This window comes from Dasypus novemcinctus, chromosome 11 (assembly GCF_030445035.2).
Source record: "Dasypus novemcinctus isolate mDasNov1 chromosome 11, mDasNov1.1.hap2, whole genome shotgun sequence".
Lineage (NCBI taxonomy): Eukaryota > Metazoa > Chordata > Mammalia > Cingulata > Dasypodidae > Dasypus > Dasypus novemcinctus.
In genome coordinates, this window is record NC_080683.1 from 4,984,807 (window position 1) to 5,050,176 (window position 65,370).

The following is a 65,370-nucleotide window of genomic DNA, read 5'->3' on the forward strand; positions in this document are numbered from 1 at the left end:
AGGAAGAACTGGAGAGTAAGAGCTGGCCGCATACCTGCTGGGTGTCTTGAGGAGCTGTACATTTTTTTTTTTTTATCTCATTTGCTCATCACCACTCCTCCTCCATAAACTAGGTGCTTTGTTTTGCTTTTAAAAATATTTTTTACCAAATTAAACGACAACAACAAAATATGGAAACAAGAACAAAGGCTTGGCTTTGCTCCAATATCACACTTTTTTAAACGTGCATTTTCATAAACTTCCTCCAAAGGAGAGGGAGGCCAGCTTCTGCTCAGAGGGGCACGGTCAGGTGGTGGAGTGGGGCAGGACAAATGTATTCTCCAGCATCACGCACGTGTTATTTTTTCTAAGTTGTACTTGGTCTTTCTCCAACAACTTCTCTTAGGCTTGTCCTTTTTTTTTTTTTAAAGATTTATTTTTTAATGTATTTTCATCCCTTTCCCCCAGTTGTCTGCTCTCTGTGTCATTTGCTGTGTGTTCCTTTCTGTCCGCTTGCAGTCTTGTCAGCAGCACCAGGAATCTGTGTCTCTTTTTGTTGCGTCATCTTGCTGCGCCAGCTCTCCGTGCGTGCGGCGCCATTCCTGGGCAGGCTGCACTTTCTTTTCCACGCAGGTCAGCTCTCCTTATGGGGCGCACTCCTTGCGCATGGGGCTCCCCTACGTGGGGGACACCCCTGTGTGGCTTAGCACTCCTTGCATGCATCGGCACTGCGCATGGGCCAGCTCATCACACGAGTCAGGAGGCCCTGGGTTTGAACCCTGGACCTCCCATGTGGTAGGCAGATGCTCTATCTGTTGAGCCACAACTGCTTGCCTAGACTTGTCCTTAATATTACTTTGCATTTGGATTTACTGAGTCAATAAACACTTTTGCTTTTTTTTTAATAAAAAACTGCTTGATCTTGATAGTCTTATGGGAAGACAAGCTAACTGCATGCTCCACAGCGGTGAAAGAAGAGATTAGATACTAATCAAAACTGACGTGCAGACGGTTATGTGGCTGTAAGTGATGAAAACCGGATTTGAGTACATAGACATGTGTTGGATTTTGCCACCTAGGATTTATCCCCATTCTTCTGGTAGTGGGATCCCATTTTTACATGGGGGTCCCTATCCTCCCCCATTGGTGACATGTCAGTCAAGGGCCCTGCCCTCTCTCTGTCTAGGGTCTGCAATGACCCAAGCTAGGCCAACTAGACTTTTCTCCCTGGAATTTGATCCAGGTTAACTGGTCCTGATGGAAGTACTAACCTGCTACCTAAGTGCCAGAACTGTCCTGGCTTCTGTCCTTTCCAAAGCCTGCCTGTTCTGTTCAGCTTCCCTTCCGTTCTGTGAATATCTTTCCAATAATTTACTCTTACTTGTTAGAGGCACTTGTCGCTTCTTTATAGCCAGTTCTCTCCTCAGCAGCATGATTCCAAGCCTGGAGTCACGGAATGGGAGGTAAATGAGTGTGGTGTTGACCTCGTTGCGTGTCCCAGCTTATGAACACAGGCCTGGCGTGTAAATTCACTGAGGTGAAACATCTGCCCCGCGAGATCAAGGAATTTGGTCTATTTCTGCTGGGTCCAAGGTGCCTATCACAAGACACAGAGAAGGGTTGTGGATATGTTGGCTGAATAAATACTGCATCTGAAAATACTTTGTAAGCTCTAATATGTGACATGAGTAATTGTGTCTACTATCCCGAGGATATGGAGAGCTGATTTCTATTCTCTTTCTCTTCAAAGTTTTGTCGTGGGCTTGCTTTCTCTTTCTTATCTTGAATCTCTTCACCGAATCTGACTACTTTATGTTAGAACCCAACCCATTCGCCTGCTTCTCTCAAGCCTGATTTCCTGAAATCAGAAGAGCCGCGCCTCTTAAGTGGAGGGCAGGTGGGTGGATATTGATGAGATGCTGCTTCTCTCTTTGGTCCTTGGGGCGTGTGTAACAGCTCTGAAAGCGATGCTGAGGGGCGCTCTCCGCATTATGCACAGCACTGCTGAGCACTGCAAATATTTCCCAGCGTGCCCAGCCGAGCAATCAACTGAGGCAAGGCAAAGACTTGGAAGTGGAGAAAAAGGGGGAAATATTTCTTTAAAGGACAGAGATGCCTGAATGGGGGCGGGGGGCACTGCCTGGAAGACGCTCCCCCACGGCGCCTGTTCCGCCTCAGGGGTCAGCAGCAGGAAGGAGGATACTGACACAGCTCCGTCCCGGGGAGGAATTCCGCCTGCTTCTGAGTCTGTCAAATGTGTAGTCGTCAGCAAAAAGGACCTGAGCGAGAGAGTCGAGGGTGGTGACAGTCCCCAGAGGCTATGCATTCAGCCTGGGGACCACAACCCCGCACCTCAGCCCCAGGACTGTGGACACTGAGGCTAAAGGAGAAGTCTCTCAGCAGCGGCCGCCCGAAGAGAACTGAAGAGAACGGAGGCGACTCTTGCCCGCCTTTTTTGTTTGTTTTTTTTAAAGATTTATTTTTTATTTTTTCTCTCCCCTTCCCCTCCCAACCCCCCGTTGTCTGCGCTGTGTCCATTCGCTGTGTGCCCGTCTGGGCCCGCTCCGTCCTTGCCAGCCGCGCGCCGCCCGCCCTTCGAGCAGGGGCGGCAGGCGCCCCGGGTGGGCGGAGGAGCGCCCCCTGCGGGCCAGGCTGGGATGGCCGCCCGCCCTTTGAGCAGAGGCGGCAGGCGCCCCGGGTGGGCGGAGGAGCGCCCCCTGCGGGCCAGGCTGGCCCCGCCGCCCGCCCTTTGAGCAGAGGCGGCAGGCGCCCCCGGTGGGCGGAGGAGCGCCCCCTGCGGGCCAGGCTGGGATGGCCGCCCGCCCTTTGAGCAGAGGCGGCAGGCGCCCCGGGTGGGCGGAGGAGCGCCCCCTGCGGGCCAGGCTGGCCCCGCCGCCCGCCCTTTGAGCAGAGGCGGCAGGCGCCCCCGGTGGGCGGAGGAGCGCCCCCTGCGGGCCAGGCTGGGATGGCCGCCCGCCCTTTGAGCAGAGGCGGCAGGTGCCCCGGGTGGGCGGGAGGAGCGCCCCCTGCGGGCCAGGCTGGGATGGCCGCCCGCCCTTTGAGCAGAGGCGGCAGGCGCCCCGGGTGGGCGGAGGAGCGCCTCCTGCGGGCCAGGCTGGGATGGCCGCCCGCCCTTTGAGCAGAGGCGGCAGGCGCCCCGGGTGGGCGGAGGAGCGCCCCCTGCGGGCCAGGCTGGCCCCGCCGCCCGCCCTTTGAGCAGAGGCGGCAGGTGCCCCGGGTGGGCGGAGGAGCGCCCCCTGCGGGCCAGGCTGGGCCCGCCGCCCGCCCTTTGAGCAGAGGCGGCAGGCGCCCCGGGTGGGCGGGAGGAGCGCCCCCTGCGGGCCAGGCTGGCCCCGCCGCCCGCCCTTTGAGCAGAGGCGGCAGGCGTCCCCGGTGGGCGGGAGGAGCGCCCCCTGCGGGCCAGGCTGGGATGGCCGCCCGCCCTTTGAGCAGAGGCGGCAGGCGCCCCGGGTGGGTGGAGGAGCGCCCCCTGCGGGCCAGGCTGGTACCGCCGCCCGCCCTTTGAGCAGAGGCGGCAGGCGCCCCGGGTGGGCGGAGGAGCGCCCCCTGCGGGCCAGGCTGGTACCGCCGCCCGCCCTTTGAGCAGAGGCGGCAGGCGCCCCGGGTGGGCGGAGGAGCGCCCCCTGCGGGCCAGGCTGGCCCCGCCGCCCGCCCTCCCGCGCTTAGGCCTCTTCATCTTCTCGGGTCAGGATCACGCGTTCGGCAGGACACAGGGTTGCTATGGAACCCCCAGGGGAAGCTGCATGCCCCCGAGAACTGTGCAGGCCCAGATACTTGGCAAGCTGCCCGCGGGGCTCCAGAATCACCAGCCCCCGGGGTGCCCCTCAGCCCTGCGGCTCAGGCACATGCCAGCACGGCCCCGCCGAGGCCTGCAAACCCGTGCTTCCCGGGCAAACCTACATCCTTGGGTACGCGGGGAACAGAGGACGCTGTCAAAGCTGCGAAGAACCGAGGCGCCGGCCCGTCCAGCCTTCCCGGGGATTGAGCCCGGGACTGGGGCGTGGGAGGCAGGCGCTCAACCCCCGCGCGGCCTCGGCTCCCCGAGGAGCACGCGCTGCTGTGCCGCACTGGGGCATGGCTGACCTGAATGGACCCGCCTCTCGCAGTGCCCCGGCGGGCAGCCGGCACCTTTCTCCCTGAACCTGCCCTCTCGCGCCTCCTCAAGCCCCGAACCCCAGAGGCCGCACATCTACCGCCTGGAGAGGCGGCGGCAGGCTGGCGGGCGGCGCTGCGAGGCGGCCGGGCAGGGCTGGCCGAGGACCCCCGGGCGGGCGGGCGGGCGGCGTGGAGCGCAGCGCCCGGCGGGCCTCGCGCCTCTCGGGACCGCGGGTCAGGCGGGGTGAGCCTGGGCGGGCGCCGGGCTCGCGGGCAGCGCTGGGCAGCGCGGGGGCGGCGGGGCGGGCGGGGGCACGCCTGGCCCGCCCCCGAGGCGTGCGGGCCCTCAGGAGCCGCCCTGGCCGCGCCGCCCTCCCCGCGGGCAGCTCCGGGCCCCACCGCCGGCAGCCCGCCGGGACCGGGGGCGGCTGCTCTCGCTCGCCCTCTGCCGGCGCCCGAGCACCGCCCAGGCCTGGCCTCGCGGCGCACCCGCCACCCCGGCCCCGCGGGCGGTCTGCATCCCGGGGCCCTGAGCGAGAATGAAATCCACTTTCCTTCCATCAGCCCCCGGGCCTGGGGAAGGAAAGTTGTGGCCTCGGGGTGGAAAAGCCCGGAAACACCCCCAAATTGCAAATTGCCATTTTCCCCCCGGCTTTCTCCTTGGGTCTTAAGGGCACCTCTCCAGGCTAGATCTGAGTTCAAAGGAAGTGCAGGCAGAAGGCCCCAGAGGCTCCAAGCCAGAGTGGCTTAGCTGGACAGACAGCAAACCTGATCTGCCGCAGCCCTCCAGCAAGAGGCGACGACAGCCACAACCAGAGAGCTGAGGTCACCTGGGCGGTGACCCCGGGGTGAGCTGAGGAGGCCGAGAGCCCCGCTGGGAGAGTGTGGGGCGCTCCAGGCCGCACGCAGCTGTCGTTTTAACCCGGGGCGACCTGACCCTACCAGGTAGGCTACTTGTAAACGCGCTCCCCAAGGGTGCAGCCAGCTCTTCGGTCTGGCGCAGATGGGGGTGGGCGGTTGCAACTCTCTGGCGCTTCTTCTGGACCCCTGCGGGAAGGGAGGCAGGCCCAGCAGAGTGAGAGGGAGGCTGCCCCTGGAGCAGAGATGCCGCCAGGCCCGGCGGGAAGGAGAAGGGAAACGGGGGAGGAGTGTCTCCTCACATTAAATATTTATTGTTTTCTGCAGACAGACCTTGGAATAACTCTCAGGCCAGGACGGTGTGTGTTACTGTTCAAGTTGCTGAGATCTTAGGTCAAAAAGTTAGAGAAAAGAAATCATTTTGAGTGAAAAAAAGCCAATGACTTGGAGGTAGTCTCCCTTTGCCACCGACTCCAAGAGTCGAGGCTTCACGGCTCAGGACCTGGTCGCAAGAATTGAGGGAACCGGGAACTGAGGCAGGGAGGGTGTCGCTGGGGGAAGGAAACAGCCTTAGGAGTGCATGGGGCTGGGGTCTGGAATGACAAAACTGGGGAAAAGAGGGAATGATCGAGGTCATGCTGGCAGCCTAGGGGAAAGTGCTCCCGGGAACAGAGAGTCAGAGAGCCAAGGGGATCCAGGCCATCCTGCGGGAATGAAGGCAGGAGGAGGAGGCAAGCAGAGAAACGGAAGGGCCCCCGGTGAAGGGCACGGAACCGGGAGCAGGCAGCCTGCGGAGAGGGCCGGCAGATCCCGGGACGCGGCACCTCAGAAGTTGGGTTTGTGCTTCTTGAGCTCCACCATGAGGTGGTGGATGTTGATGAGCTCAGCCCTCGCGGGGAGGGCCCGGAGCTGGGGCTGGGACAGCACCCGGTGGAAGCGGTGATAGAGCTGGATCAGCTGGGTCAGTGCTCCCTGGCAGAGAAAACGTGGAGGGCTCAGGCTGGGGGTGGTACTAATGATGACCGGGAATCAGAGGACCAGGGGTCACTGGGATGATAATGCACCCAGGGGAAAGGAGAGGAAAAAATCAGCGATGGGGAGCTGGGGGGGGACAGTCACCTGGATAATACTGGTTCCATTTCTGAAGTTGGTGAAACTGCGCATCACATCCTGACTCAGGGATTCCACCGATGATTTCCAGGAACTACCAAAGCCGCGGATGAGCTGAGTTACCCGGGCTGAGGAGAGAATCAGAGAGGGACTGCAGAGAGGGACCGGGCAGAGCAGTCGTCAACCCCACTGAGCTCTCCCCAGTGCACAGCCATCCTCACCATCCAACTCCTCTTTTTCTGGTATTTTCCCAACCCATTCTTACCTGCCCTCCCCCCTCCGCCCATGAAATCTGCAGCCAATCATGTTTCTTGTCCACTCACCTTCCACTGCCCCCGGCAACACCACACCGTCCTCATACCTTCTTCCCCCCGAAGTCGCTCAGCCTGTCCACGCTCAATCAAAACCTCAGCCTCCTTCACGAATGCCACCAGACCCCCAAAAGGGGGAGAGAGCAACTCCTCAATGAACTCCTGGAGACACACACATACGCCCAGGGTCAGGTATCTTGGCATCAGAAGAACACTCCCACAGCAGAACAGCTGAATTCTGGAAGGGACACACACTTTATGCCACTGCTGGTCTCACGAGAAAAGGGGAAATCTCTAAGGATCCCCTCTTCAAAACAAAAACTAAACTTAAACTTGTATCAAAGCAACAAGGAATTGGGGTTCAGGGCTGGAGCCAGAGGGGTGAGCTGCCAGAAGGCAAATAGCCATGGCAACACTGCTACCTGGAAACGGCCTGATCTCAGCTTCAAGTTGGGAAGCTGAGCCTCAGAGATGGCAGTGTAGACCCAGGTGGGTGAAGCAGAGGCCAATTCTCTCTGGAAGGAAATATCCTCAACTCCAATTTAGGTCAAAAGGACTCCCCATGATTAAGATCAATCAGGGAACTCAGAGATCATTAGACTCGTAAGAAGGCAAACTACCATGATAATCAGCAGAGCAGTAAGCAATGGATTTAAAAGGCTTCCAAGGACTGCTGAAATGAGAATTGTCAAACAGACACATAGCAGTTGAATTTATGTATAAAATGCTAAGGATGCAAACAAAGATACTAAATAATAAGTATTATTAGGAATGAATAGACTTGGGGGGGAAAGGAATGTTTTAGAAATGAAAATAAATAACTGTTGAAATTTTTGAAAGTCAACAGGTTAAACAGCAGATAAGAAATAACTGAAGAATGATCTAGTGAACTAGAATTTGTAACTAAAGAAAAGACTCAATGCAACAGACAAATAAGGAAATGGAAAATTTTGAGACATTTAAGACCTACAGAAATCTACATAATGGATCTAGGCAGTGATCACTGAAGGCTGCTGATATAACAAAAAGAGAGCCAAAAAGACACATCACATGCCTCCTGATGGGAGAACACACCACCACCTCACAAATATTCTGGTAAAAACAAAAAATCTAATTGGAATCTGACCAAGCCTTTCCATCTAACTACACATTTACAAGAGAGAGGAATATTTTAGCTACACCATGGAACACAACCAGCAAATTCCAGACTCCGTATCATTCTACACACAAATGACTTACTTTCTTCCAAAATAAACTGCGGGGGGCGGGGGGGGGCAGGAGGGAAGGAGAACCTATAGATTAAAAAGAGATGTAGGTATGGATCCTGATTTGAACCATAAAAATAATTTATGAGATAACTGGGGAAATTTGAACATTAGCTATTTGATATAAAAAAATTAACCTTTTAAAGTTTGATAATGATATTATGGCTATTTTTTTAAAACAAATCCTGATACAGATGAAGAGATAATGATGTATTAGGTTTAATCTAAAATAATGGGGGAGGAGGGACTGGAGATAAGCAATGGATGTTGTTGTAGATGAAACAAACTGTCCATTATTTGTTACTGGTTGAATCTCCGTGACCGGCACCTGGGAGGTTCATTAAGCTATTCTCTGCATCAGGGTATACAAAGGAAATGTTGCACAGTAAAAAGTTAAAATTAAATTTTTAAAAATAAAATTGATACATATTAATAAAGCATACAATTCATCCAAAGTGTACAATCAATGGTATTTGGTATAAAAATTTTTTTTTTAATTTTTAAAAGAAAGGCAGAGAGGAATTTAAAAAGCAAAACAAAACAAAATCCCAGATAGTAAGATGGTGACTAAATGAAACTTTCACCCCATTTAAAAATAAACTTCTTGGATCTTTTCTACTCTTCCCACAAAATAACCACTTATATCCACTGGGGATTGGCAGGCATGCAAGAGAAACATGGAGACATTCCTGAGAATGGATCTTACTATAATCAAGGCATTTTTCTTTTTTTGCAATGTGTTTTGGGCAGAGATTAAATAACCAAATTCAACCTGCTACAACTGCCTAAATGCAATAATCAGTCCTGCTACCCCCACCCAACACACATACCTTTAACAGTACAACAGTGTGGGGCACAGGAAGTGAAGTGCAAAGACAAGGTCAGCGAGCAGAGATAACCCACACCAGTCAACACAGCAGCCATGAGTCACATGTAGTTACTGATCACGAGAAACATGGCTAGTCTGAATTGAAATGTGCTGTCAGCACAAAATACACACTGGTCTTCAAAGACTTTGTGTTGGAAAAAATCATTATTTTTCATTGAATACACGTTGAAATGACAATATTTTGGATATAGTGGGTCAAAAATACATTATTAAACTAATTTCACCTGTTTTTGTTTACATTTTTAAATGCAGCTACCAGAAATTTTGGAATTTCTGAAGTGGCTCACATTGTGATATGCATTATATTTCCATTGGACAGCACCGGTCTCAACGTGGGTAAAGTTTCTTTAAGTTTTCTATACAGCAAAAGTATGTATGAGAATGTTTTGATAACAGAAAAGTGACCAGATGGAAACACTGCACTGAGCTTCAGTTAAAGATATTTCCCAGAAAATACCAAGCAGCAGCCGACCTAAAAGGATGAGGGGCAGGGTGTTGATGACAGCTGGCTCCCCACATCTGGTGAAGCCACAGCACCTCAGCTGCTCTCGGCAGAGTCCGCTGGCTAGGTGCATCTTTGGAGGATCAGGGAGTCTGAAGAAGTGCATGCACTTCTGAAGATGGCCAACATTCCCTCTGGCCACCAAACTGCCCTGAATAGTACAACCATTTCCTTTATCACCTAATTACATGTTAATTGTACTAAAAAGAGAAAAAAAGGGAAAGTCTACCCTACAACTAATCAGATCTCAGAAGGAAAGAATAAGGGAGTAGGGAAGAAAGGCAATGGTTAAAGAGATACTGACTCAACTGTCCCAAATTAATGAAAAACATAACTTCAGAGCTCTAGGAAACTCAACAGATAGCAAGCAAGATAAATAAAGAGAAATCCACATCTAGACACATTGTGGTACAACTGCAGAATACCAAAGAGAAAAAGATCTTTAAAATCAGTCAGAGAGAATGGATCGCCTTCAAAGGGACAATAATTAGAACAGCAAACTTCTCCACAACAACAATTTATGTCAGAAAATAGTGGGAAAGCATCTTCTAAATGTTAAGAAAAAAGTAACTAACCTAGAATTTAAGGGCATAACTATCTTTCCCCAAAAAAGATGAAAAAAAAGACATTTGTACAAAAACAAAAACAGGATTTACTATCACCAGGTTTTCACCAAAGGAAGTCCTAAAAAATTTACTTCAGAAAGAAGGAAAATGATACAGAAAAGATAAACTGAGCTTTCAAGGGGAATGGTGAGCAAGTAAACTGGAAAACATGCATAGAAATCCAAATAAGCATCCTCACTACGAAATAACAATTTAAAGTGGGACAGGAAAAAAAAAAAATACTGGTCAACAATTTGCACAAAAGCAGGAAGGGAGAGATTAGAGTTGAAATATCTAGGGAAGCGGACTTGGCCCAGTGGATAGGGCGTCCGTCTACCACATGGGAGGTCTGCGGTTCAAACCTCGGGCCTCCTTGACCCGTGTGGAGCTGGCCCATGCGCAGTGCTGATGCGTGCAAGGAGTGCCCCCGCATAGGGGAGCCCCATGCACAGGCAGTGTACCCCGTAAGGAGAGCCGCCCAGCGCAAAAGAAAAGTGCAGCCTGCCCAGGAATGGCGCTGCACACACGGACAGCTGACACAACAAGATGATGCAGCAAAAAGAAACACAGATTCCTGGTGCTGCTGATAAGGATGGAAGCGGTCACAGAAGAACACACAGTGAATGGACACAGAGAACAGACAACAGGGGGCTGGGGGGAAAGGGAAGAGAAATTTAAAAAAAAATAGAGTTGAAATATCTTAAAGACCATATGTTGTTTGGGAAGCAGATTGGAGCAGGTTGATATTATTTCTGAATTCCAAAAAAAGATATTTGATTATGTTTGTAAACTGGTCTGTTCCTCTGGAGGCGATACCCTTTGACTGTATTACATTCAGCAGAGAGGTCTTTGATTAAATTATGTTAAGATTAGAACTTTGATTCAACCATGTCATTAGGGAGACTCAGTTTGAGTTCCTACCCGCTCTGTGGGCTATTATCTATGGATGCTCAATCTAGGAGACACAGAAGATTCACACAGAAGATACACAGAGGATACACACAGAAGGTACACAAAGGAGAAGAGAAAGTGCCATAGACACAGCAGAGGCCCCAGGAGGAGAGACGAGCCCTATGCTAGCCTCAGCTGAGATCAGAAGAAGCTGGACCCATGAAGCCTCAAGAGGAAGAGGAAGTCTGAACCCTTGCAGATGTCACCCGCCATCTTGCTTCAACACGTGGCAAATGACTCTGGGTGAGGAAGTACCTCTTACAGTACCTTGAGATGGAGTCTTTAGAGCCTTGTAACGTCAGCTTTTACCCCAATTAAATACCCTTTATAAAAGCCAACAGATTGCTGGTACTTTGAATCAGTACCTCCTTGGCTGACTAATACAGAGATTAAACATTAAATTAAAACTTAAAGGTAAATATGCAAGATAAAACTTAAAGGACAAATTCTAAAAGAAGAGTACAAATCCCAAACAATTAGAAAAAAATTATAATAAGAAAAACAAACTTAAACAAGAAACACCTAAGAGAGAGGACAAGTAGAAAACCAAAGATGGTAGAAAAAGGTCCAAATGTAATATTAATCACAGTAAACATAAATGGGTTAAAATCACAAGTTAAAAGGCAAAGATAATCTGACTAGATTTTAAAAGTTCAAGCTATATGCTATTTACAAAAGATATTTAAATTATGAGAATGCAAGAATGCTGAGAGTAAAAGAATAGAAATATACATAACAGGTAAATATTAACCAAAATGCAGCTGGGGGAGAGCCATGTTAATATCAGACAACAGGCTTTTAGACAAAAACATTTTTAGGGATACAGGGGGTGATTATATAATGAAAAATGCTTCAAGTCACTTATAAGATCTAATGATTTTAAACCTTTAAGAAATTAGAATAAGATGAAGTCTATATAAAGCAAAAATTGATAGAACTGTAGAGAAAATGACAAAACCACAAATTTTAATACATTTGTCTCAGTTACTGATAATTCAAATAAATTTTTAAAAAATCAGTAAAGATACAGATGTGGTCAACACAACTGAAAGGCTTGATCTCTACACCTGACCATTAAAAAATACACATTTTTCTCAAACACACAGAGAACATTTACAAAAGTTGATCATGTAGGCAAAAAGTAAATCAAAACAAATTTCAAAGAATCAGTACCCAAAAGACCACATTCTCTATCCATAATGCAATTAAGTAAGGCATTAATAACAAAAAGAAAAAAAAAAAGAATGGAAAATTTTAAATGATCTTCCAAAACTCCCATGGATCAAAGAAGAAAGTACAATTAAAACATAAAAATTCTTAGAACTGAACAATAGTGAAAATATTTTATATTCAAACCTATAAGACACAATGAAAGTAGTACTTACAGGGAATTTTATGTATTTAAATCTTCCCAGATGCTTTTGCTGGCAAGTTCTATGAAACATTCAAGGAAGAGTCATTTCAAACATAAACAAACTCTTCCAGAATAAAGAACAAGAAGAAATACTCCCTTCCTATCTCCTTCTCTGAATTCAGTATGACCCTGGTACCAAATCCACAAAAGGACAACATATGAAAGGAAATGCACAGTCAATCTCACCTATGCATGGACAAGTAAACATCCTACACAAATCAGCAAACCAAATCCAGAGTGGTTACTATTCTAAAATCTATAAAGTCATATACCATATAACAGAAAACAAAACAAAAAAAAGATCATCTCAACAATTGCAGATAAAGCATCCATTCTTGATTAAAAATTCACATCTATTCACAATTTTAAAATGATTTTTAAAAAACTAGGGACTAAAAGAAATTTTCTTAACCTGATAAAGGGTATCTCCAAAAAGCTACAACATTAGTCTTCATGGGGAAATGATGAAAGCATTTCTCTTAAAATCATGAAATGGATAAGGGGTCTCATTACCACTACTTTTACTCAATTATTCACCACTGTTCTGGAAGTCCTAGCTAGTACAGTAAGAGATTAAAGACAAGAAATTAAAGACATAAGGATTGGAAAGGATTTATTTATTCCTAGTAGGAATAAATCTACATATTTTACCTACCTAGGAATAAATCTAGCAAAAGATATACAATGTCTTTGTGCAGAAACTTATAAAATGTTATTAAAGGACATTAAAGAATATCTAAGTAAGTAGAGGGGAAGTCTCAATATCATAAAGTGGCAATTTTTTCAAGCTGATCTATAGATTTTAATGTCGCACCAATCAAAATCCTAAAAGGTTGTGTGTGTGTGTGTGTGTGTGAGAAAGCATTGGAGCAGTTTGATATAACTGATGAATTCCAAAAAGAAACACTGGATTATGCTTGTAATCTGATCTGTACCTGGGCATGATTGAGTTATAATTAGGGCATGGCGAAGAACAGAGCTGGGGTTCTTAATGTTGGAGTTTTGATGTTGGAATTTGATGCTGAAGCCTTAAGATGGAGCCCCAGGGAAAGACAGAGCTGTTCGCCTGATAGTCAACAGCTGACTTTGTGAAGAGAGGCAAAGCCTAGAGAGCCTCATAGCCTACAGCTGACCTTGTGGAGGAAACAGAGGAGCTGAGCCCAGAGGAACCCAGGAAGCCTGAACCCGCACAGACGTCGGCAGCCGTCTTGCTCCAACACGTGAAAATAGACTTTAGTGAGGGAAGTAACTTGTGCTTTATGGCCTGGTATCTGTAAGCTCCTTCCCCAAGTAAATACCCTTTATAATGCCCAGCGGATTTCTGGTATTTTACATCAGCACACCTTTGGCTGACTAATACAGCATACAAGTTGGCTGTAAAATTTATATGGAAAATATAAAGCCAATAATAAGACACTGCTGAAAAAGAAGGTTAAGAGAACTTGATCTATAAAGCATCAAAATTAAAACCTTTTGTGCATCAAAGGACATTAGCAAGAAAGTTAAAGGACAACCTACAGGAGAAAATAGTTCTAAATCATACAGTTAGTGAGGGTTTAATATCCAGAATATATGATGAACTCCTACCATTCAACAACAAAAAGACAAACAACCAAATAAAAAAATGAGCAAAGAACTTGAATATTTCTGCAAAGAAGGTAGACAAATGGTCAATACGTATATGACAAGATGTTCAACATCAGTAGTCTAAATTAGGGAAATACAAATCGATAAAACATAATGAGATACTACTTCACACCCTCTAAGATGGCCACTGTTTAAAAAAAACAGAAAATAACAAGTGCTGGTGAGGATGCAGAAAAATTGGAACCCTTGAACATTGTTGGTGAGAATGCAAAATGGTGCAACTCTTGTGGAAAACAGTTGGGCAGTTCCTCAAAAAGTTCAAGACAGCATTACCATATGGCCTGGCAATTCCACCCTAGGTACATACCCAAATGAGAAATTTTGTGGTATAGATACATTATGTTACCACAATTTTAAGAATAAATAAATAAATAAACAAATAAATAAATAAAAGACAACATAAAGTAAAAAGCTAGGACACATACTGGAAGATGACATTTACAACCTAAATAATCAACGACCCATAAAAGTAAAATACATCAAGAACTCTTATAAATCAAAAAGAAAGCCACAAGTAACCCAGTCTCTAAAAGGTCAAATATTATGACATTTTACAGGAAAAAAAAAAAGCAAAAAAAATCTGGTATGGCCATTAAGCATTTGAAAGGATGTTCAATCTCATTAGTAATCAGAAAAATGCAAATCAAGACCCTGATGAGATACCTACCAAAATGGCAAAGATAGTCTGATCAGATCACATGTTGGAGAAAATGTGGCTCAATGAAAATTCTTACATATTGCTGGTAAGGAGTAAATTGGTACAACCACTTAGGAAAACAATCTGGCATTATCTCGTAAAGTAAACATTGGCATACCCTATAATCTGGTAAGCCTACTCATAGGTAAATGCCCAAAAGAAACTTTTGATAAAGCTTATCTACATCTCTAGGTGCACTAAGAGACACATACAAGGGTGTTCATCAAACAATGCGCACAGTAGCAAAAAATTTAAACAACCCAAATGTCCAGCAGTGAAAAATGAGCTACAGCATAACATGACAATATAAAAAAATTATGCAAGAAAAAATTCTATGATTCTATTTTTATGACACTCAAAACCAGAATGAAATAATACACCATTTTAACATACATATAGCTATATTTTTTAAAGCAAGAGCATGATAAACACAACACTTAGATCAATGGGCGCCTCTACAAGAGAGGCAGGGAGATCAGATGAAGAGGATATCATAGTTAGATATAGGTTATTGCCACAGTACCAGCTCTTGGAATGTGCAGTGGGTTCACGGGTGTTACTACCATTAAAAATATATATATAATTATATATGTGTGTGTGTATATATATACATATATATAAAATAGGATGAACCAGTGATGACGGCATATTGTAAACCAGGAATGGTAACCCCAGTTCTGTATACTGAGGTCTGTTAGTGGCCACCCCCTACCACACTCACACACATAAGAAAGTCCCTTTCCTCTCCCCCACAGCCTTACCTGTGTCCGAGCATTGAGCAGCTGCTGAAAACTCTCAACTTCCTTGCTATCATCTGCAGCCCGCTCCTGGGGAAGACAAGGGGAAATCTCAAGTTTGGGGAAAAGCAGTCCCTCATCTCACTTATTCCTTTCATTCCACACCCACTCTACTTGGCCAGACACTGTGCCAGACTCCAAGAATTAGAACCGTGAACAAAACAGACATCTCCGCCCTCTTGGAGCTACGAGAGCAGTGGGGGAAGCAAGTCCTCTGAGCAGGAGGCAGGGGAGGAGGCTCTTGGTTACCATCAGCACACCCAGCATCATGTCATAGTTGTTGATCAGAAACACAAGCTGCTCCTTCCTTGAGGAGAACTCAGCGGCCACTCGGAGTACAAAATTCTCCACCTCCACCTGAAAAAGAGAAGGCAGGGTCCTCGTGCCACCCCACCCCCACTCCAGCCGACTGCAGCTGGGAGGCCTCTCCAGCCCTCCCTCACCTGTAGCTGTCCCAGCAGCTGCATCGTCCGCTCATTGGGAATTGTCTGATTGATGCTGACAAGAGCAGAGGAGAACTCAGCATACCGGCGTGTGATCTAGGAGAAAGAAAGTCCGAAGAACATCACACCCACTCCTGGCCCAACCAACAACCTCCCAGCTCCCCTGGTGCCAGCCAACTAACCAGCTTCCCTGTGGCCCCGCTTCTCATCCCTAGTCCCAACAGTGCCCAACAGGCCATGGGTTTGACCACACCCCCGGCCTGCCCCCTCACAAGCTGTGGCTACACACCTAGCCAGACCCTGCCACGGCTGAGACCTGACACAGCCAGGCTTGGAGCCCAGCCTCCCAGGAACACTTTGTCACCCCTGCCCTCTCTCACATAGTGGGGCCGAGTATCCAACCCCCCAAGGCGCTGAGGATCAGTGCTTCGGACGCTCTGTACGTTCATCTCCAGGATCAGCTCAAACCGTGGCCACAGCAAGGCAAGCACCTGCTCCCAGTACCTGCAGGCTTAAACGGGAGCAGAGGTCAGCTGGCAGGGACTGTGGGGGGCTGGAGGGGGGCGGGGGCCTGTGCAATTCTGGGGCATCCCTCAGGCTGATGGCTGATGGCTGGTGATCGCAGGGGTGCATGTGAGGGAGGAGTCAGAAAGCGGCAGTACTGCCTTGAACAGGGATGAGGGTCAATGAAATCATGTCAAGGAGCCCAAGGATTAGGGAGGAGTGGTGTAAGACACAGCTCAAGGCCTGAAGGGGATCGAGGACCAGAATTCAGTGACCTGTCCAGAGCGGGAACATCCCTCTTTGCTGCAATGTTGCGGAATCGCAGGACGATGTGGATACAGAGGAAAACTGCAATGGCATCGTAGCAGTCAGCCAGATAGGACTCCAGGTGTTTCTGTGAGGTAGGGACAGGCAGAGGATTGGAAGAGAAAGTCAGCTGGTTGCTCCAGTGGTTATGGACAAACACATGTGTTTCCCTGGAGACGAGGCACCGGTGGGGAAGAGAGAGCTAAAAGGGAAATGCCCCCCTCTGCTTCCCTGTCCACTGGTCACTCTGGTGGTCCCGCTGCTTTGCTCCCCGGAATCTACGGTCACACAAACTTATCATAGCAGAATTCAGGGCTGAGAATGGGTTGGCAGTTAGAGCACCAAGGTTTAGGCACCTCCTGGGTGTGAATCAGCTGTAGGGTCGGTCTCAGTGGACCCCACGCTTTGAGGGTTTCATGGGTATCAGGCTTAGATGTTCTAGAATGAGGGAGTTCCGGTTTCAGTACTACCCGAGTTATGACCCCAGCATGGTGCTGATGAGAAGTGCAGACAAAGGGGCTCTTACCAAGGTCATGCTGAGCGTACGGCCCATGACGGCATGGAAGAGATCATGTGCGGCCGGGCCAGAGACAGCGAAGAACTCACAGATGAAGAGGTATTCACGACAGGAGTTGTCCAGGAGGGCATAGTGCTGGCTGCGGAAGAGCGCCTCAAACGGATACTAGGAGGGGACAGAAGAGGAACAGAAGGGACAGATCTGTAAACCAGCAAACCTGGGTATAATGAGAACTCAGGAGACTCTTCCCACTAGTCTCATCCCCATCCGACCTGAGTCCAGGCCGTGTGACAGCATCCTGAGCAGATGCTGAAGAGGTGGAGATCAGGGGCACGCGAAGAAAAGCCCACGCCACCTGCGGGCGGTCTCCCTGCACCTGCCTCGTGCCACTTCACTCCCCTCGCTCCTGCCTGCCCTGGTAATCAATGTTTCCAAGTGCTTTTCACATCACAGCACGTTAGGGCAACTGGAGACGGCCGCTCCCGGGTCTCATGGGACCGACACACAAGGCACCGAGGTGGGGAAGCTCTGCCCGGAGGTCGGATCTGCCTGTTCGTGGCTGCAGCCTGTTCCTCTCGTACCCTCTGCTCTCCCCGCTGGGCTGTGTGGGGCACCAGGATGGGGGCCTCGAGTTCCGTGGGGGAGATGACAGAGCCGCGGGTCCCCAGGGTAAAGATGGTGTTCCTGCTGCGGAGGGATGGCTTCGAGAAGAATCGTGGGGAGGGTCAGTCAGGGAAAACAATGTGCCCACAACCAGACCCAAAGACTACCGCCGGGGGCCCCGGCAGCTGGCACAGCACCAGGGCCCACTTCCCCTGCCGTCTGTGAACGGACTTCCCGGGGTCTCTATATCCTGATATATGCAAAGCTATGTGTCAGAAAACCCCGTGGGATGTTATGCCTGTTTGTTTTGTTAGTTCACAACTTTTACTATACACTTACATGTAGTTTTGTGTATGAATGATACACTTTAATGAAATTGAAAAAGAAAACTGTGTCAGAACTATGTGCTCCTTTTTCTGGGAGAGAGGTCCCAGCTTTCATCACATTCTCAAAGCTTTTGGCCCCACAAAAAGAAGTAAGCGGTAGTGCTTCAGAGGCTGCAGCCAGAAGCCCGCCCACTCTCAAGGGCCCCACACAAGCTCTAGGATATCTTTCTTTGCTGTATCTTCCACACCCATTAGGTCATCTTTCTCAGCAACTTCCTCATACTAGAGAAAAAAGAAGAGAACGGTAACCATCTCTTCCCACAGTGAAAAATAAAAAAATTCCTCTTTACACCACCCGTCCTTGCCCAGGGGTGTTCCCTTCTCCTAGCCCGTGCCCAGGAGTGCCTCCTCTCCTGCGCTTACCTGCACCTTCATGAGCCGCCCCAGATAAGAGCGGTAGTAAGACAGGTAGATCTTACTCAGCGTCTCCACGTATTCATCCCGGATCTCCTTTGCCGTCGCTCGCTCATTGCCCAACAGGAACTGATAGAAGAACCTGGAAGGGCAAGGGATAAGACAGTCTTACTGCCTGCCAAAACACTCGGACACCCACACACAGTGCTCAAAAGCTCAGGGGCCGTCCCAGGCCCTTCCTTCAGGTAGTGACCTGTACTTCAGCAAGGCCGTCTGCGGGATCTGATAGTTGGTCATCGGTTTTCTGAAGGAATAAATCTTCTGGAGGATGAACTCTCGGATCTTCGTCACTGCCTAGACGTGGAAGACCAAACACAGGACGTGAAGCTACAACCCTCTTTTTAGGAGAAAATGGGCAAGTACAGATGCTAAATACACGAGAGGGTCAGAAAACAGCTCTTCAGTGTTTCTGAAGATTTTCAGGGGAACCCAGAGAGGTGAGGATGAGCTCAACCAGGTAAAGGCAGGAATAAGATCTTAGGGACAGGCTACAATGAGCTCTGCTAGGGAAATCCAAAGTGAAAGTCTTTGGGAGGCTGGTTCTAGCAGTCTCCAACCCACCTTGACCCGAAGCCGGTCGAGCACGCCTCTGACATCTGCACAGGCTGCCGTTCCCCTAGCCTCCTGCTCTCTGACTGCAGCTGCCTTGGCATCCAGTTCCTGCAGCTGCTCCAAGAACCTGGGCTCTGTCACTGGAGCCTCCAGAATTGCCCTAGGAAATAGGGGATGGGGGGAAGGTGCGTTAGGAGGGAGAGCCAGATATTCCGACATGAGATCCAAACTACACCCCTTATATCTAACCTTTCTCCTCTGTCTTCTTAGATGTATAAAGTTTTCTATTTCTGGACTCCCCCCACCCCCAGCATAAGTTTTGCCCCCCATGTCTGACCCTAGATGTTTCCTGAGCTTTGATGCTGAAGCATGCATCAAGATTAGAAAGGACTGTCAATCTACCCGCCAACTTCTGGTAGGCTTGACCTAGCCCCAGGAGTCCCACGTGCTAAGTGTGGTAGGTTACCCCAGCCCATCTACCTGCTATAGATAGTGTGACCCTTCAAACTGATGACTCACGTGACCAGAGCAGAGGGCACCACCAGGCCATCGACAAGCTCCCCAAGTTTCCCCCGCACTGCCTGGCGATTTCGAAGCCGAATGTTCATGGCTCCTGACTGTTCCTGCAGTGTCCGGATCTCAGAACTAATGGAGCTGAGGTCACTCTGAAAAGCCCCCAACATCTGCTCCATGCGCTGGGGAGAGGACAGAAGATACTTCTGGAGTGCCACAGCGTTTGCAGTGGACAAGTGGGCCACCTAAGTCACTCGATGAAGTCCCCAGATGATGAGAGACCCCAAAGATCACCAGGAAATAACATTAGCTCCGATGGTAACACGAAAAAGGTTGCTGAGGTCAAACTGAAAGTGACTCTAACCTGTCACCACCTGAGCCCAATAACCCAGAGAATGGCACCAGAGGTTATGATTTCGTTTTGGGTTGTTAGCAGGTAAGAGGTCATGGTTTCTAACCTCAAGAACAGCATCACAAGCTGTGATCTGGTTGTGCAGAGATGCTATGTTCTCGCTCTCTTGGATATCTGACCAGAAAAAGTCAAGGGACCACATGGCAAAGATGGGAGATCATTAGACTTGCAGGAGCCCTCTGATTTTTTCCAAGGTGACAGAAACCTCAAGGAGATCTCAGTCCCTGGCGAGGCTGTCTACACCTTGGCCCAAAAGATCCCCATATCAATCACTTGACTATTTTCCTCTGCTAGAGGATACAATCTCGAATGGATTTCTGCTCAATCTGCTGTAGCTCCAATTCAACCTGCTTTGAATAGTGACGGAGATCCACACCCTGGGAAAACATAAAGATAACATAAAGTCATATCAAAGGAACACTGGAACAGAATCAATGAAGATAGAGGATGAGACACCAGGGTGATGGTATGTGAGCAAGAGGTTTGTTTTCTTTTTCTTTTTTTCCGGGGGAAGAGTAGATGGAGGGGGAACTAGTATAGTGGAAAACCTCACCGTTTTAAGAGCTTCCTTTACTAACTCATCCTCCAGGTTTGCCTGAATGTGAACTGAAAATAGAAATTTTATCAGTTTATCATAAAGACCCAGCTGCACAGCTCCCTCCTCCAACACTGAGAATGTGCTCTCTAATCCCTGCCTTATTTCCTCCAGCCCCCATGCCTCTCAGATTATAGGCACACTGAATTCCAGCTCCACATTCACCCCATGCCATCACTTACCATCCACTTCATCCAGGATGAATTCATCAGAGGTTATGTCCAACTCCCCAAGCTGCAGTGGCTCCTGAAACCCAGGGCCACCCCCCTGAAAAGGGACAGGTTAATGGTGGGGGGTACAGGAAAGAAGAGGAGAACAAACTATATAACTGGATACCCCCAATCCTCCATGGGGAGGGGAAAGCCTTTTACTGGGGAGCATAGGTGTTGAGTCAAAGAATTCCAAGACTAACACAGTATCCCACCTACTACTTGGGGCTGGTGGATCAGTAATATAACAAAAGAGGCAGACAACACAGTAAGATAGTGGAGGTGTCCGAGTGAGGAAAATTAGGAGTTGCAGTTGAATTCAGATGGACTCCTGCCATCTCAGATGTTCTATCACGACCCCTTTGGGTAGCCCCAGCCTTTCTAGAAATGTCAGGAAACAGAGGGTACCAGATGCCACTTTACACCTGCTCATTTACCAATTCCTACCGACAACCTATACCGTAGGTAAGATTATTTTCTTCACCTTATAGGTCTGGAAAGTAATGATACAGAGACGCTGGTTAACTTGCCCAAAGATACACAGCGTGTGTCAGAACTGGAATTCGAACCCAGGCAGTCACGTCCTTAACCTTTCTTTACACTATACTGCTTCTCTATTCTGCCCCCAATTCTGGAGGAAAGTTGAAACTGTGCCCCGAAACCCGAGTCTCGCTCATTGTGGTCCCCCCTCAGGCTCCGGTACGATCCCAGGGACTGGTTATAGGGACCCGAACAGGTCGCATCACCAATGGCAGCCGACATCCCACCCTCGTGTCTAAATCCAGCCTGGGTCTTTCTCATGCGAGGGCAGCTGGACCGGGCTCCGAAAGGGGAAACAACCCCGAGCTCTCACCAGCGGGCCCTCCTCCTCCTCCATATCCGAGGCGCCAGCCCGCAACACCAGCTCTCGGGCGGCTGCCGCCATGGTGGCGGCGGCGGCCATTCCGCGCACCCTCACTTCCGGCAGCTGTCAGTCTCGGCGAGTCGGTTCCCGAGAGCGGATCTACCAGTCACAGGGGCACAGCGCGAAACCATTTCTAGATATTTGCGTTAAAATGTTTTACTCCCGTCTTCCATCTCAGCCCCTAACCACTTCAGCTCTAACCACTTCACGGAAGTCTAAGGCTCAATCGCACCCGGAACCTTCACTGCAGTCGCATCCAAGAACTGTACGGACACTAAAGAGGAGACCACACCGGAAGTTTAGGTGCTCAAGCCCGCCCCTCAGAAGTCGAGTCGCCTGGTGCCAAGGATTTCCGGAAGTGTTTTTCTAGAAAGGCCCGCCCCTTCCGCCTGAAAGCTATATAAGTATATCGTGTCATTTCCGCTCTCTCTTCCACAGGAGGCCTACACGCCGCCGTTGCTGCCGCCACCATGGTAAGCTTGGAGTTCGTGCCGGGATCCGTTGACATCGGAGCTATTGCCGGGAAGATCTACTCTCAGAGGACCAAGAACACCTTAACCTAAGGGCCTACAACCTTGCGTAGAGCCTTGGATCGCTCCCCTGGGAAGGGGACGACCAGAGACTTAAAATTCCGGAGAGCGAGGCCGAGGAAGGGTCGCTCCCCGGGCGCACGAAAGCGACGGAAGGCTGGGCGTGCGGGTGACCCCAGCGTCCGCCGCGCGGAGCGCGCTTTTGGGAAGGAGCAGGGGACCTGAACGCCTTGTTGCTGCTTGTCTGCAGTGCTGAGGGGTTTGCTGTGGTGTGGGAACGTGAGCGGGTGGGCGCGTGGCTCCCCGTGTAACAGTCTTTCCATTTCTGTTTGAGGTTGTTCATTCGCCTTAAGTTCCTCAGTTTGATAATAGCTCATCGTGTCTGATTCCTCCCTCAATCTCTTCCAATCAGTCTCTAGTGATCCCCGAGAAGTTCCAGCACCACATTTTGCGAGTACTCAACACCAACATTGACGGGCGGCGGAAAATAGCCTTTGCCATCACTGCCATTAAGGTAAAGTAGGGTAAGGAGGAGGGAATGTAAGTGCAGCTTGGTCCGTTAGGTCCCACGAGGCAGGGTTGAGGGGGCAGAAGTCCATCCAGAGCAGTTTGCTGCTCGATTGAAAAAGCGGTTAGGTGAGGGACTAATGCGCTGATCACAGACCTCCTATGGTAAGTAATGAAAGCTAGAGTGGCTAACACCCCCCCGGAGGGAGTGTCGGTGTGGTTGTCTCCTTGAAATACTAGTTTCCTGGGTCTTCCGCTCTTGACAGCCATTCTAGATTGACTTTCTTTACTTCTCAAGTGCATCATAACAGCCATTCCTATTAAATCCACATGCTCTGAAAATTGGGTGATTTTTGTACATCTTGAGGAATGAGTAGAAATGCCAGCAGATTTTAAATGAAGAAACGTATATGTGGGGGGTGGGAGAGGTTTCGCTAGTCCGATGTGTTTAGCATTTTATCTCAGATGCCAGAGGTGAAAGTAAATGCTCATTTCCAGTTCAATTGGGAACTGCAGGAATTAAATAGTGGGTGCACACTTGGATATCTCCCTTCACCTAGTCTAATAAACTACAAATGAGGACATCCTAGCTACCGCTTTTTATTAAAATTTGTAATTGTGGAAAGAATTGAATGTCTTCCTAGGCATGTACACTTGTGGGGTCAGGGCAAGGCCCCAGCTTCCTGGTACACTGCAGGATCTCGTTCTGTGCTAGGGAATGAGCAGTACTATGAATATTGTTGCTTTGAATTCAAGAAACTTAAAGTAAAACCGATTAGTGTTTCATAGAGGGCATGAAATTTAAAGCCGTGAGTCCTAGCTTTAAAACTCCCTTGGTTTTTTGTTTGTTTGACTATTTTTCCTGTGTAGCATGGAGCAGACCTTTTGTTTTTTTTTAAGTTATAGAAGAATCTTAAAGTGTCCTTCTGTTTGACATTCTGGGAAGCTAGTAAGTCATTGTTAAATGCCTATTTCAAAGTCGCTGTGAGGCTTGAGTGAGGTGGGGAATATAAAGGGGACATGGCTGGTATGGACGCTTGACCCTCTCCTCTGCCTGTTTGGAATTGGCTGGTATTTTGTTACTTTTGTTAAATATGTATTATAACCTTGTAGTCAGTGTAAAACGTATGGGGAAAACTGAATTTAACCAAGGCAGTTTCAGTTATTTTGAGAGTCTATGATGAGATGGCTCATGGTCGGTAGCTGAGGAAAGACAGCTAGCTCTTCACTTGGTTACCATACTAAAGCTTGGAGGTGCTGATTTGTTAAGGATCTGAGAAAGGGGGAGTGGTTTTTGGATATTGGAGGAAGCTGAGCAGAGAAAAGGCAAGAGTATGGAGAAGCGTCCCTCTAATGTTAGAGTGATGAGTGAGATTAATTAGCTGGGGAAGGGTAGAGAATGAGAATTGACAACAAGAGAGGATACTAGAAGTAACATGGGAACCTTTCCTCAGTTTCCACTTGTATTCTTTTGCTACGAGTATTCTTTAAGGCTGGTCTTTAGCCCTTCTTCTAAATCAGGGTGATAATGGACAGGAGCATGATGATTTAATAGGTTGCTGTCAAATATTGTCAGTAAATATTTCAGAAAATTAGGGAGTGACTCGAAGATCTGAAACTCTTCTGAAACAACCTCCCTAGGTCATTTTCTTAACAGAGGAAATATCTATTCGTTTCCTAGGGCTACCATAACCAACTAGTTACCAGTGGTTGATGGCTTGGAACCAATTTATTCTTATATTTCTGGACACTAAAAGTCTGAGATCAAGGTGTCGGGAGGGGCACTCTCTGAAGTCTAGAGAAAAGTCCTACCTTTCTTCATAGCTTCTGGTGGTTGCTGATAATCCTTGGTGTCCCTGGCTTACAGCTACATCCCGCCACTCTGCCTTTATCACACGTGCCTCTGTTACATGGCCGCCTTCCCTGTCCTCACCCTAATCCAGTAGGGCCTCATCTTAACTGATTACATCTGCAGCTTACCCCCCTTTTCCAAACAAGGTCACATTCTGATGCTTGGAGTGGACATAAATTTCAGGGCTCTACTGTTCAACCCGGTACACTGTCCTTCACTATCCACATCGCTTGGCTGTAAGTTCAGATGGGGAGGAGTGCCTGTGCACCTTTTAAGATTCATTTTTTATTTATTTCTCTCCTCTTCCCTCCCCCCCCAGTTGTCTGCTCTCTGTGTCCATTCACTGTGTGTTCTTTGACCGCTTCTGTTGTCAGTGACACGGAATCTGTTTCTTTTTGTTGCGTCATCTCTCCTTGTGTATGGCACCATTCCTGGGCAGGCTGCACTTTCTTTCGCGCTGGGCGGCTCTCCTTACAGGGCGCACCCCTTGCGCGGTGCGGCCTGGCACTCCTTGCACGCATCAGCACTGCCCATGGGTCAGCTCCACATGGGTCAAGGAGGCCCAGGGTTTGAACCTTGGACCTCCCATGTGGTAGGCGGACGCCCTATCCATTGGGCCAAGTCAGCTTCCCTTAACCCTCTTAACTCACAAGACCCTGGTCTTACTGTTTCTTGTTTTTGTTTAAATTGTGACTTTATTTGGACTAAAGTATGATCTTCGTCTCTGGAACAGGTCTAAAAATGTCATTCTTTGGCAGTTCAGAAATACATATTAAAGTACAAGGAAGCAAACAGATAAAAAAACAAGTTTGCTTTATCACCTCTCTGGAAAATAAGTCAGCAACCTCATTATCATCACACTGTTAACAGGAAAAGCTTCCTGAGGGGTTTTTATTTGTAAAGTGTAGAAGGAAACGAATATTAATTAAAGTGTTTGCTAAGTATATTACTAAAATACAGGCTCTAGGAAGAGTTAGGTTTCCAGCAGTGTCCATGGCTGAAAGACAAACTGAGGTCTCCTTTTCTCATAGAAATTGGAACACAGACGAGAAGTCTTTGAGTAGCCCTTTGCAACATTGTCCTGTAGATCTGATGAGCCAGACTGCCCAGGAGTGGGCTCTTTGTGTTGGTAGCAGAGTCTTGTACTAATCCCAGATCCTTGGCCATTAGTGTTGCTCCAGAATCCACCCTGATAATTGGTGGAGGGAAATTCATCCTCCACCCTGGGTACAAGACTGTTTTGCTTCATCAGCTCTGTCCCAAGCTCATACTTAAGATTTCAGCCAATAGCTTTGGGCCAGGCCCTCATCTGTTTTCCAAGAGCGATAGCTTCAGCAGTTCTAATCATACTAATAGCTAGCAGCACGTTGCAGATCTTTGCGGCCTGACTAGTTCCAGCACCTCCACAGTACACCATATTGGAGTCCTTGCAAATGCTGGGCAGCAACAAATGCAACTCCTCCCAGTATAACGTGAGGGTGCCAGAGTGTGCAGCTTCCATCCGTACCACTAGACACAGGCATCCATGAAACTCCCTTTTTTTTTTAAATTTGGCCAATTCTTTTGAAACTGTGGGGCCTATTAATAATGAACATTTCTTCACTTGATTTAGGATTCCATTTGCTCTAGAATAAACTTCAATTGCAATGATAATCGTGGGCAGCATTATTATAACAATTCTTTCAGCTGTATCTGGTGGGGAATATAGTACCTGTTCGCCTCATTTTTTAAACAGCCTGCACCAGGGAAATAAGGCAAATAATGAGCATATAGCTATATTTCATGTGATTCTTGCTGAGTTTCAAAAGGCTCAGCATGGGGGATGCGGCCACGTTTCCCAGTCCAGTAAATCCAATAGGAGTCTTAGAAGCCATTGACCTAGCACACTGCCGTCAGGAGGCTGCCATGCTGCCCCCAGTTGGCGCACTGAGTCTTGATCTCATATCACCTTTGATAGCCAGACCCTGCGCCTTCACAGTACAGGAATGAGAAGGTACCACTTTCAGGTTCTTCTGTGTCTTGTCAGCTGGCATTGATTGACAACTACAGAATGCTGGGCATTGTGAGAGAAGAGCTGCTTTTAAGGTTTACCTATTCCCGATGTTCTCTATTTTGGTCCAGAAAAATTTTCCCCTTTCTGTTCAATGGTCAGGCTTCATTTTTGTATTTGTGTAGTGTGATCAGGGGCAATGTAAAGCACTAGATTATTGCCACCTGTACCTTTGTGTGCAGTCAGACCTAACACTTGAAAAACTTCTCACCTCAGGGCGTGGGGCGAAGGTATGCGCATGTGGTGTTGAGGAAAGCAGACATAGACCTCACCAAGAGGGCAGGAGAGCTCACTGAGGATGAGGTGAGGATGAGGCAGGGGCTGTGGGTTGGGTCTACTGCTGTGAGGGCGTCTGACCCCTGCACTCTGACCTTTGCACCTCCTAACAGGTGGAACGTGTGATCACCATTATGCAGAATCCACGCCAGTACAAGATCCCTGACTGGTTCCTGAACAGACAGAAGGACGTCAAGGATGGAAAATACAGCCAGGTGTGTGTCGAGACAGGCGGGTTTGGGGAATGTTAGAAGGTTCCGCTTAGAGTGGAACATTGGAGGTTGGGGAGGTAAGACTGACGTCGTCACCCTCTTCCGACTCCAGGTCCTGGCCAATGGTCTGGACAACAAGCTCCGTGAAGACCTGGAGCGACTGAAGAAGATCCGGGCCCACAGGGGGCTGCGCCACTTCTGGGGGTGAGTGGTAGTGGGTGCCTGCTCTGTGTGCCCGCGGCTCGCAGGCCTAATGCCTGATGTGCTTTCGCACACCTTTCCTTTGCACTGGGTGTGACCTGTGACCCTTCTCTTTCTTCACCCGCAGCCTTCGTGTCCGAGGCCAGCACACCAAGACCACTGGCCGCCGTGGCCGCACTGTGGGTGTGTCCAAGAAGAAATAAGCCTCGTCTGTTAATAAAAGTTTATCCACCTATGGTTTCCTTTGTGGTTCTTTCCATCCTTGGGATGCCAGGGTTACAGAATGTTGGCGGCCTGTGCTGGGGCCTCTTGGTCCTTTGTCCCTCCTGTCCACTTAGACACGCAGCTAGCTTTGCCTTGGTCTGCGTTAACGTGGTCTTGTTGGCCCCTCTCCATTTAGCAAGTACGGTCTGCCTCACTCTCAAGTGGGAGGGAGCGGCTAACACTCCCGGCCGTGAGGGGGAGCCCGGAGCAGTCTTAGACGACCAATTCCACGTGGAGCATTGGCTGCTGAGCAGACAACATCGGCACCCTGTGTCTGGTCCCGGAGGTCAGAAAATGGGGTGGGGGTGGGTTGGGGTGCGGAGCGTTTATAAAACCCGACGGGCGGCGGCCAGGAGGTGCCGGACACTATTTCGGTGTCTTGGAAGAGCTGGGCTCCCGGGGAGGGAGAATGAGCGCGCACGCGGGTTAGGCTCGCGGAGGCCCTTTGCGGTCGGGGCCGCCGGTCCAGTCTGGGAAAAGGCCACATCCTCCAATCCCCGCACAGCGACGGTGCGGAGCTTCCGGAAAAGGGAGGGGCCTGCGGGGCAGGACGAGCGGCGCGGTGCGCCCGCCCGCGCTCGCATCCTCTGCGCCAGCCCGGCTGCTCCGCGCCGTTAGGCTTTGCCCCGGGGCGGGGGCGCCGGCTCCCTGCCCCTGACCGCCGCCTCTCCTCCAGGTCCCGACCGGCCGCGCCATGCCCCTCGGCCTCTCCCGCCGCCTGCTGCTGGCCTCCCTGCTGCTGGCGGTTGCCTGGACCCTCTTCGGCGGCATCGGGGAGGAGCTGCTGAGCCTCTCGCTCCCCACGCTGCTCCGCGCCCCGGCCCCGCCAGGGCCGCCCCTGGCGCTGCCGGGCCTCGTGATCCCCAACGCGGGGGCGTGCAGCGGCCCCGGCGCGCCCCCGTTCCTGGTAATCCTGGTGTGCACGGCCCCCGAGAACCGCAACCGGAGGAACGCCATTCGAGCCTCGTGGGGCGGGCTGCGCGAGGCGCGGGGGCTCAGGGTGCTGACGCTCTTTCTCCTGGGGGAGTCCTGGAGGCAGCGGCCCGACAGGGACACCCCCGGCGACGACCTGGCCCGGGAGTCGGCGGCAGAGGGGGACATCATACAGGCGGCCTTCCAGGACTCCTACCGCAACCTCACCCTCAAGACGCTCAGCGGGCTCAGCTGGGCCGTGCAGCACTGCCCCGCGGCCCGCTACATCCTCAAGACCGACGACGACGTGTACGTCAACGTGCGGGAGCTGGTGTCCGAGCTGGTCCGGCGAGGGGGGCGTTGGGAGCAACGGGAGAGGGCCACGGAGCCCGAGGCGGGGGCTGTGGCTGGAGACAAAGCACCAGGACAAGGCCGGGCTGAGAGCAGAGAGCCTGTGCCTCTGCTCTACCTGGGCCGTGTGCACTGGCGGGTGTACCCCTCCCGGACCCCCGGCGGCCGGCACCAGGTGTCGGAGCAGCTGTGGCCGCCCACCTGGGGCCCCTTTCCGCCCTATGCCTCGGGCACGGGGTACGTGCTGTCCGCTTCCGCCGCTCAGCTCGTCCTGCGGGTGGCCAGCCAGGCACCCCCTCTGCCGCTGGAGGATGTCTTTGTGGGGGTAAGTGCCCAAAAAGGAGGCCTTACCCCAACCCACTGTGTCAGGCTGGCTGGCGCCACCTACTACCCCCTGGACCGGTGCTGCTACGGGAAATTCCTGCTGACATCCCACAGGCTGATCCCTTGGGAGATGCAGCAGGCCTGGGAGCTGGTGGGTGGCCCCGACGGGGACAGGACTGCACCTTTCTGCTCCTGGCTCCAAGGAGCCCTGGGCATTGTGCGGTGTCGGGTGACAGCCTGGCTTCACAGCTGAGCGTGTCTAGGACCACAGGAGGGGGGTGAGGGGCCAGGGCCAGCCAACAGCCCAGGGCCGTCTCTCCCTCAGGCGCAAGGCCAGGGCCCTGGCCAGCTGCTGCCCACTGGTTTTCTCATGCCACCAGATCCTCCACCTGGCACTGCAAGGCAGGGATGTGGGAGAAACTCAGGGGTTTGGCCTGCCAGCCCCCCAAATGGTCATCAGGAATAGCAAAAAAAAAAAAAAAAAAAAAAAACACACCAAAAACAAACAAAAAAAACAGGAGAGGGCATGAGCTCAATAAACTTGTCTCTTCACTGTCCGAGTACAGTGTTGTTTTCACCAGGACACTCCAACACAAGGCTGGGGAGCCCCAGAGGCTGCCAGAGCCTGCTGGATGGCATGGATCTCTCAGGGGACATGGGAGGAGGAGAGCCTCCGAGGAGGAAGGCCTCTGAGAAGAGGACTAGGAGCAACCACAAGGTGGGGGGTGGAGGGAGGTGGGGGTGAGGGAGGCGGGCCCCAAGGAGACCTCTGACCCTGGAATCTGCTGCACAGCAGCCTGCAAGGCAGAGGAGGGGATTAGGACCCCTGGGAGATCCAGGCAGACACCCAAAAAAAGAAAATCTCCCTCTTCTTTAATACCAGCCCACCCCTGGAGCCAGCTGTCCACTCCCAGGCGGGGAAGGGGGTCCCTGTCCCCATTCCAGGAAGCAGTGTCTTTTTCCCAGAGGCCATCTTCGGGAGAGGTGCTGGTTTCCAGGCCACGCTGGGGCCAGGCTCAGCGCACGAATCTGTCCAGGGCAGACGGCCGGGCCCCGGTGGCCTTGGCCACCTTCTGCTCGTGCTGCTGCTGCTGCTCCAGGCTCCGCCGGACCTTGTCCTGGAGCAGACACAGGGCGGTGAGACGTGCAGGCCGGCGAGGCCGGAGGCACAGCAGAGGCAGCGGGTGCAGGGTGGGGGGGGGGCCCGGCCTCCCCGCTGCCCTTACCCGGTGCTCCTCGCCCATGACCTTCCTCTTCCTCTTCACCAAGCTGGCCGTGGAGCTGCGGCCCTTCTGCTTCGGCTTCGGCTGGAAGGGGGTCTTGGCCTCGGGGTCATAGCCCTGAGGGAGGGGACAGGGAACGGGGGTCACAATCCCTCATGGCCCCAGCGCAGGCAGCACCCATCTCTAGGCCGCATTCCCGGGGCCGGGCCTGCGGGAGGGCAGAGGCTGTGGGGGGGGGGCGGGCACAGGCGCTCAGGGGGTGGGCGTCTGGGGTGGGCATGCAGGGGCCCGCTCCGCACCAGCCTCTCTATCCGCTCCTTCTTTGCCTGCTCCAAAGAGACGACATCAACCTCTGCCAGAGCCCGTGGGTCCAGGCAAATGAGCTCTGCAGGTACCTGCGGGTGTCACGGGAGGACAGGAATGGGTAAGAGCCACAGGACGGTGGCACCGAAGAGGGACAGATGCCAGCGACGGTGCTGAAGCCCAGTCTTCCCACGACCCCCGGGCGGCACTTCGCCCTGGCAGGGGCACACGGGGGGCCTCCTCTGGCAGTCCCGTCTCACCTTCTCCAGCAGGGCCTTCACCTCCCATTCCTGGCGCTGCTTCCGGCTCCTGTATGGGTTACTCTCCAGGCCGTCAAAGTTGGGCTCGGCAGCCCCTGGCAGGACGGGGTGGGGGGTGCAGAACCGTAAGGAAGAGCCCGCCCTGACCCGGAGCCCCCTGCTCTCTTAGGGACAAATGTCCATCCAGCGCCTTCGCTTCAAGCCCCCTGCCCTGACCCACTCACCCGGGACCAGCATGCTGGTGATGCCCCCACTGTGCCCCACGCCCAGCACGTCTTCAAAGGGGCAGAACTGAAGGCCATGCACAGGGCCCGAGAGCCGGTGGGTGAGGTAGGGCTGCTCCAGGGAGGGTGGGCTGGCCTTGCCCTGCCCTGCCCATATGTTGACCACGTCGCCCATGCCTGCGACCAGCAGTCCCCGCTGGGAGAAGGCCAGGTGCCCTGCTCCCTGGGGCAGGGTTCGAGCACTCAGAGGCTGAAACGTCCCTCGCAAGTCAAAGATCTTCAGCTGGTGGTCCAGGCCAGAGGTGGCCATGTACCTGGGGAAGAGGCGAGAGCAGCTAATCTGTCAGGGGTTTACTGGCAGCCTTGCAGCCGGCCCCCAAATCAGTGTCGTCTAGGCATCAAGTTTGGCTGGGGAAAGACTAATAATAATCACCACCACCATCACACTGAACAGCCCACAGGCATCCTCCACGTGAGGCCACACAACTCTCTACTTTTTTTTTTTTTTAGGTGGTGTTGGGATTGAACCTGGGACCTTGTAGTACATGGGAAGCAGGAGCTCAACCAACAGAGCAAAACCTGCTTCCCTGTACTATTCTTATTTCCCTTATACAGATGGAGAAATTGAAGCTCAGAGAAAGGAAATCAGGATTAGTGAGAATTAGAGCTGGAATTCACGTTAGACCCGTTCGGTTAGTGTCTGCCCTCTTAACACAGGTACACCACGCTCCCCTCTCGAGATGGGCAAAACAAATGGAGATAACATGACAATCTGTACTGAAATAGGGCATTTCACTGCACAGACCGGCAGAACAGCTCAGTGAAAGACCAAGTGAAGAAGGCAGGGAAGCCTTCATGGGAAAGCTGGGTATAAATGAATTACCATCAGAGTGTGGAGACAGTGAGATGGAGTTCATGTTCAGGATTTGTGGGAAATATGGCCAGGAAAATCAGGAGGGGTCAAACTGCAGGGCTCTATAAAATCAAGACTAAAGATCCATGTAGTTCATTATGCCAACAATCCTTTCTGACAATAACAAATCACAGGTTACGTACTGTACAAACTTGAGAAAATCTACTTAGGAAGTAATGAAGTAACTGCCTCACCCCTCTCTTTCTTTTCCCTGGCAGGAAGGAGGGCATGAGTGGTGACCCACGGGAAGCAGATGTGGCTCAAGCGAATGGGCTCCCATCTACCCTATAGGAGGTCCAGGGTTGAATTCATGGGGCCTCCTGGAGAAGATAAGCAGGCCTGCGCAGGAGTGCTGGCCCACGTGGAGAGCTGGCACAGCAAGATGACGCAAAAAAATAGACAGAGGGGAGAGACAGTAAGAGACACAGCAGACCAGGGAGCTAAGGTGGCACAAGAGATCGATTGCCTCTCTCCCACTCCGGAAGGCCCCAGGAGCGGTTCCCGGTGCTGCCTAAAGAGAGGACAAGGGAAACGGACTTTGGCCCAGTGGTTAGGGCGTCCGTCTACCATATGGGAGGTCCGCGGTTCAAACCCCGGGCCTCCTTGACCCACGTGGAGCTGGCCGTGCGCAGTGCTGATGCGCGCAAGGAGTGCCGTGCCACGCAAGGGTGTCCCCCGCGTGGGGGAGCCCCACGCGCAACGAGTGCGCCCGTGAGGAAAAGCCGCCCAGCGTGAAAAGAAAGAGCAGCCTGCCCAGGAATGGCGCCGCCCACACTTCCCGTGCCGCTGACGACAACAGAAGCGGACAAAGAAACAAGACGCAGCAAATAGACACCAAGAACAGACAACCAGGGGAGGGGGGGAAATTAAATAAATAAATAAATCTTTAAAAATAAATAAATAAATAAAGAGAGGACAAGCAGATGTAGAAGAACACACAGAGAATGGACACAGAAAACAATGGGGGGGGGGGATGTAAATAAATCAAGAAATAAAGGACTGGTGACCCAGTCCCCTCAAGGTATCATGACTTTCAGAGATTTAGCATTTCTATGTTCAAGTTGTTCCTCAGTGAAGGAAAAGGGGAACCAGCCAAGCAGGGGGTTGTGTGTTTGCCGAGAGAGTAAGGACTCTCTTGTCTGGCTTTGAACTCAGAAGGGCACTGAAGAGTTCCTATGAGCAGAGACTCATCCAGGGATGGAGCTGAACAGAGGCTCTGAGGGAGACCTGAGAAGACCATCAGGGACTCAACTCACCAGAGGGAGGCCAGGGATGTCTGAGGGCTCCTGGGGTAGAGTCAGACCCTTCAGGGAACCAACAGCTTGGGAGCATAAGCCGGCTCCTCTCCCCACAGACACCCTTCTATGGGATCGCTTGGGTAGACACTAGTCTGACAGCCAGATGGGAGTCCAGGCCACATTACCGTGTCATTACACTTGCAAGCAGCAGCTCAGCTTTGAGAATCCAAGCCTCACTCAGGCTTCCAGAAGGCCTCTTGGCAAAGACAGTAAGCCTCACAGATGAAGCCCCTGCCCGTGATTTGTCTGAGGAGCTCCTCGGCAATGAGGACATTTATCAGCAGGGATGGGCATAAGTTCAAGGGCCAAGGTTGTTCAGCATCAGGGTGCTGACCAAATCGCAGGCCTCACTGAACTAACTGATTAAGCACAGGAGCAGCTCACCCAGGCCGCCCAGAGAGGCAAGCTACAGCTAGGGACCAGGGGACCAGTGGCCCAGAGGCCTCCCCACCTCCCCGGAGCCAGGCTGGCACAGGAAGGGTGTTAAAGAGGCAGCACCAAATCCCCTGTCCACAAAGACACAATTATGAAGGCCGGGAGGGTGGGGGGCATCTGGAAGGCTTTCACAGTTGGTGGCTTTTCCTTTTTCTGTGCCTTTGAGCCTTTTTTTTTTAAAAAAAAAAACAACTAAAACACCAATTAGGGCACATAGTTTATACCTAATGTATAAGATCCCTGAGCAGGTGAGTAAAAAGAGGAAAGGAGATTATGGGGAAGAGTATTCTGACAACAGCACCCAGGACACGCCAGAAAGAGGAAGAACTGGCCACTGGAAACCGACTGTGGATGCACAGCTGCCCACAGGCAACAGCCCGGATGGAGACAGACCTGGGAGGAGCCCCAGAGGAAAAGCAGTCGGGCCTTCCCCAGTGGTCATGGGTGGCAATGAAGCGAGGCTGCCAAAGCAAGCATCGAGTGTCTGGGGACCCGGAAAGCACTCCCTCAACATCAACGTCTGATGCCTGCGGTTACCGACGGCTGAAGAACAGAGGCCACGCAGGGAGCTAGGAGGCCAAACTCTGGGTGACAGGAAAATGCTGGAGAAAAGGGTGAGGCAAGGGGGATCTGTGGGAGTGGAATGCGTAACCCTGCGATGGACAAGGGAAGTCTGAGGTTAACAGAAGACAACTGAGTAGACACTAAATGCATCATCTGGCCAATCAGCCCCCCAGTCTGGGGGCTGTAAAGCATGCCTGCCACCTGTTTTGGTAACAAAATCTAACTAGCCCAGCACACCAGGGCAGGCTCAATGGCTGATTCATCTTTCCAGCCCCAGAACCTTAGCACCAAGCCCAGCATGCAGCAGAAGTGCAGTAAATGCCTGAAAGAAAGTCCCCCAGATCTAGACCAGCAAATCAAATAGAGCAGCTGTAAAAATACAAATACTCTCTAATCAGACACACCACTGCACTCTCCTGTCACCAGCCAAGCTTAAAGCAAATGCTATCGTTAATGATAACAGCACTCTGTTTCCTAGCACCTTGCTAAACACTTCATGTGCTTTATGTCACTTAAAAGGTCTATTACGACAGCTTTTGAGCTAGATCAAGGGTTGGCAAACTACTGCCCACAGGACAAATCTGGCCCACAACCCAAAAGCCAAGAGTGGTTTTCACATTTTTAAATGGTTGGAAAACTGAGCAGAACTCTGAGGTGTGAAAATGACATGAAATTCAAATTTCAGTGTCCACAAATAAGTTTTACTAGAACGCAGCTGTGCCATTCATTTGCAACAGTGCAATTGCCTAGCTGTGACAGAGACCTTCAACACTTCACACTACTGCTTGGGGCACTACAAATTGAAGTGACAAGGTTATAATGACAGCATTTTGAGTGACTCACCTACTATCTCACCACCTGCCTGTGAAAAGACGTTTTCAAAGATGAAATACATAAACTCTCTTTACAGATCAGCATTAACAGATGAACATTTGCAATCCAGTTTTACGACTTGGAACACTAACTTTGAACCTCAATTAAGCAAACTCTTATCCTCAAAAACAGAATTCTATTCTCATTGATATACCTGTAATAAAAAAATTATATTCAATTATATTTTGAATTTCATCATAGAAAATTGTGATAACTTGCTTTCTTTCTTGCTATTTAAGTACCTGCATAATACCCTCAATTTTGCCTGCTGACCTGCAAAGCCTAAAACCTTTATTACGACGGAGCAGATGTGGCTCAAGAAGTTGAGCACCCGCCTCCCACACGGGAAGTCCCAGGTTCGGTTCCTGATGCCTCCTAAAGAAAACAATGAGCAGACAACGAGCAAAAACAAACAAGCAGGGAGCGGATGTGGCTCAAGCAGTTGAGCACCTGCGTCCTGGTTCAGTTTCAGGTACCTCCTGCAAAGAGAAAAAAATGAACAAGCCAGACAAACAAGGAAACCAACTCAGGGAAGCCGATGTGTCTCAGTGATTGAGCACAGCCGTCTCACATGAGGTCCTGGGCACAATCCCCCAACATCCAGTTACCTTGAAAGGAAAAAAAAGATACGAGCAGACAATGAGCAAGCCAACAAGGGAGCCAACAAAGAAAGATTAAAAACGAAAACAAAAGCAAAACCTTTACCATCTGGCGCCTTATAGAAAACTTTGCTTTTCTGTACCCACAGTGACAAACCACCACGTGGTAACACCAGGAGTTAAATCCCGGTGACGTGGCTGCAGAGTCTGTGCTCCTAAGGGCACCCTGTCTCCCTTACCGGTGACCCCATCTGTGACCCCCCATACTTCATGCCCCAAGTGACTTACGTGCCTGTAGAATCTACTGCCACAGCCCGGACCCCACCGCGGTGACAGAGAATCTTAGCCAGGGGCTCCTTCACAGCTGGACTCCATAAGGACACAGTACCTGAAAGTCACAGGAAAAGAACTAAAATTACTGGTGAGTGCTGCGGTTATTAAACTTAGGGAAGACGGGGACTCAAAACAAGAGGTAACAAGACAGGAAGGTAAAAGGGCAACGTAAGGGACTCACAACGTACAGATACAGAAAAAAGCACGTCCGAGTGGCCAGAGACTCCAAGCTAAGCTGTGGACTGACCGTTGCTGTGCCCAAGATGGATGACGGCATTGTAAGGGTTCTGCGTCATGACGTCCAGCCGTCCAGCCCGAGCATTCAGAGCTGCCACTATCTTCCCCACCGACACATCCAGGTAGGTCAGAAACCCTGTCTCTGACTGTGAAAGAGAGAGAGAATGACCGGTCCTGATGTCCTCTGTCCCCCCCGGGTCCCAGAGGCGAGGCAGTCTTGCCAAGGGCTGCCAACCTCACTCCTCTGCCCCACAGCCACTCACAGCCGTGGCCAGGAGGAAGTGGAAGGGCAGGAACTCGAGCCGCGTGATGCGGTCACAGCGGCGGACGCAGTGGAGCTCGATGCCCTGGCTGTCGTAGATGTGAAGCCAGCGGTTCTGAGCAACAGCAAGCAGGGCCTCCGAGTGCAAAAACCTGGGCAGGTGAGGCAGTGGGAAAGGAGGTTTCAGACAGTCGATCTAAAAGGGAGAGGGTGTCAGTGCCCGTGCGCAGGGGCATGGTGGTCACTGACCGGATGTCCCGCACGGCCTCCATGACGTTGATCTCACACAGGAGCTTCTTTGTCACCCAGTCAAGGGCAGCCACATGACCCCGACGCCCTCCAAAAGCCAAATGTCTGTGAGAAAGGGGGAACAGGCAGGGTGTCAGGGCAGAGAAACACTGTGACTCAGACAGTTTGAGGTCTGCCCCAGGCCAGCGCTTCCTCGCTCAGGTGAAACGAGAGATATTGCTCTAGAGCACCCACACACATTTAGGCAAATCCCAGGACCCTCCTCTCAGCAGAAACCCCACCACACACTGGGTTCTTTGCGCAGGCGGGCATGGCTGAAGGGGCAGACACTACATCTCAGTTCAAGAGTCACTGGAATTCAAACATTACCTCCCTGTTCGAGAATAGTTCAGCCTATAGGGTCCAAACTGCCACAGATTCAAGTCAAAGTGCTGTAAAGGAAAAGGAATAGTTCGTCTGTTGTTTTGGAAAAACAAAAAAAGGAAGGAAAAAAAAGAATCAACAACCAGCTCATTTCAGCAACTCCCTCTCCTAGTTCCCACATCTCTCTCGCCCCTTTGCCCACGCCCAGGCTCACCTTGGCTGCACTTGCAATGTCCACAGCCTCCAGGATGTCAGCCTGACGTATCTTTGCCGTATCCTCTCCATCCTCCCCTTCCAGAAACCTGCAAGAGAGGATTAGGATTGCAGGAAATCCTTCTAATATGAAGTGGATGCACACACATGGACATGAGAAAGCAGAGCTCCATAAGGCAGGGCATGGGTGCCCAGGTTAGGGCCACTCACCCAGGCTCCTCAGCAAGCAAAAGCTCAGAACGAGCAGCTCTGACACTTGTTTCCTCTTCCTCAGCCTCCGCCACCTCAAGTCTGCTTCTGGTTTTGGACTTAGGATGTAGCAGCTGTAACATCATTGGTAGAGCAGGGGTTGGGGGAGGAACAGGAGAACATGGGGCGTCAGAGAAAAGCCACCTGGCCCAGCCTCCATCCAACTCACCCAGACGCTCCCTGCCTCCGATCCCTCCCCGCTCTCCCGCGGGTCCTCACCTTTTTGGCTCTGTCAATGCGACGGAACTTCTGGGCCGCCTCCACAGGGGCGGGACAGGGGCCTGGGAATGGGTCCTGGGCCTGCGGCAGGGAGGAGGGGCTAGCAGATAGGCTCGGGTTGATCTAAATCCTCGCACCCTCAAAGCACGAGATGCCTTACCCCGCCACCCAATGAGGCCCCAGCCTTACCCCGGACAAGCTCCCCTGGGGCTCCGCATTCCTCCGATGGGGCTTCTTCGGAATCCGGGGCTTCTTGGAGATCCACGCCTTCTTTGGAATATGAGTGTTCTTTGGCTTCTGGGGGCGGAGTTCCCGCTTCCTCTTCTTGCTCTGAGGGGGCCCTGGGGAGGCGCCCGCAGCGGTCTGAGCGGCGTCTTCTCCCTCCCAGTATCGCCGCGGTTTCTGCCGGCGGATGAGAGGTATTGAGGCTCCGCTGCCCACGCCCCCCTCACCCCCACGACCACGCAACTAAAAACTCCCCTTCCCGCCCAGGAAGGCCTCTACCTTCTTCTTGGCCTGAAGTTTGTTCTTTTTGGGCGGAACATTCCCGCCCGGCTTGGGGGCCATCTCCATCAAGCCCACCCTGTGGCTCCACGTGCAAACTCGGTTCAGCTGTCCCACCGCAGGCGTGGAAACTCCCGGAAGTCCTCCGGCGCCCATCCAATCAGCGCCGAGTCAGGGCAAGGCCCTTCCGGCGCCATGTTGAAAGAGGGCGCGCTCTCCCTCGGCGGGCGGGGCAGCCTGGGCGCCGCCTCCCAGAGCAGGCGCTGTCGCCCGAATAATGACGCCCCTGCGAAAGAAAGCCCCGTCCGCGGCCAGGGCCGACGTAACGGTGCAGTTTGCTTTCCAGACTTTGTTTTACCATCTTGCCCGGAGCCTTCCGAGTCCGGTCTTTTTAGCAGCAAGCTAGCGTCAAACACATCAGAACTACATTTCCCGGCTTGCATCGGAAGGCAGCTTCCGGCACTGTCTTCCCGGCGTTCCGTAACTACTTCCGGGTTTAGTAATACTGAAGGGAGAACGTGAGTAGGGCAGGGTTTCGCCTGAGGGGCTGGGGCTCTCCTTTCCCCCCCATGCCTCGCCCCCTCGCCCCCTGCCCCCGGGTCCGGGTGGAGTCGCTGTCCCGGGCGCGGAGAGGCTGCGGTTTCCCGGCGGGCTGCCTGTCAACGGTGCTGGGCTTTCCCCCGGCCAGGTCGGCTAGGGGAGCTCGGGGGGGGGGGCTTTCGGCGTGTGAGACCCAGCGCCCCTCTCCTGCTACCCTCAGGCCTTCGACCCCGCCATGGCTGAGCTGATACAGAAGAAACTACAGGGAGAAGTGGAAAAATATCAGCAGCTACAGAAGGGTAAGGGAGCAGGGTTGGTGTGGCCTCGCCCCAATCCCTTCACTCACCCACAGCCCACAGCCACACTGCAGGTAAGGTGTTCTGTCCTCTCCCACCCACCGACCCGCCGCTCCCATCCGTGTCTACTTTCTCAGCTCCATTCTTTGATGACTTTTGTTGTGGGGGTCCGGTGGCACATTTGATGACTCTAACAGTGTCTCTCCTCCCACCCCACTCCTCAGACTTGAGTAAATCCATGTCAGGGCGGCAGAAGCTTGAGGCACAACTAACAGAAAATAATATCGTGAAGGAGGTGAGGGGCTGGGATTTGTGGGGCGAGGAGGGACCTGTACTGACGATGGTTCTGACGGTTTATGCCCACCCCTCAGGAATTGGCCCTGCTGGATGGATCTAACGTGGTCTTTAAACTCTTGGGTCCGGTGTTGGTCAAACAGGAGCTAGGGGAGGCCCAAGCCACAGTTGGGAAGAGGCTGGACTATATTACAGCGGAAATGTGAGTCTTTGCTCCACTGCCTTTCACTGCCGGTTGAAGTAGAGTTATCGTGGAACCATTGTAGAGCAGCTCCTTCGAGGCCCTTAGTTGTCCAATTTCTTCAACCTTCTCTCTCCCTCCTCTCCCCTAGAGCTCATCGTTTTCACCAGTCATTTTCTTGCCTTCAGCACTCTCACTAATAAGTACCACTAATTTCTCCTTTTCTGATCTTTGTCCCCCTTGTCTGCTTTCAGTAAACGATACGAATCCCAGCTCCGGGACCTTGAGAGGCAGTCAGAGCGACAGAGGGAGACACTTGCTCAGCTGCAGCAGGAGTTCCAGCGGGCCCAGGCGGCAAAGGCAGGGGCTCCTGAGAAGGCCTGACCCTGTGGTGGGGGGAAGGGGAAAGGGAGGGACTGAGGCAGCTCTAGGGTCTATACTGTAGCTAATAAAATGTGAAAACACCTGGCTCTGACGAGCTACTTCTGTCCTGATTCTCCATCCATTTTCCCTGCCCCCTCCACCTTATTGTATGCCACCCAGGGTACTGTCTCAGGTCCAGATTCTTGTACCTGGAGTCTCTTTGTGGCAGGATAATCTTTTTTTCTTTAAACTAAAATCTGAAATGTCTCTAACACGTTTCTTGTCTACAAACACAACCTGAACTCTCCCGTATCTTGGTTAGCATGACCATTTTGAAAACTTGGGAAGGGCATTTGCAATGTAACATATTGTTGGGAATACCAGTTTAATTGAAGAAATCACAGTTCTTTTAACCTGAGACCCAGAGACAAAATGCAGCTACCCTCCTTGCTGTGAACACTTGTCATCCTCCAAATAGCCATGGCATTTCTTAGTTCCTTTTAAACCTGTCTTCCTAGAGTTTGTTGGAATATAGCTTAAGCCGATTTAAAATACCAGTACCTAATGCTTTATAGTGTTGTTTTTTTTTAAGATTTATTTATTTGTTTATTTCTCTCCCCCCCACACACACCCGGGTTGTCTGTTCTCTGTGTCTGTTTGCTGCGTCTTGTTTCTTTGTCCACTTCTGTTGTTGTCAGAGGCACGGGAATCTGTGTCTCTTTTAGTTGTGTCATCTTGTGTCAGCTCTCCGTGTGGGCAGCGCCATTCTTAGGCAGGCTGTACTTTTTTTCTCGCTGAGCAGCTCTCCTTACGGGGTGCACTCCTTGTGCGTGGGGCTCCCCTGTGCGGAGACATCCCTGTGTGGCACGGCACTCCTTGCACGCATCAGCACTACGCACGGGCCCACTCCACACGGGTCAAGGAGGCCCAGGGTTTGAACCGTGGACCTCCCATGTGGTAGACGGACTCCCTAACCACTGGGCCAAGTCCATTTCCCTTCACAGTGTTATAACTCCTCTTAAGTTTATGTGCTGCCCACAGTTGTTTTTTTACAAATTGCAGTGACAGGAGTTCTTGACTCTGAGCACTTTCATTTGATGGCTAGTGCTTAACCTGGGTCTGTGACAGCTGAGAAATAAAATTTTAATGTAATAAAGGAACCAGGGACAGAGAGGTTGCTGGGGGGAATAAACCATTCTGAGGACTCCATTTAACTAACACCTCACTTTGAGTTCTTCATGGGGATTGAAAACAACAGGTCCCTTCCTGTTCCATGGCTCCTACTTTCCACCAATTCCCCACTCCCACCTCCAGCAGCCAGTTCATACACTCCAAAAGGACTGGGGATAGAGGCTCCAATCAAGATGGCCGAGGAGCTGCTTCAGGGCTCCATCTCCCCACAGGTTTAAACAACCAGCAGAAGCATCTTTCTCACAGCTCCAGGAAACAAAGGACTCCTGTAACAGCCAGCACCAAATCAAGAACTACGCTACTGAGAAGTGTAGGATCTCATGGTGCTCAGTGAGCCAGTCTCTCAGTGGCGGCACCGAGGCAGCCTGCGCTCCCCATGTGGAGCCCTGGCCTGGGTTTCAGAAGGAGCCAAGTAACCCTGAGGCACACCCTGGAAGCTTGCATGTCTGCCCCAAACTGATGGTGGCCCAAGGGACTCACCTGACTGCGAGCTGCTCACTGAACTCTCCTTCAGAATTCTGTGGAAGAGCCATCAAGAGGCTGCCTAGGGCAAGGGATTGCTGGTTGTAAGACAAGCAGTGCAGTGTCTGGTACCCCATACAGTGGGGAAACTGTTTCCTAATGAAGAAGGGACAGGGAAACGGACTTTGGCCCAGTGGTTAGGGCGTCCGTCTACCATATGGGAGGTCCGCGGTTCAAACCCCGGGCCTCCTTGACCCGTGTGGAGCTGGCCATGCGCAGTGCTGATGCGCGCAAGGAGTGCCGTGCCACGCAAGGGTGTCCCCCGCGTAGGGGAGCCCCACGTGAAAGGAGTGCGCCCGTGAGGAAAGCCGCCCAGCGTGAAAAGAAAGAGCAGCCTGCCCAGGAATGGCGCCGCCCACACTTCCCGTGCCGCTGACGACAACAGAAGCGGACAAAGAAACAAGACGCAGCAAATAGACACCAAGAACAGACAACCAAGGGAGGGGGGGAATTAAATAAATAAATAAATCTTTAAAAAAAAAAAAAAAAAAAAAAAAAAGAAGGGACAATGGGGAATTTCCAGGGCCACAAGGAAACAGGAAGCAATGGCCCAAGCAAAGGAGAAAATTAAACATTAGAAACCATCAGTGAGGAAGACCAGACTTGTGACATTCCAGACAAAGATTTTTAAAAAATCTGTTGTGGGAAGCGGACTTGACCCAGTGGATAGGGCGTCCGTCTACCACATGGGAGGTCCGCGGTTCAAACCCTGGGCCTCCTTGACCCGTGTGCAGCTGGCCCATGCGCAGTACTGACGCGCGCGAGGAGTGCCCTGCCACGCAGGGTTGTCCCTCACGTAGGGGAGCCCCACGCACAAGGAGTGCACCCCGTAAGGAGAGCCACCCAGTGCAAAAGAAAGTCCAGCCTGCCAAAGAATGGTGCTGCACACATGGAGAGCTGATACATCAAGATGACATAACAAAAAGAGACACTGATTCCCACGCCACTGACAACAGCAGAAGCGAATATAGAACATGAAGCAAATGGACACAGAGAACAGACAACCGGGGCACAGGGCGGGGAAGGGGAAAGAAATAAATCTTCAAAAAAAAAATCATTTGTAACAAATGTGTCACAATAATACAAGGTGGTGGTGGGGCAATGACTGGAAACCCTGTATGGTATTCACAATTGTTTTGTTAACTGACAACTTTTTTTTTTAAGATTTATTTCTCTCCCCTTCCCCGCCCTGCCCCAGTTGTCTGTTCTCTGTGTCTATTTGCTGCATCTTTGTCCGCTTCTGTTGTCAGCGGCACGGGAATATGTTTCTTTTTGTTGAGTCATCTTGTTGTGTCAGCATTCCGTGTGTGCATCCGTGTGTGCGGCGCCATTCCTGGGCAGGCTGCACTTTCTTTCGCACTGGGCGCCTCTCCTTACGGGGCACACTCCTTGCGCGTGGGGCTCCCCTACGCAGGGGACACCCCTGCGTGGCAGGGCACTCCTTGCGCGCATCAGCACTGCACATGGGCCAGCTCCACATGGGTCAAGGAGGCCCGGGGTTTGAACCGCGGACCTCCCATGTGATAGATGGACGCCCTAACCACTGGGCCAAGTCCGCCACCAACTCACAACTTCTTGGAAAAAAAAAAAAAAGTAATAAGTCTTAACTGTACTCAGCTAAAGGAAAACAGAGACAAAAACTAAAGGAAATCAGGAAAACAATAGAAGAACACAGAATATTAGAACATTAATAGATGATAATTTTAAGGAACCAAATAGAGCTGAAGACCACAGTAACAAATGTAAAATTCCCTCGAGGGGTTTAACAGCTGACTGACGCTAGCAGAAGGAAGAATCAATGAACCTAAAGATAAGAAATTGAAATTCAGTCTGAAGAGCAGAAGGAAGAAAAGTGAATAGAGCCTTGTGGAATCCCAAAAAGAGAAGAAAGAGAAAGGGACAGAGGAAATATTCAAAGAAATAATGGCCGGAAACTTACCAAATTTAACAAAAGAAGTGAATATACATAATCCAAGATGCTCAACAAGATGCTCAACTGCAAATAGGCTAGACCCAAACAGATCCACAACAAGCCACGTTATAATCAGTCAAATGCAAAAGATAAAGGGACAATTCTGAAAGCTACGAGAGAAGCAACATGTCACATACAAGGTAACTTCAATAAGATTAAGTGCCAATTTCTCACTGAAAACCATGGAAGCAAGAAGGTAGTAAGGTGACATATTTAAAGTGCTGAAAGCAAAAATATGCCAACCAAGAATTATTTCAAATGAGGGGGAGATTAACACATTCCCAGATGAACAAAAGCTGAGGGAGGTCCACACCACTAGACCAGCCTTACAAGAGAAGCTAAAGAGAGTACTGCGGAAGAAGGAAAGGACAATAGGCAACAGATTGAAATTGCGTGAAGCAATAGAGACCTCTAGTGAGAGTAAGATGGGTCAATATACGTGCCAGTACATTCTCTTTTTGATTTGTAACTCCCCTTTCTACTTCCTACAGGATCTAAAAGGCAAATACATAAAATGTAAAGAGAAATCAATGGTTTGGGACTCAGCGTATAAACACGTATTGTGGACCAGAGCTAAGTAAAGGTGGGAAACGGATCTAGGAATCGCTTGTGTGTACTATTGATATCAAAGCAAACAGGATTGCTGTAGATTTAGGGTGTTAAATGTACGCTCCATGTCCTGAGTAATATGCATAGTTGTTTTGTTAACTCACATCTTCTCAGAAAAAAAAAGAAAAAAAAGCCCCATAATAATGATAAAGTATCAGGGAATATGCAAGCACTTAGACAGAAGTTAGAGTACAAGTTACCAGGGGCAGGGGGAATGGGGAGTCACCGCAAAACAGATGTGGGGTATTTGGGAGGATAAGAAGGCTGTAGTGATGGAAGGTGGTAAGGGCACTGCAACACTGTGGGTGTGGCTAATCCCACTGAATTGCAGGCTTGGGAGTGGTTGAGGTTGGAAAGTTTTATATTTTACATATATTCCCACAATAAAGGGAAAAGAAAGAGCAACTAAAGAGACAGTAACAATCAAGTGTAATACATAATCCTAGACAGGATCTATTAAGGAGGGAAAAGGCCCAAAAGGATGTTATTGGGACATAAGAAGAAAAATGGAATATAGATTGTAAGCTTTAAATCAATTTAAATTTCTTGCACTGATAACTACACTTAAGGTGCACATAAGTGAATGTCCTTGTTCTTAGGACATGTACTGGCAGTATTAAGAGTTCAAGGAACATGACATATGCAACCTACATTCCAGAAAATGAATTGATAGACAGATGGATAGATACGGCAAATGTGGCAGAATTTTAAAAATTGGTGGATCTGGGTTAAGTACTGAAGAATTTTAAAAATAAAATTTTTTTCCCAAAAAAAGGACAGGGAAGGAGAAGTCAGGTAGTGTTTTGGTTTATTGTCTTAGTGTCACAGTGACAGGAACCCCCACAGCGGGTAGAAGAACTCCTACTAGAACCACCTTACCACACAGCCCCGCCTCCTGGTGCTCAAAGCCTCTAGGCCTTTTCTCCCCTCTTCCAGGCCTTTCCTTGGCCCTCTGAACGCTAGGATGTGGGCAGGAATCGCACTGAGCCCTGTTCCAGCACTAGCCACGTGGGGATTCGTGGGAGGTGGGAGGCAGGGCACAGGTGCCAGCTGGTCACCCAGGTTACCAGTCCCCACAGGGCTGTACCTCGGCTGCGCAGCCAGCCGGGGGCACCTCACTGCCCCGAGTTCTGCTCCCGTGCGACCTGCCGGCCACTGTCTGGGGTGGCTACCCTCACTTGGTAGGACCACCGATATTTCTGAGCCAACAGGGTTTCCTTCTCAGAACAGTGCCCGTGCAATCTTCCTCCCTGTGGCCTTGATCCTGGGGAAGGAGCCCCCTCTTCCCTCGCTCGGGGGAGTTCCTGAGGCAAGGGGGCTGCTGGTGAGGCCCACTGTGGCAGCAGAGGGTCTTCGCCGCTTCTGCAGGCGGAAATCGTGTGATGCTCCGTCCATGGCATAGAAGACGTTAGCCGAGGGTGGAATGGTCAGCTCTGCAGGTTCAGAGGACGGGCGTCAAGCACAAACGGCCGTTCCCCCACAACCGCCTGGACGGGGAAGCCCTCCCAACCACAGCACCCATTTCCCATGGCCTCTGACCTCGCTCCCCTGGTAGCAGCTGCACTAGCTCATATTCCGAAGCCACAGCAGAATCACGATTATTTTTCTTAAGTACACGACTGATGACGCTTGGAGCCTTGTCCTGGCTTGTCACCTGGCAGGACGGGAGACCAAAATAGCCGTAAATTGTCTGTGATGAACTCTGTGCCCATCCTTCCAGCCCCAGCCACTGATCCCCAACTAGGAAGGGCAACCCCCACCCAACACTCTACAGTGAAAGAGGCCCGGTAGAGCGGTTCCCTGGGCCCCGAAAGCCAGTCCACACAGTGCGCAGTGAAGCAGGGCTGCGTCCCTGTGGGGAAGCTGCTGTTGGTTCTGAAAACCTAATACGGCTCCCAAATATTCTAGGGACAGCAGCTAATCCAAAGTAGCCATCAAAGTAAAAGGCAGCTGCCACAATCAAAGGTCGAAACTGGAGTAACTCTCCCACGTGGCTGTCCAGACCGAAGAGGGCATCGCCGGCCAGCGAGGCGCCTCCGCCCAGGCTCTCACCAGGATGCTCTTGTAGACGCTGCCGTCCTCCCCCAGCTCCATCTGGACGCGGATGATGCGGCAGTCAGAGGCTGCGGGCCCCGGCTCCCCGCCCCCGCCTCCAGGCCCCCTGGACGCCCCTTCTCCTGCCCCCGCACTCAGCGGGGAGCCGCAGGAGGCCGAGCGGCGGTGACCCCGAGAAGGCCTAGGAGAGGAGGCCGGCGGGGAGAGGTGGCTGGGGTCAGCCGGGCTGTGCAGGGATGGAGTGTTCTCCAGGGCGGAGTCCAGAGACGAGACAGACGGCCACTTCATGTGCTGGGGACAAACAACATCGGGGACCGGCACGAAGGCCGGAGGTGAAGGAAGCCACATTCAACAGAGTCGGGGGCGGCGCTGCGGCCAGGGGCCAGGGGTCGGGCTCACCTGCGCCAGCCGGGTCAGCAGAGGAGCAGGGGCTCCAGGCACCTCCTCTCCCCCCACAGCGGGCCGGTCAAAGGACGTGAGGGGGACGGGGCCCCCGACGGAGCCCAGAACCCTGGAGTGGCAAGAGATGGGCAGGGTCGGAAGGAGGACGAGAGGCCCCAAGACGGCCCCCTCCCAAACTCTGGCTCCCTCACTCTGTCCACTGTGAGATGACCAGTGTCGGCCGAAGCGCCCGCGAGGCAGGAGGGTCACTGGTACCAGGTGGCTCCACCTCACAGGACACACGGTGGCTGGGGGGGGGGTAATGGGCGGAGGTCGGGGCATGGCACACGGACCCCCACGCCCGGCCCGAGCCCTGGAGTCCCAGCCGCTCTCAGCCAGTCACCTCTGGGCCTCTGTCAGCGGCTGGAGCCCCTGCAGCCACAGCTGGATATCGGGGTCGGGGCGGAGGTCATAGCCGCGACATTCGTTCTGGAGCCGCCGCAGCTCAGAAAGGACAGCGAACTCCTAGGAAGGAGCCCTCAGGCTGCAGCGGGGCACCCCAACGCTGCCCCCCCCCTCCTGGGTTACATCAGCCTGTGCTCTCCTCACCTTCCTGCGCTTGTCAAAATTGATGTAACCATTCTGCAAGGAGACGGGAATGGGCGTGAGAGAGAACACACCCCTCCAAGCATGCGCAACCACTCCCCAGCTGACCAGTGCTCCACTCCCGCCAACTCCACCAGCCCCCCCCCAGCTAGCGCTCTATGTAGACTATGCTGAGGAAGGCAGATGTGGCTCAAGTGGTTGAGAGCCTGCTTCCCACATAAAAGGTGGCAGGTCCAATTCCCCGCCCCAGTACCTATAAAAAAAATAATTTTTTTAAAAAAACTACAACGACAGCAAGCAAACAAATGAAAAAACTAACTCAGGGGAGCCGATGTGGCTCAGTGGTTAGGTGCCGGCTTCCCACATATGAGGTCCCTATACCTCAAAAAAGAAAAAAAATGTTTACTCTGCAGATGAAAACACTGGGGCCCAGAGAGGATGAGAAACTTGCCCAAGGTTCCAGTATCGGTTTATTTAACAAACTCTTTGTAATGCTTACATTCCAGGCATATTCTGAGCACTTGACAAATATTAATTTATTAAATCCTCATAACAACAGGTTGACATAGACATTACCAGCAGTTTCCAATTCACGAGCCACTGAGGCCCAAAGTGGTGAAGCAACTTGCGGAAGTTCTGGAGCCAGAACCCCGGCGGTCCAGCTCGAGAGCCCACTCTCTCGCTGCTATGCCTGCAGCCCCTTTCTGAAGTCTGTCTGACCCCAAAGCCCACTCGTTACATCATCGCAACGCATACGCATACACACACATTCACACACGCACACCGCCCACCTCCAGTTCATCTTTTGAGGCTGCATCCAGCATCACAAGGTCCTTCAGAAAGGTGCCAAGGTATGGGACCACACCCTGAGGTCAGGGGTCAGGGGTCAGGGACAGACACCCTGACCTGAGGGTTCTCCATCACCTCCCCCACTTCCCCGCCACACTGCCTCAGAGCACAGATTTAATCCTCCCCCACTGGGCTTCCCCCTCCCAGCCCACCCGAAGTGCCTCCTTCACCCCCCACCCCCAGTCACTCACCCTACCCCGGGAGCCAGACCTCGGGGGCTTCTTGGAGTTTGGCTCCAGAGGGGGCTTTAGCTTCACCTCCTGGTGGTGAAATAACAAGGAGACGGGGTGGGTGCGAGAGGAATGGAGCGCAGGAATGGCTGGAAACCCAAGGGGGAGGCTGTACCTGCAGGAGCAGCTCCCGGCTCTGGGAATAATTATCCTCCTCCGAGAAGATCTGGCAGAGGCTGGAGAAGACTCTGAGGCTGTCCCTGGGGGATGGCGGGCAGCGACCCTGAGGACAGGCCTGGCCTGGCCACCCCCTCTTCCCGGCCCTTCCAGGGACCCTCACCGCCGTCCAGCCCCGGCCCCGTGCTCCCCACCTGGCCGCTTCCCCCCAGGCCGCCCGAAGCCTGTGGACAGGGCTGGACTGCAGGGCGGACACGACAGCATAGACTGAGGAGAAGTTCCGGAGCAGGCGGCACTCCTGCGGGGGGTGGTGGGCAGGTCAGAGAGGGGCCCTGGCTGGGGGGGCCCTCTCCTTTGTCCCCAGCAGGGCCTATCCCCTCTCACCTCTGCCACACGGATCCACTTCTCCAGGAGCCGAGCCCTCTGGGGGGGCCGCAGTGGCCGCACGGTCACCTCCGCGGGCCCGTCCCCGGTCGGGGTGGCCCCCAGCACAGAGCTGACCACTGCCCCCGCCACCTTATTGAACTGGGTGATGGTGGCTCGGACGGATGGGCAGAGGTGGGAATGTCCCGGCCGGTCTCTGTGACCCCACAGGCCTCCCAGGCACTGAGAGGGGACGAGGCTGAGAAACAGCTCCTGCGGGGCAGAGGTCAGAAGTTAAAGTTCAGAGTCCACGAGGTCAGCCTTCCAGTACCAGAGGTCTAAGGAGCTCAGGTGGCCAAGGAGCCAGAGGGGCAGAGGGCAACAATCACGGGGAAAGGGGACAGGGTCAGAACGGGGTAGTCGGAGAAGGGGGCTGGGATCTGGACAAGGAAGGGTTGGCAGCAAGGGAAGGATCTGGAGTCAAGGAGAGGTTAGTAAGGGGTCAGAGGGCATGGGGTCAGAGGTCAGGGTCTCACCGCATCTAGCATGGTCAGCTGCTCGGCCAAGTGGTCAGCGAGGAACACCAGGACATCCGTGGGGTCAGCAGGGGGGTCGCCAGGGGGGGCCAGGGGCTTAGGAAGGTCGGGGGCCTGGGGGTCCACCCGGGACCGGAGGTTGCGGACGAGGTCAGCGCCGCCCCCCCTAACACCCGCCCCTGCTGCATACCCTGTCCGAAGCAAGAAGCTCTCAAGCCGGTCAAGCTGACCCTTGACCTCAGAGGCAAAATCCTCAGGGTGAGAGGCCAGCCAGGTTGACAGTACTGAGATGGCTACCCTGGGAGAAGGGGAATCAGCCAGGGGTCAGAGGTCAAGCTGCAGCTTGGGCAGGGCGTACCGAGAGGCTCAGAGCCAGGGACCACTCACCCTGTGGTCCTCTCTAGCTCATCAGGAGGATGAGAGTCAAGGGCCTCCAACCTGGGGAAGGAAGGGAAAGTCCTGTCCGTTTCTCCCCGGCTCCCTGTGGCGTCAGGAAGGGCAGCCCGCTCCCGGGCCTGGCCCATGACGCCCCCTGACCTGTCAGCCATGAGCCCCAGCAGGGCAGCAGTGGAGGTGAAGGCCCGGTGGGTGGCCAGGAGGGCTGCGCTGAAGGTCACGTCGGTCCCGGGCGTCCGGGGGTCCAGCAGGTGTCTGACCAGGGCCTCCAGGGTGCCAGCTCGGAGCCGCCGGGAGGAGCGTGGGGGCGGTGTGGGGGCCTGGGGGGCACAGAGGGGCCGTCGCGCACCCTTCCCTCAGCCCTGGCCCTAGAGCCCTGTGGACGGCCCAGACCTACGGGCCCGTCCAGGCTCATTTTACTGAGATCCCAGGAGGGCAACAGCCTTGGCCTGAAGTCACGCCGCAGAGCGCCAGGGTCCCGAACCCCCGGCCAGGGGAAGCCCCCTCCAGAGGACGGAGAAGTGGAAGGCGAAGAGTCAGAGGGTCACGATCTCACCAGGGGATCGAGAGGCCGGTATTGGCGGCTGGTGACAGTAAAGGTGGCGCCATCCTCCTCCTCCTCCCAGACAGCCACAGGGACCTGGAGGAGCAAGGAACAGGAGATGAGGGGCCCCACACCACCCGCGCCCCCAGCCTTCTCCCTGCCCCCTCCCTCGGCACCCCTCACCTGGGACAGCAGGGGATAGTACCAGCGGGTTCGGGGAGTGGGGGGGGCTGGTGACCCCAGGTCTCCCCCACTGGGGCCCAGACAGCCCCCCCCCAGCCGCCTCAGGGCCCGCGGGACCCGAGGGTATTGCAGCGGGGGGGCACACGGAGTACAGGAACCCTGATCCTGGAGCCCCCCGGAGCCCCTTCCCCCCAGCGCTGATGCCCAAACGAGCAGACTAGCAGGGTGCAAAGGGCAGGAGAGGGAAGCGAGAGAGGCAGAAAGGCAGAGGCGGCGACCCAGACCAGCGGCAAGCTCGGTCCCGGGCGCCGCCCCGGGCGCCGCCCTCCCGGGCAGGGGGCGGCCCAGCTCAGCCTTTCCTCCAGGTCCCTTGGCCCCCAGGTCCCTCAGGTGGGGCCTCCGCTCTCTTCCTTAGCCCTGGGGACCCCAACTCAAGTTGGCAGCTAGGATCCCAATACAGGAAGGAGAAGGGGAAGTGGGGATGGGGGGGGGACTCAGAGTCACGTGGCCCCAGCCCCTCCCCCGCCCAATCCCGAAAAACCAGCCCAGCCAGTCACCCAGCCCTCACGCAGTCTCGGAACCCAGGAGTCCTGGGCCTCTGGCCCCACATCCACCTCCCGGCCCTTCCTGAGGCCCCCAGTCCTGCTCCTGGTCACCTAAGGAAAGCAGGTGCCTACTCCCTGCCCAGCCTGGGATCCGCGGGAACACAGGTTTCCAGGCCTCCACCCAGCTCCTGCTAGAGGTGGTGGGGGGGGGGGGGGGCTGGGGGGCGGGGCGGGGAGGGGTCACGAAATCTGCGGGTAGGATTCCCTCCCCAATCCCAGAGTCAGTGGAGCTGGTTACCGTGGAAACAAACCCCTCCCCACCTAACAAAAACGAGGAGGGAGACCGGGGGCCCCCACCACAGCTGCCCAGAGGGACAGCTACACTCAGGCAGGGCCAGGGCCCGGCAGGGTGGCGGCGGGACGCGCCAGGCAGGGCCGGGACAGCCACCTGCGGGCAGGTCCTGAGTCAGCCTGACACCGGCGCCGCAGATACGCCGGGACTCCCCGCAGCAGGGAGCCTGGCAGACGCCCAGCGAGCGGCGCGGAAATACAGTGAGGCGGGGAGGCGGGGATGCGGCCGCACAGACGCCGAGAGGTGGCGGAGGTCTTCCAAGCAGACACCCTCCCTCCCTCCCACTGCTCGCGTCTCACCTCTTCTTCTTCCTCCTCCTCCTCTTCCTCCTGCCCCTCGCCCGCTCCCCGGCCCCCCGGCCCCCCCCCCCTCTTCGGGGTCTCGGCTCCGGAAGCTGCTCAGCACGACTCCCCCGGGGGGACTCGAGTCCAAGAGCAGCCGCAGGGGCCGCGGGAGCATGGCCGAGTGAAGCAATCAGCGGGATCGGGCCATGGGGCGCCTGGGGAGAAACGGGGGTGGGTGGGGTCAGGGGGCACGGGGGAGCCGGGCAGCCTCCGGCCGCGGGTGGGCGTCCGGGTGAGCGGATGGGAGTCCAGGGCAGCCCGGGGGAGGGATGCGGGGGTCCCTGGTGCACGTCGGGGACGGGCAGGGAGGGTCACGGGGTGCCTGGGCTCTGACCTGCTCGGGAGGGGCGGGGGCAGCGCAGGTCCCGGGCCGCTGTTCCCGCCGGTCTCCGGCCCCGGACCGAGTCCCTTCCCCGGCTTTTCCGCACCCCCCCCCCCTCGCCAGGCTCCTGGGCCCTCCCGCCTTTTCCGCTCCCCCCCAGCGCCCGCCCACTCCGACAGCGGGAGCCAAAAGGGGAAGGAAGTGAGGACAGGAGCCAGGGCCGCGGACTAGGGAAGCGCCGGCTCCCGGGGGCCGGGGCCCAGGAGCCCGGTTTCCACCGCGGTCCTCCGGCCCCCCACTCTGGGATCCTGGCGCCCACGTCGCCCCCCATGAACTGAGACAGATTCCAGTCCCCAGCCCCCGGGGAAAGCAGGAGCAGAATGTGTCACCCCACTCCCACCAAGGCTGAAAAACACCCCGCGGGCAGCCTTTTCGGCGCGGGAGACCCCGTTACTCCGCCCCCGCAGGGCCGCACTGCCCGCACCCACCGCGTGGAGCGGGTCGGAATCCAGCCCGGGTTTTCCGAGCAGCCCTCGGCTCCCGCCTCCTGCAGGGGGCGGGGCAGGAAGCCGCCACATCCGGTTCCAGCCTCGGCGCTCGGCGGCTTCCGGCGCCCGAGGTCTCCGCACCTCTTCGCTGACGTCGGGAGAGCGTGCTGCTTGGAGGTGTCCGAAGCGCCGTTAGTGGCGTCGACCCCGAGCTTTCTCGAAGGGCCTGGGGATTGGCTGTCCCCGCGGCGCTTGAGAGGTCGGGGTAATTAGCGCTGGGGGGACTGAGTGGGACCTGGCGCTTGGAGAGGGGCACCGTGCGGGGTACAATGAGAAACCTCGTTGGAAGCGCAGAAACACAACTTTATTCCCACACGGTTAGCGCCGTCTCCCTCGTGGATCCGGCCGGCCATCCTGCCCACCTCGGGTCCCTGAGCCTCGCCGCCGCTTCCTTCATCCAGCGTCCGGCAGCTGTTTGACGAGCGTCCTCCAGGGGGCGCTCGGCCCCGTGCTGGCGCGGGGGGCTCAGCAGTGGACAGACAGGCTCTTACCTGGCTCAGGAGCCGACAGTCCGGGCGGGGAAACAGGCACTTAACAGTGGCTCACACAACCACTTAAATCCAGTCGGTGAAACGTCTAAGGGTCACTAGGCTGTCCGAGGGGAAGGAGGCGAGGATGGACCAGGCAGAGGGAACAGCGCGCTGGGACACGGGGGTAGGCCGAGTATGTTTGGCCATGGGTGTGATGCTCATTGAGAGGGGGCCTGGCGAGCACCAGGTGGGCCTGGAGAGGTAGACAAGATCTCAAGCGCCCCGCGGCAACATGGCCCTGGGCAGGACAGGGCTGGATTTGGCTTCTGGAGCAGCGGTTCTCAAAGTGGGGTCCCTTTGAGGTCAAGTCTATTTTCATAATACTTATTTTCCTATTTGCCTTTTTCACTCTCCTTAAGAGTAAACAGTGGCGTTTTCCAGAGGCTATATGATGTGTATTGGCATCATCGATTTCATGACTAATGAAATGTGTTTTGTGTGTTGTTCTTGGTTTTCGTTTTCTAAGGAGGTACCAGAGATTGAATCCCAGACCTTTGTACATGTGAACCAAGTGCTCAGCCAGAGCTACACCTGCTTCGTTGTACTGTGTTTTAGATTTTTCTGTTTTAATTCCTCGTATGGTTAGTATCAGTAGTTCCAGCTCATAAGCAAAAACTCTTTAGGGTCATTGGTAATTTTTAAGATGTCCAGATGCCAAAAAGTGTGAGAACCAGTGCCCTAGAACTCCAAGAAGGTGACCATTTTAAGATTTGTGTCTTTTAGGAAAACACTGCAGTCACTCAGTGGAGAATGGATTGGGGGGAATCCGAGCAGAAATCAGGGGGCACTATTTGGGGGCGCTTGTGCAGCAGTTCAAGCCAGAGATGATCACGTCAGCAGGGTGGTGGGGAGTGCCCTCAGTGTACTTTCTGGAAAAGAACAAAGAAGGACGTGAGGAATTCAGGGTTTGAGGACAGGAATAAGTACTCCGGGGCATTCCAGAAAGGCATGAACCATCATGAGCACAGAAGGCGGGGCTAACGTTCTCTCTGTTTTCTGCCGTCAGACCCTGCTGAGTGCTATATAAAAATCATCTCTTTTAATCTGTCCACTAGCTCTCGGAGGCTGCACTGCCCAATGCAGGAGCCACCACCCAAATGTGGCTATTGAGCATTTGAAATGTGGTGAATCCAGAGAGAGGTGCTGAAAGTGTAATAAACCCCAGTTTTTGAAGATTTAGTACAGAGGGAAAAAAAAGACTATTGATTACATGTTGAAATAATATTTTGGATATATTACATTAGATGCATTATTAAAATTAATTTCACCTGTTTCTTTTACTTTTTAAAAAATTTAGTCACTAGATTGCTTAACTGGACAGTGCTGCCTACGTAATTTTTGTTAGCCCAATGTCCTAGACAGCGGAAGAAAGAGAGGTGTAGGTTAAGTAGCTTGTTCAGAGGGTCCTACAGTTAAGGATGTTGGTGGCAGGATTTAATTCACGTCTGTGTGAAGTCCAAGTCCGCATCTGCCCACCACACTAGAAGTCTCCCTCCATGGGTGATGGGTTGAGGAGAGGGGATAAAATTAGAAGGGAAAGATAAGGAGGGGTGAAGGTGCTCTTACCTTTTGTTTTGAATCCTCGGAAGTGGACAGGTGGGCAGCTGTGGAGAGAGATCGAAGGGTGGGATGGGAGAGTGTAGAGGGGGAGGGCAGAAGAATGAGGGTCAGGCTTCTGGAAGTAAGTGGGAATGTCCATGAGTCGGGGATCACCATCGGGTTGGGGCCCACACTCACCGATCCAGCCCAGAGCCTTGAAAAGCCCAAGGAGGAGAAAGGCGGATAGGAAGAGGCCCACGCCGTCCTCCAGGGAGGGTCCCGAGAAGCCTGGCAGGCAGAGGGAAAAGAGCGATGAGCTCTTCACACAGCGAATGGGCACAGCAAAAACAGCAGGGTGGTAGGAGGGGAAGGGGGAAAAACAAATCTTTAAAAAGAAAAAAGAGTGAGCTCTGTGTGCTTCCAGCACGCCCCCAGCGCTCCTGAGTCTCACCTGCCACCTCCAGGGTGACCTCGGCGCTGCGCCCTGAAGCGGGCAGGCTGGAGTGGAAGACACGACAGGCATAGCGTGCCCCATGCTGCTCGGCGGTGACCGGGGGCGGTCGCAGGTGCGCAGAGAGGCTGACAGAGCCGTCCGAGTGGTGGCGAAGGGCAGAGAGCCACTTCTGCCCCCCAACTTTCCGGGAGCCGCCCTCGGGGCCGCCCCGGAGCTCCCACTCCACCTCCAGGCCCTCAGAGGGGTAGAAGTGGGACACAAGGCAGATCAATTCTGGGGGCGCCTCCCCGGGGGCAGCCCATACCAGAGGTGCTGGCGTCAAGGACACTTTAGGGGGCTCTGGGGAGAGAGTAGAAAACTGGCATCAGAGGAATCAACCCGCGCTGTCCTCCCTTAGAGACCCTTAGTTTGCCTTCTGCCCTCCCCAAATCTGAGAGGGTTTACTCTTCCAGGATGGGCAGAACCCACTGTCTTCCCATTATTGCTTCACAGTTCCCCAGATTCCCAGGGACCCCCACACCACCCTCTTTCAGATTTGGGAATCTTCATCCCAAACCCCGTGGATTCCCAGATATCCTTCATCTCCTTGCACTACTTCTCTTTTTTTTTTTTTTTTTTTAAATATTTATTTATTATTATTTTTTTAAATTACATTAAAAAAAATATATGAGGTCCCATTCAACCCCACCGCCCCCGCCCCCCACTCCCCCCACAGCAACACTCTCTCCCATCATCGTGATACATCCATTGCACCTGGTAAGTTCATCTCTGAGCATCACTGCACTTGCACTACTTCTCTGACTCCCAGGGGCCCCTATCCATCTTCTCACTTAAGTACCCTCTTCTCCATCACCCCCCTCTCATGGTCACCCCATCACACCCATGTCCCCTCCCTACCCCTGGGAACACCTGCCCCCCTCCTACTCACTGATCACAGCAAGCTCCAGGTTGACCTGCCCTTGCAGATATGGCAGGTGGACGGTGGCGAGATAGACACCCTCCTGGGAGGGTTGCACAGCAGGCAGCCGGAGGGTCCCATTTCCAGTCCATGGGCCCCACGGCTCATCGTCATCCCAAGCAGCAAATGCCACTGCCCCCTCTCGGGGCACTGGCACCTGCCCACCCAACCCAGGGGTGGCGGCGAGGAGCAGATGCCCCTTACCCAGGTGCTGGCGTCGCCACTCCAGCCCAAAGGGAGGGGGGCCAGGGGTTGGGGATATGGCCTCAGGGGTGGGGGGCAGGTAGGCGAAGCTCAAGTCCAGCATGGCATCCTGACCCAATCGGACCCGAGGGGTGGGAGTGTGGGTGAGGACAGTCAGCACTACTGCGGGGTTGGGGGTGGGGCGGAGTGGGAGGGGTATGAGGGAGAGAAAGGAGAGGGAAAAAAACAAGAAAAATGAAGTTAGAGAACTCAGCCCCAATTTACCCACCCCTCAGAGGACATCTTTTCTGATCCCCACATTTCCCAGCCCTCCCTGCAAATTCCCCTAGCCCCGGGACTCGGACAAGAGGGACAGTGAGTGGGTGTAGCCCCTGAAGGCTGCTCTGACACCCAGCTCAGGCAGGCGCAGGGCGAGGTCGGCATCTGGGGTACCTCTGACAGCCTGAACCCGCCCAGTCTCCTATGCCCACATGCTGAGGCTTTCTTGGTTGCTGTTGAAGACAGTAATGACCCATGGCCATCAGTTCTACGGTGCCAAACAGAGTATCTGTTGACTCTGGAAGTTCCCAGCTCTAGCCTAGATCTGAGTAAAGGCCTCTATGCTCCACTGAGGCAGCGGAGTACAAAGGTTAAGTGCCTAGAGCCTGGAGCTCTGGCTCAAATCCCAACTCTGCAGTGTGTGTACATGGCCTCGGGCCAGTTACTTGACTTTTCAGTGGCTCAGCTTCCTAATCTCAAAAATAGGGGTAATAATGATAATAATAGTATCTACCTCATGGGGTTGTTTTGAGGGATAAATTGTTTAATAGTTTTTACTACACAAATTTATTTAGTTCCTGATACTGGATAACAAAGACACCTGTCTCTAAAGAGTGCTTACAACAGTGCTTGGGATGTTGTAGTAAGACTGCAAAAGTATTTGCTTTTGTGTGACCTATTAACTCTAAAAAAAGATAATTAAAAAATAAAATTTAATTTAAAAAAATAAAAAGACCTCAATAAACAAAAAAAGTATTTGCTATGATTATATCTAACCGTCTGCCAGACAAACTTAGCATGCCCCCAACTCCATGGCACCTCTACAACATCCCCCACCCTGCCCAGTGCCCATCTTCCCTGCCGTGAGGAGTTGTCACTGCCAGCCCCCAGACACTCAAGGCAAACACTGGAGTCACTCAGACTCCTTCCCCTAATCCATCCATCCATCAAACAGCTCCTGAGCATCTAGGATGCTCAAAGCATAGTGCTAGAAGACAGAATGGTGAGCCGGAGAGGCAGTGCCTGCCCTCAGGTTGCCGGCGGCTAGCAAATGAGACAGATAAGGAACTGCCAGACCTGATGTGCGATGAACCATCCCTCACAGGCCCTAATTCTGTCTCAGAAATAAGGTCTCACATCTGTGTCGAACTCAGGTTCTCAGCATACACTGGGACAATTACAGTGGTTTACTCTCTGGTCTCTCTATCCTCTGACTTTCTTTTAATTTGTCATCCACATTGTAGCAAAACAGTGTGGCCGCAGGTCTGATCAGACCACTTGCCTGTTTAAGCATCCCAGCTACCTAGGCAGTCAGCAGCTAATGGCACAGGCTGGAGCTGCATGACCTAGGTTCAATTCCTAGCTCTGTTTCTTACAAACTGTGTGTCCTTGGGCAAGTTACCTAACTAATCTGTGTCTCAGATTTCTTCATCTGTAAAATGGAGACAATAGTAACACCTCTTGCCTATGGTGTCAAAAGGAATAAATGAGATTATGCTCGTAAAATCTTGGAATGGTCTGGCATATAGAAAATGTTCAATAAATGTTATCTGTTAGCATTTTCATTACTATTCTCATCATGGACTTGGTGGGTGTCTTGGGAGAGTGACCTCCTTTATTTTCTTCATGAATCCAATGATCCGCTCCGCGGTTACCTTTCGTAACAAGTAAAATAACAGACTTTGAAAAATGACAGAAATATATTCTTCTGATGGTTCAAAACCAGGAATAGGATAAAGCCCACAACTTGTAAGATCCGTAATAATCCAGCCCCCACCTTTCCAGATGTTTCTTGTACCCTAAAAACCAGCCACATAGAATCCTTTTCTTGATCCTAGTAGAAGCTCTAATCACCAGGCATCTGTCTGCTTAGGTCATGAAGTTATTTCAGTTTATAATACCCTTCCCCATTGTGTCCCAAACACCTAAATGCTCCACATCTTCCAAGGTCAGTTCTACTGTGTCTGCATCTTCCAGGTAGAAGTAATCTTTTTTTCTCCTGTGATTGTTGTTAATCCTAGTATCTGAGGTCTAAAAGATTAAGTTTTTCACATGAGATTGTTTTAGTTCAGTAGATGTCTGAGATGTATTTAAAATATTCTTGGAAGCAGGTATGGCTCAGTGATTGAGCACCTGCTTCCCATGTACAAGGTCCTGGGTTCAATCCCCAGTACCTCCTAAAAAAAAGGTGGGGTAGGATAGATTAAACAATTTAGTAAAATGTGATGACTGTACAAGTGGGTGACAAGTATATGGAGGATCACGATACTATTCTTTACTGTTGTATCTTTGAAATTTTCCATATTTTAAAAGAATAGTGAGAATTATTTACTATATACACAATAAATAATAAGAAAGTATAGCTGCCAACATTTAAAAATGTTTGTTAACTAATTTGAAAAGAAATAATGTATAAATGTATACAACAAAATAATCAGTGGGGAAGCAGATGTGGCTCAAGCCCTTGGGCACCTGCCTACCACATGGGAGGTCCTAAAGAAAATGAGCAAGATAGTGAGCTGCCGCTGGCGTGGGGAACTGATGCAACAAGATGATGACGCAACAGGGAAGCATAAGCGACGCAAAAATCAGGGAGTGGAGGTGGCAAGAGATTCAGTGCCTCCTTTCCATATGGGAGGTCTTGGGTTTGGTTCCCGATGCCTGCTTAATAAAAAAAAAAAAAAAAAAAAAAAAAAACGAGGGAAACGGACTTTGGCCCAGTGGTTAGGGCGTCCGTCTACCACATGGGAGGTCCGCGGTTCAAACCCCGGGCCTCCTTGACCCGTGTGGAGCTGGCCATGCGCAGTGCTGATGCGCGCAAGGAGTGCCCTGCCACGCAGGGGCGTCCCCCGCGTAGGGGAGCCCCACGCGCAAGGAGTGCGCCCGTGAGGAAAGCCGCCCAGCGTGAAAAGAAAGAGCAGCCTGCCCAGGAATGGCGCCGCCCACACTTCCCGTGCCGCTGACGACAACAGAAGCGGACAAAGAAACAAGACGCAGCAAATAGACACAGAGAACAGACAACCAGGGGAGGGGGGGATATTAAATAAATAAATCTTTAAAAAAAAAAAACAAAAAACAAAAAACGAAGACGAGCAAGCAGTGAGCCCAAAACAATGTGGGGAGGGGGGAGAGAAAGAAATAAAATAAACCTTAAAAAAAAATCATCAATGGTCTATGACCTGGAAAGATTCTATTTTAAATTTTACAACAGTTTCCATTTTCTTTAATGCATAATTTAGAAATGCTTGCAAAGGAAGATAAAGCGCTCCTTCCTACCCAACTTGGTTTTACCCCAGTGGCCTGTGAGCTACAGATAATCTTCCTGCCTGCATCGTCCCAGGGCTCCTTAACTGCATTGTTTCACAGCACAAGTTGCTTTCTACCTCACGTCAAGAATCATCCATTACAGAGCTCCTCTTCCCCTAATAGCCCATAACCTTCTTGAGAACTGACTCTACGAAAGTGATCACTTTTGTGACCCTCAGAAGTGTCGGGGACCACCCCAGAGATTCTGATTTAACTGACCTGGGTGGGACCTGGGGGGTTCTGCCTCCTTTTAAAACTTTCCAGAGTGGGGGGCGGGGGCGGTGGGGTTGAATGGGACCTCATTTTTTTTTAATGTAATTAAAAAAATAATAATAATAAATAAATAAATAAATAAAAAACTTTCCAGAAACTTCTAATTTGTAGCCAGGACTGAAAACTAGTGGGCCACAACTTATTCTTGGTGCTAATAAATATTTATTGAATCAGTGAATAAATTAACACAGTGCCTCCCTTGATAGTCACAACAACAGAAAGGCAGATGGGAAATAGTGTCCGCGTTGAAAAGCAGAGAGAAAGGGGCACTCTGGGCCACCGCAGTGACGCCGAAGCCCTGGGAAGCAGTCCCCCGCTGCAGAGCTCTGTCCCCACAGCAGCAGTTTTCCTCTGGCTCGCCAGGGGGCGGGGGTCTGGGGACTGTGGGTGTAGGCAGAGGTGAGGCTGGGGGTAGGCGGCCGAGCCCATTTCCCTGGCGCTGGGGTCACTTTCTCTCATTGGGGGGGCAGAGAGGAGGTAGTGGGAAGGGAGGGGGCAGGGGTTGGGCTGGGTTGACCTGGCCTTCAGGCTGTGTTGTCACTTAACACCGCAGAGGCCGAGGGGAGCCGCGCGTTCTCCACACCCCACCCGCGCTCCCAGATGCCGGGGAAGACGGCTCCCATTTTTGCATTTTCCACCCATCCCATCTCTTCGTCCCAGACACTCAGAGTGCCCCAACCTGGGCCTCAAACGGCACTGCACAACAGAACAAGCCGCCCTCGCGATGGGCACCCGCGGGTCCCCCTGCGCCCTCCCGCCAGCTTGCGCCACCAATAGGCGACGCGGGCTCTGCGCACCCCCTCGCCGCAGGGAGGCCTGCAGGTAAACTCTGGCTTCGCTCAGGGCCGCAGGTGGCGGGTGCGGGCGAGGGTGGGGCTAAAGGGTGGTGTTCAAAACCCGGGAGCCGCAAGAGCGGGGTGGTAGCAAGACACAGACCTATTTCCCGCCTCTGGGCCCCACCCAGTCCAATCGCCCAGCAGCGGCGCGCTTCCCAAGGCTGGCAGCCCACCTTTCTCCCGCGTTCAGCTCTTCTGAGCGCTCGGGAAGCCTCGCCAGGAGCCTCTGGCTGAGCTGGGCCCGATTTTACCGGGTGAGGGCTAGAAGGGGTGGTAGAGAAACACTGTCTAACTCTAGCCGAAGTGCTTTTCTTTCCCCATTAGGAAACTGAGTCCGGCTGGGGAAATGACTCGCTCAGGTCCTCACAGCGAGTTATCGGCAGGCTTGGAATCCCTAGGATCTACCCATGCGTCTCCACCTCCCGGCTCCAGCTACCTGTTGCCATGGTGACGAGAAGAGGCTGGGTTTGAGGCTCAGGCTGGGGCCGCAGGAGGCTGGACAGGCTGAGAACAGGGCTGGATACGCTGACCAGGAACCAAGGCCCGTCTAGGGTTCGGGGGCATGTCTGCTCCGGGGTCAGGCCGCGGACCCAGTTGGCGGAGGCGAGGAGCGGGATATAGCGGCTGACCTCGCAGTGCGGAGCCGGGGCGCCTTGCGGGTACCGCCGGAAGGCAGCCTGGAGGGCCCCCGCGGGGTCTGTGAGCGCGGAGAAGGGGGGCGCAGCTGTAGGTGCTGCCGGGCAAGGGACCGAGAGGGCAGCGCTGGGGCAAGTTCACGTGTCCAGATTACCCAGGGGGGACAGGTTTAGAGGTAATCCAGACTTTCCTTTTACGAAGGGGGAAACTGAGGCCTGAGGCCACTGCGCGACATAAGGAAGTGGGGGTTCGGGGGTAGGGAGGCGATGGAGTTGGGGAGGATCCCGGAAGACGCACCGTGCAGGTGGAAGTAGAGCTTGGGGTCAAGGTCGGCCCGGGGAGGCGGCCCCCCCGGGCCTTGGCGCAGCAGCAGCGCCGCGGGTCTCTTGGCCAGGCTGCCCGCGTCCTCCACGAACCAGCAGTCGAGCACGGCGGGCCCAGCCGCGACCGGGGTCGCCAGGCCTGGGGGGGAAGGGCGCGAGGGCGGGGGTGGCCGTGATGTCCGGGGCCCGGCCCTCCCCGCGCCGGCCCGGGTGCCCAGCGGGGCCACGGCCCCCTCCCGCCCCCGGCTCCTGGGCGAGGACTCGCGGGGTTCGCTCACCCAAAGCCGCGGCGAGCAGCAGGCACAGGGGCTCCATGGCGCGCTCTCCGCCGCCGTCAGGTGTCCTCGCCTTTCACTTTCACTTTCCCGGAGAGGCCGCGGGAAATCCCCGCTCGGGGGAGGCGCGCGGCGCGCAGGGCGGGGCGCGCGTGCGGAGCGGGGACCCGCATCGCCCTCTCCAGCCGTCTCCTGGGCACCTCAGTCCCGCCCCGCCGTGCCCTCGGCCGCCCTGCGCCCTCCAGTGCCAGACGCCGCCCCCTCCCCGAGCTCCCTCTCCCGCCCTGCCCCAGCATCCCCCACCCGGGAGCTCTGACTCCGCTTCCCCCCACCTCTGCGGGATCCCCGGCAAAGAAACACAGTGGTTGTCGGGAAGCTGATTGAAATGACTAATAAATATTTTAATCGCCGTTTAAAAAAAAAAGATTTAAAATAAAAACCTTATACTCCTACGACTTACTCCCACCTTGTCTCCACCCCCTCCCCCCTGAGAACCGAGCTGGGGAGACCCAGGTGGGGAGGGCTAGGAGCAGGGCAGAAATGGGGGGACATCCTGGGGATGAGGGGGGATGGGCTCTAGGACACGGGCGGGGCTCGAAGGCCGGGTCCCCACAGCAACACCGACACCGACTTCAGGCACAGACTGCAACCCCCTGCCCCTGCCGCCCACTCCGGGGTGCCCAGCACGCCCCCCTCCCCGCTCCACGCACGCCCTACGCTGAGGAGCGGGCGCTTCAGTGTTTCCATCTGAGGACAGGCAAGGCTTAGTTTCAGCGACACTTGCCCCTGCGGGCGTGGGGCGGGTAGGGGCTGCGTGGAATGGGCTGTTGATGGTGCAACGTGGATGCTCCTCTCGAGTAGACACAGGTCGGGAGAGGTAAGGACAGTCAGTGTGATGGGACATCCCTCGGGGGCCAGAGTGCCCCTGGCTCGCGTCCCCTAGTCCCACTCCCCGAGAAGCTAGCCCCGGAGCTCCTCAGTTGGCCCCTCCGCCCCCACTGAAGCTCATTTCCACCTTGGGCACGCAGGGGGGGGACCACACCCCTCGGCTGGGCGGGGGCGTGGCTCCGCGGGCCTCGTCGCCGCTGCCCCCGCCCGCGCCGGGGGACTCCTGCTTGGGCAGCCCAGGGGGCCCGGCGGGCGCCCCGGGCCCGGGCCCGCCCCCGCCCAGGCGGTGCCGGCGCTCACAGTGTCCCCGGTGGCGCATGAAGCTGTCTCGCCACATGAACTTCTTGGCGCAGACGCCGCACTCGTAGGGCTTGAGGCCGGTGTGTGTCTTCATGTGCTCCGTCAGGTGGTGCTTCATCTTGAACTTCTTGTTGCACACGGGGCAGTCAAAGGGCCGCAGGTTGAGGTGCATGTTCACGTGCCGGTCCCGCATGCTCTTGTGCGAGAAGGCCTTCCCGCAGTGGCACAGAAAAATCTTATTCCCGTCTCCGGCGCCTGCGCCCCCAGGGCCCCCGCCAGGGCCCCCTGGCACCCCCAGGCCGCCCGCCGCGGGCCCCAGGGTCACCGCCCCGTGCTCAGCCTGGCTCCCTGGCGGCTGGCTGGGGGCCTGGGAGGAGGCCGAGGAGGAGGAGGAGGAGGAGGGGAAGACCAGGATCTGGTTGCCCTGCATGTCCAGGGGCAGCAGGGACCGAGGAGGGTGGGAGGGGGTGTAGGAGGAGGGGGTTGGCCCCCCCGAGTCATCCAGCCCTGCCCCGGGACCCCCACTCTCATAGGAGCCAAAGTCATTCGAGGACTCACAGAAATTGACCTGCTCCTCCCCCTTGTCTGGAGGCTCAGTCAGGGTCCTGACGTCACTTATGCTAAGCGTGGTCTCAGGCCCCGCCTCTGCCGGCACCCCAGGGCCACCCCCCAGCTCTTCCTCTTCATCATCCTCACAGGTCAACACCAGGTCTTCCTCTTCCTCTTCCTCCTCCAGATCCGGGTCTTGGGGACCCAGGGGTGCTGGAGCGGGGCAGTTCCCACCCCGCTTCACATACACCCAGTGTTTCTGGGGCGCGACGCTGGCGGGCGGGTAGGGCGGCCGCCGCAGGCCGGCACCGGGAACCACGGCTCCCCTGCCATCCCCGCCGTCGTCGCACAGCTCGTCGGCCTCCAGCAGCAGCTTCCCCGACGTGGCGCCCCCACCGCCGACGGCGGGCGCCGGGAACACAGGGCCTCCTCCGCGCCGCTCCCCGCCGCCCGCCGCAGGCGCGGCAAACGCCTCTTGGGAAGAAGACGAGAAGTCGGTGGACTCGCGGGGGCTGAAGTAGTTGCTGCTGCTGGGCGACTGGTTCTCGCTCGCGCGGCTGGAGGCGTGGGCGCGCGCCGAGCTGACGGGGGCCGGCGCCGCGGTGGCCGCGCTCCCCGCGGGGCCCCCGCCCCCAGGGCCAGCGACCGAGGAGGCCGCAGCCGTGGGGACGGCGGTGGCGGCCGAGGCCCGGCCCTCGCGCAGGAGCTCGGTGCACTTGTCCACGATGTGCCACATCTGGAGCACGGACCCCACGGTGAGGAAGTTGACGATGTCGGCGGCGGCCATGCTGAGGCGGCCGGTGTAAGCGGAGGCCAGCACGGTCTCGAAGGCGCCCGGGTCCATGACGCTGGGCAGCGAGATGGAGGTCATGCCCTTGAGCAGGACCTGGTCGTGGAAGTAAGGGGAGGAGGCAGCCAGGACGGCACGGTGGGCCCGGAACTCGCGGCCCTGCACGCGGATGGACACGTCGCAGAGCTGGCCCTGCAGCCGCTGCTGATTGAGGGACTCCAGGAGGGCACTGGTCACCTCAGGGAAGGACACGTGGACCACTGCGGCCGCTGGCAGGGGCAGGGGGGGTGGGGCCAGCGACAGGGGCAGGGGGAGTGCCGCCCCACTGGGAGAGAGCGGAGGGGGCTCCATGGTGAGGAGGGAGGGGCTACCCCCCCAGCCACAGGAACACGGGGAGGAGGAGGGCGGCCGGGGGGGTCTCTGGGAAGAAAAAGAGAGAAGAATAACGAATAACGATAACATCGCGGAACAACACAGCCCTTTGGTTGACAGGTTCAAACCCACGATCTGAGTCACTTCCCACAATATGAGATCGGGATTCCTCTCATCCTCATTTGACAGATGAGGACACTGAGGCTCGCAAAGATTAAGAAATGACTCGAGGTCACACAGC

At 53.5% G+C, this 65,370-nt stretch overlaps 8 protein-coding genes and 1 pseudogene across 10 annotated transcripts in view; 3 read left to right on the plus strand and 6 right to left on the minus strand.

The window, feature by feature from the left end:
• Positions 1-5,246: 5,246 nt before the first annotated feature.
• VPS52 (VPS52 subunit of GARP complex) lies at positions 5,247-21,804 on the minus strand. The gene is made up of 20 exons (XM_004479795.5): positions 21,449-21,804; positions 20,569-20,653; positions 20,345-20,397; positions 20,093-20,168; positions 19,838-19,905; positions 19,386-19,561; positions 18,876-19,026; positions 18,508-18,608; positions 18,264-18,396; positions 18,065-18,122; positions 17,493-17,626; positions 16,921-17,076; positions 16,364-16,482; positions 15,965-16,088; positions 15,585-15,680; positions 15,391-15,498; positions 15,106-15,171; positions 6,425-6,536; positions 6,073-6,191; positions 5,247-5,925 (listed from the first exon to the last, which is right to left on the minus strand). The coding sequence occupies exons 1-20, from the start codon at positions 21,536-21,538 to the stop codon at positions 5,779-5,781; spliced, it is 2,172 nt and encodes a 723-aa protein (XP_004479852.1). The 5' UTR covers positions 21,539-21,804; the 3' UTR covers positions 5,247-5,778.
• A 111-nt stretch (positions 21,805-21,915) lies between these two features.
• On the plus strand, positions 21,916-27,362 carry RPS18 (ribosomal protein S18). Its single transcript, XM_004479794.3, has 6 exons — positions 21,916-21,972; positions 22,442-22,543; positions 26,655-26,741; positions 26,828-26,929; positions 27,039-27,130; positions 27,255-27,362. The coding sequence occupies exons 1-6, from the start codon at positions 21,970-21,972 to the stop codon at positions 27,328-27,330; spliced, it is 462 nt and encodes a 153-aa protein (XP_004479851.2). The 5' UTR covers positions 21,916-21,969; the 3' UTR covers positions 27,331-27,362.
• LOC139440028 (3-hydroxyisobutyrate dehydrogenase, mitochondrial-like) lies at positions 23,497-26,141 on the minus strand (annotated as a pseudogene).
• A 587-nt stretch (positions 27,363-27,949) lies between the features above and the next one.
• Positions 27,950-29,493, plus strand: B3GALT4 (beta-1,3-galactosyltransferase 4). The gene has a single exon (XM_004485279.5). The coding sequence runs from the start codon at positions 28,086-28,088 to the stop codon at positions 29,229-29,231; it is 1,146 nt and encodes a 381-aa protein (XP_004485336.2). The 5' UTR covers positions 27,950-28,085; the 3' UTR covers positions 29,232-29,493.
• A 337-nt stretch (positions 29,494-29,830) lies between these two features.
• WDR46 (WD repeat domain 46) lies at positions 29,831-38,448 on the minus strand. Its single transcript, XM_058306562.2, has 15 exons — positions 38,300-38,448; positions 37,985-38,197; positions 37,796-37,876; positions 37,538-37,650; positions 37,329-37,416; positions 37,121-37,182; positions 36,752-36,856; positions 36,504-36,654; positions 36,251-36,386; positions 35,959-36,058; positions 30,989-31,302; positions 30,765-30,859; positions 30,501-30,596; positions 30,205-30,318; positions 29,831-30,096 (listed from the first exon to the last, which is right to left on the minus strand). Exons 1-15 carry the CDS (start codon positions 38,366-38,368, stop codon positions 29,995-29,997), a joined length of 1,839 nt encoding a protein of 612 aa, XP_058162545.1. The 5' UTR covers positions 38,369-38,448; the 3' UTR covers positions 29,831-29,994.
• Positions 38,449-38,645: 197 nt separating this feature from the next.
• Positions 38,646-40,085, plus strand: PFDN6 (prefoldin subunit 6). Of its 2 annotated transcripts, none has more exons than XM_004479793.5 (5): positions 38,646-38,817; positions 39,060-39,138; positions 39,360-39,430; positions 39,507-39,631; positions 39,865-40,085. In XM_004479793.5, the coding sequence occupies exons 2-5, from the start codon at positions 39,075-39,077 to the stop codon at positions 39,992-39,994; spliced, it is 390 nt and encodes a 129-aa protein (XP_004479850.1). In that variant the 5' UTR covers positions 38,646-38,817; positions 39,060-39,074; the 3' UTR covers positions 39,995-40,085. The 2 variants fall into 2 exon arrangements, with proteins under 2 accessions (XP_004479850.1, XP_058162550.1); XM_058306567.2 differs by lacking the exon at positions 38,646-38,817 and adding an exon at positions 38,824-38,964.
• Positions 40,086-45,058: 4,973 nt separating this feature from the next.
• Positions 45,059-52,216, minus strand: RGL2 (ral guanine nucleotide dissociation stimulator like 2). The gene is given in 19 exon segments (XM_058306561.2): positions 45,059-45,700; positions 45,807-45,921; positions 46,320-46,613; positions 46,722-46,833; positions 46,916-47,011; positions 47,107-47,228; positions 47,313-47,345; positions 48,101-48,175; positions 48,350-48,418; positions 48,504-48,588; positions 48,700-48,803; positions 48,890-49,141; positions 49,405-49,702; positions 49,792-49,842; positions 49,942-50,120; positions 50,357-50,440; positions 51,724-51,792; positions 51,794-51,923; positions 52,103-52,216. Coding segments are annotated over 18 exon segments (2,340 nt in total). The 5' UTR covers positions 51,884-51,923; positions 52,103-52,216; the 3' UTR covers positions 45,059-45,488.
• Positions 52,217-52,920: 704 nt separating this feature from the next.
• TAPBP (TAP binding protein) lies at positions 52,921-62,476 on the minus strand. Of its 2 annotated transcripts, XM_058306565.2 has the most exons (8): positions 62,234-62,476; positions 61,930-62,094; positions 61,433-61,693; positions 56,090-56,485; positions 55,159-55,500; positions 54,906-54,995; positions 54,735-54,772; positions 52,921-54,037 (listed from the first exon to the last, which is right to left on the minus strand). In XM_058306565.2, exons 1-8 carry the CDS (start codon positions 62,268-62,270, stop codon positions 54,026-54,028), a joined length of 1,341 nt encoding a protein of 446 aa, XP_058162548.1. In that variant the 5' UTR covers positions 62,271-62,476; the 3' UTR covers positions 52,921-54,025. The 2 variants fall into 2 exon arrangements, with proteins under 2 accessions (XP_058162548.1, XP_058162549.1); XM_058306566.2 differs by lacking the exon at positions 61,930-62,094 and having other exon boundaries at positions 62,234-62,378.
• A 582-nt stretch (positions 62,477-63,058) lies between these two features.
• ZBTB22 (zinc finger and BTB domain containing 22) overlaps positions 63,059-65,370 on the minus strand; it is a 2,854-nt gene continuing 542 nt past the window's right edge. The window contains exon 2 of the mRNA XM_004479792.5: positions 63,059-65,177. Coding sequence (XP_004479849.3) covers positions 63,207-65,108 — 1,902 coding nt within the window. The 5' untranslated portion in view covers positions 65,109-65,177 and the 3' untranslated portion in view covers positions 63,059-63,206. The remainder of the gene's footprint in view (positions 65,178-65,370) is intronic.

Excerpts from the sequence above, each read along its gene's own strand:
- PFDN6 (XM_058306567.2), top strand. The coding sequence starts at position 38,869 with ATGCCTCGCCCCCTCGCCCCCTGCCCCCGGGTCCGGGTGGAGTCGCTG. Across the intron at positions 39,139-39,359 it reads ATATCAGCAGCTACAGAAGG|ACTTGAGTAAATCCATGTCA; the intron begins GTAAGGGAGCAG and ends CCCACTCCTCAG. Across the intron at positions 39,632-39,864 it reads GACTATATTACAGCGGAAAT|TAAACGATACGAATCCCAGC; the intron begins GTGAGTCTTTGC and ends GTCTGCTTTCAG.
- B3GALT4 (XM_004485279.5), top strand. The coding sequence starts at position 28,086 with ATGCCCCTCGGCCTCTCCCGCCGCCTGCTGCTGGCCTCCCTGCTGCTG.
- WDR46 (XM_058306562.2), bottom strand. The coding sequence starts at position 38,368 with ATGGAGATGGCCCCCAAGCCGGGCGGGAATGTTCCGCCCAAAAAGAAC. Across the intron at positions 37,877-37,984 it reads CCCAGGGGAGCTTGTCCGGG|GCCCAGGACCCATTCCCAGG; the intron begins GTAAGGCTGGGG and ends TCCCTGCCGCAG. Across the intron at positions 31,303-35,958 it reads GCAGTAGATTCTACAGGCAC|GTACATGGCCACCTCTGGCC; the intron begins GTAAGTCACTTG and ends CCTCTTCCCCAG.
- VPS52 (XM_004479795.5), bottom strand. The coding sequence starts at position 21,538 with ATGGCCGCCGCCGCCACCATGGCGGCAGCCGCCCGAGAGCTGGTGTTG. Across the intron at positions 19,906-20,092 it reads GCAGAAATCCATTCGAGATT|ATATCCAAGAGAGCGAGAAC; the intron begins GTATCCTCTAGC and ends TTTTCTGGTCAG. Across the intron at positions 18,397-18,507 it reads ACGGCCTTGCTGAAGTACAG|GTTCTTCTATCAGTTCCTGT; the intron begins GTCACTACCTGA and ends TTGCCCTTCCAG.
- RPS18 (XM_004479794.3), top strand. Across the intron at positions 26,742-26,827 it reads GAGAGCTCACTGAGGATGAG|GTGGAACGTGTGATCACCAT; the intron begins GTGAGGATGAGG and ends ACCTCCTAACAG. Across the intron at positions 27,131-27,254 it reads GGGCTGCGCCACTTCTGGGG|CCTTCGTGTCCGAGGCCAGC; the intron begins GTGAGTGGTAGT and ends CTTCACCCGCAG.
- TAPBP (XM_058306565.2), bottom strand. The coding sequence starts at position 62,270 with ATGGAGCCCCTGTGCCTGCTGCTCGCCGCGGCTTTGG. Across the intron at positions 62,095-62,233 it reads GCTGCTCGCCGCGGCTTTGG|GCCTGGCGACCCCGGTCGCG; the intron begins GTGAGCGAACCC and ends CTTCCCCCCCAG. Across the intron at positions 54,773-54,905 it reads CAAGGCTCTGGGCTGGATCG|CTGCCCACCTGTCCACTTCC; the intron begins GTGAGTGTGGGC and ends CTCTCTCCACAG.